The 72,089-nt window shown below is 43.3% G+C and overlaps 4 protein-coding genes across 5 annotated transcripts; 1 reads left to right on the top strand and 3 right to left on the bottom strand.

Annotated features, from left to right (window-relative positions):
- Window positions 1-20,762: 20,762 nt before the first annotated feature.
- Window positions 20,763-21,380, bottom strand: LOC105915156. The gene is made up of 2 exons (XM_012849046.1): window positions 21,012-21,380; window positions 20,763-20,891 (listed from the first exon to the last, which is right to left on the bottom strand). The coding sequence occupies exons 1-2, from the start codon at window positions 21,378-21,380 to the stop codon at window positions 20,763-20,765; spliced, it is 498 nt and encodes a 165-aa protein (XP_012704500.1).
- Window positions 21,381-33,122: 11,742 nt separating this feature from the next.
- LOC101753655 (10 kDa prolamin) lies at window positions 33,123-33,772 on the top strand. The gene has a single exon (XM_004983377.1). It carries the CDS (start codon window positions 33,166-33,168, stop codon window positions 33,646-33,648), a length of 483 nt encoding a protein of 160 aa, XP_004983434.1. The 5' UTR covers window positions 33,123-33,165; the 3' UTR covers window positions 33,649-33,772.
- Window positions 33,773-47,846: 14,074 nt separating this feature from the next.
- On the bottom strand, window positions 47,847-51,049 carry LOC101752833 (probable ascorbate-specific transmembrane electron transporter 1). Its single transcript, XM_004983375.3, has 6 exons — window positions 50,938-51,049; window positions 50,660-50,851; window positions 49,404-50,549; window positions 49,269-49,317; window positions 48,951-49,150; window positions 47,847-48,315 (listed from the first exon to the last, which is right to left on the bottom strand). Exons 3-6 carry the CDS (start codon window positions 49,671-49,673, stop codon window positions 48,058-48,060), a joined length of 777 nt encoding a protein of 258 aa, XP_004983432.2. The 5' UTR covers window positions 49,674-50,549; window positions 50,660-50,851; window positions 50,938-51,049; the 3' UTR covers window positions 47,847-48,057.
- Window positions 51,050-51,242: 193 nt separating this feature from the next.
- LOC101786447 (probable helicase DDB_G0274399) lies at window positions 51,243-61,351 on the bottom strand. Of its 2 annotated transcripts, XM_004983372.3 has the most exons (9): window positions 61,018-61,351; window positions 58,904-59,033; window positions 57,164-58,715; window positions 56,520-56,708; window positions 56,334-56,429; window positions 56,069-56,237; window positions 54,258-54,381; window positions 52,397-54,172; window positions 51,243-52,284 (listed from the first exon to the last, which is right to left on the bottom strand). In XM_004983372.3, exons 3-9 carry the CDS (start codon window positions 58,596-58,598, stop codon window positions 51,889-51,891), a joined length of 4,185 nt encoding a protein of 1,394 aa, XP_004983429.1. In that variant the 5' UTR covers window positions 58,599-58,715; window positions 58,904-59,033; window positions 61,018-61,351; the 3' UTR covers window positions 51,243-51,888. The 2 variants fall into 2 exon arrangements, with proteins under 2 accessions (XP_004983429.1, XP_004983430.1); XM_004983373.3 differs by lacking the exon at window positions 58,904-59,033.
- Window positions 61,352-72,089: the final 10,738 nt, after the last annotated feature.

Here is a 72,089-nt window from a genome sequence, read left to right as displayed (position 1 = left end):
CCCTTCATATCGAGGATCCAACGGCTTTACATGTGTGAAGAATCCGCGAAACAAATGACATGGCACAAAACCGGACGTCGATACAATGCTGAGAAGCTGGTACACCCATCCGATGGCGAAGCCTGGACAAAGTTTGATGCGATTTATCATGAGAAAGCTTGAGAGGCTCGTAATGTACGTGTTGCGCTCGCAACAGATGGGTTCAATCCTTATGGAATGGCTACCGCCTTGTACACCTGTTGGCCTATGTTAGTTATCCCCCTCAATCTCCCCTCTGGTGTTCTCTTTCAGCGACAGAACATATTTTTATCGTTGATAATTCCAGAACATCCAGGGAATAATATGAGTGTGTACATGGAGCCTCTGATTGATGATTTGGTCCATGCATGGGATGAAGGGGTATGGACATACGACCGTGCTACAAGGACAAACTTCAAGATGCATGTTTGGTACCACTACTCCCTGCATGACTTGCCAGCATATGGTATTTTCTGTGGCTGGTGTGTTCACGGGCAGTGGCCACCTGCACATCCTCCTCAGCCTCCTCATCCTCCTCATCCTCCTCAGTGACTTGTGAACTAGAGGTGTTAGCTGTGGTAAAACTTGTGAATTACTTGTTTCGACGAGAACTTGTGAATGTTATTTGTGTGCTTGTGATGCTTGTGGTGCAATTTATATGCCTGTGGTGTAATTTATATGCCTGTGCGTCTCTGGTTGTTTTTTGAGAGGGGTCTTTTATACGTAACATTTCTATTTTTTTAGTAGGTGGATGGATACTTTGCCGAGTGTTAACACTCGGCAAAGAGGCCATTTTCTGTTAGTTCGACGGCTTTGCCGAGTGCATTGCCAAAACACTCGGCAAAGGCGTCATAAATTTTTTACGGGATTGGCCTCTTTGCCGAGTGCCAAGAGGAAGGCACTCGGCAAACTATTTATGTTCGCCGAGTGCCACCGGAAAACACTCGGCAAACGGCTCAAAAAAATCTGGCGGGTGGGGCCTCTTTGCCGAGTGCTACGGGGAAGGCACTCGGCAAATCGTGTACCTTCACCGAGTGCCATATAGTAATACACTCGGCAAAGATTTTCTTTTTGCCGAGTGTCATTTAGAATACACTCGGCAAACCTTAAGTATTCGCCGAGTGTCGGCCGTCTGGCACTCCGCAAAGGAGCCGTTACCGTCACAGACCGTTATCGCCGTTGTGCCGAGTGTTATATTTTGCCTAGTGTTTTCTGGCACTCGGCAAAGGCTTTGCCGAGTGCCCGACTATCGACACTCGGCAAACACACTGTTTGCCGAGGGAAAGTTTGTCGAGTAGGGTTTGCCGAGTGTTACACTCGGCAAACCCTTTGCCGAGTGTATTTGGACCTTCGCCGAGTGCCTGGGGTACTCGGCAAAGTTACTGTTTCCGGTAGTGGTTGATTCCGGAAGCATCACCCACCAAATTGACATCCGACAATTATTATACAATTACATAGGACATATATTGTTGACATGAAATTGGAAACATCACATTGCACAAATCACACATACCATAAGAATCAAAGAAAGCTGCATGCATTGATTGAAACAATATCACACTTGTTTACATCTTGTGCTAGTATACATTGGTATGTAGCACCTGCAATGCGTTTACGTAAACTATGCGAAGAATCCACGGGCTGAAGCAAACTAAAAGTCGAATTTTCTAATTTGTTCTAATTTTTTGGACACAACTATATACACAAGAAGATACAACACGATTGGGCATACAGGGATCATATCATATCCTTCGTCGTATTATCGGTTGAGCTTCAACGTACGGGCCGGGTACGTAGTCGAGTACAAGATCGAAGACTAGCTAGCTTCTCACTTGGGGTTGCACGCCTGCCGGTGCCTGAGGTGAGCGGCCAGGCGAGGATCCAAGTGGCGCTTCGACACCACGTGCCTCGCGTGCCGGTCGTCCTTGTAATGCGCGCTGCCGTCGTCGTCCGTGTCGACGGCGAGGGAGCAGCAGCCCAAGAGCACGCAGGCCGCCAAGATGACGGCCGCCGTGCCGACCACCGACAGGGTGGAGGCGTCCTCCGCCGCTGGCTCCTCGTCGTCGCCCCAGGTCATGGTGGCCTTCAACAGCACGTCGGCCAGCGTGATCTTGCGGGTGACGGACTGGAGCGCCCACCGGCGGGCGTAGCGGTCCAGCGACCGGACCGCGACGCGGGTGGCCACGCCGGCGAGACGCGCCGCCACACGCAGCGCCGCCGCCATATGTGCTGTGGTGCCTTGGGCACAGCCCTGGATCGATGGAGACGGTAACGAGTTTTGGGACGATGGTCGCTGAACCGTACGTGCCCAACAGCGGATACGTATGTCTTATTGATTTCCTTGGATCGCTACCATTCGTCGGATTTTTTTTAAGGGCGCCTATTTGACGGAATTCCACTTGTCTCACCTTTGTATATACTCCTATATCGCGTGTAAAAGTTTGGAAAGCGGTGGCCTCAATAAGCTACTCGGCGCATATTTATTCAGCAGTGTATGGGATCAGTTACAAGTCCGAGTAGGTCACGAATCGTTAAAAGGGTGTGGTTGGGACTAATCTGCTCCAGTTTTTTTAGTTCCGCTCTCAAACTATCTTGCCAAAAACCTCCAGCTCCAACAATCTCAACTCCAGAAAAAGTGGATCTAGAGGGCAACTCCAAGGTTTTTCTGGAGCACCTCAAAAGGTGCTTCGAAAACATAGGTTTCAAACCTTCTTTTGGAGTTGGGTGGAAATTACCCACGATACCACTGGTTACACATACCTCTTGAAAAAAATAGAACAGTCCGCCCATCCATCCCTTCCTCACGTTGCATTGCCTACCGCTGCCATCGCATACTCTAGCCGCCGCCGCCACCGTCCTTGGCCTGGTCGGCTCTAACCGGCAAAATGGATCCCGCTCGATGCCCTCTTCAAGATGACGTCCAAACACTTCATGGCGTGGAGATTCCAGCTTGCAGTTATGCTAAAGTTGGGGTGGACCGATTGGTCAACAGATGGGATGACCTGGAACAAGAGATCTCTAGAGGTGACGGGGAAAAGAATGTAGGAGAAGCCATCCATAGTTGGATTCTATGGCCCAAGCGCTACATAAGGATTACGCAGTCGAATCTCCCGACCTTGGGACCATCTCCTCAAGTCTCAAGGGCAAGATCACCTACACCATCTGACAGGGTACCCTCTCCACCCACTGGACGCCACCTTCCGATGCCGACGGCGGCTGATTGGAGACGGTGGTCGCGGTCTTCTGCTGACAGTGTAGGGGCCTCCCCCACTGCTTCCCAACGGCCCTACGACGACCCTTGCATGTGCTGTAGAGCCATCGGGCCTGTCCTCTGTTGTAATGCCTCGGTGGCACCACAATCACCGCACCTCGGTGCCGTCGTGGTGCCCGGCGGTAGCGGTGCAATGCAGAGCATCAAGGACCTACCTCGCGACCCCTCGGCTCGGACATGAGGGACACGAGGAAAGGCATTGTCCATTGGAGGAGATGACAGTGGAGAGAACGAACAGGCAAGGTGAGCAAGGATTTCCTTGCTTTTGATAGTATTTGCTAATAATCTCTCAAAAAATAGATGCACTATACCAACTATATTCTCATTAAATAAAATATAAAATTCGATCCATCTTGGTTTCTCGGGGCATGCGAGTAGGAGAATGATCCATTGGAAAATAAATAAGGGAAGACCATAAATTGGTTTCAAGTAACCATGCCTACATGAGAACTAAGGATGACCGGCTGCATGGATGTGGAGGATGTGACATTAGACGGTGCTGGAACATGGATGGTTGCCACATCAATCCTCGGGTACAAATTAGAATTTGTTACAATTTTTGGGAAAAATATGTACAAACGTATGATCCGTTATAGGAAAAGTGAATAGGACAGACCAAAATGTTCAGTCCTTTGTTGGAAAAAAACGGTTTGAATTTTGGCAATGTGAGCAAGGATTTCCTTGATTTTGAGAGAGTCAAATATGATTACATTATTTGTTAATGTTCATCTCATATTGATTTTCAACCTCTAAAAAAACTGATGCACTATTTCAACTACAATCACATTAAATGAAACATAAAATAGAGTAGGAAAATGAGGGATTGATCTTCCATCTAAAGGAAACAGTCCATTGATCTTAAAAAAAAGATAACAACATAACAAAGATGGCTAGGATTCCAACAAAATCTAAAGTTACTAATTAATAGCATAGTAAAGATAAACTATCTAATTAATCTCCTTAGGGTCGCCCAGGCCCTCCTAGAAATGGATCCTAAAGAGGTAGAAGTGGCTCAAGTGGTGGAAGATGATGACCTCGTTCCACCACTGCTAGGTGTGACCGTGAAGGTGATCAACATCCTGGGAGGATGGAAGCACGACAAAGACAAGGAGGGTAGGTGTCGTCATTCGCCATCCTAAAGTTGTGGTGGCCAAGTGCAGTGTCGATGCAGACTGATGTGGTGTACTAAGGATCGTACTGGTGCTGCTCTCTAACACAAGCCACCACCACCCGGTCGACCTCACCCTCCTGGAGACCAAGATGTTGCAGCACGGGCAAGGAGACGGTGGTCTCCAGCGGCGGAGGTGCAGCAGCCATGTCTACAATCATGAAATGCACATAGAAATTAGTTTGATCAAATAGGGGGCAAGGTTGAATGCATATACAAATCTATACAGACGCTATGGAGAGAGCACTATACTTGAGCCGAGAGGAGATGCGGTAGGGTTTTCTTGCACCGAGAGGAGATGCCCAAGGGTTTTCTTGCGCTTGAGGCTGTCTGAAGAAGAAGAAGTGGAGGTGTGTCGTATTTATAACAACCACCGCTCCTTTGTCGGCAAGCCTCCCAAAAGAACTGGCTGCATGGACGATGTGACGTTACACGTCGCTGGAACATGGACGGTTGCCACATTAATAATTGGGTAAAAGAAAGAATTTGATTCTTGGCGATGTGGAGATGTATGATCCATTGTCGAAAAATTGAATAGGCTGGACTAAAATTTGCGATCCTTTATTAGCAAAAAGATGCTTGGTCCGAATTTTGGCAAGGTGAGCAATGATTTTTGAGCTTTTGAGAGAGAGCAAAAGAGGATCACAATATTTGTTAATAATCGTCCCATATTGATTCAACCTCTCAAAAAAATGGATCCACTATTCCAATTACATTCTCATTAAATGAAACATAAAATTTGATCCATCTTGGTTTCTCGGGGCATGCGAGTAGGAGAATGACCCATTGGGAATTAAATGAGGGAATAGCAAAAATTGGTTTCAAGTAACCATGCCTACACGAGAACCAAGGATGACCGGCTGCATGGACATGGAGGATTTGACATTACATGGTACTGGAACATGGACGGTTGCCTTATTAATCCTCGGGTACAAATTAAAATTCATTACAATTTTTGGAAAAAATATGTATAGACGTATGATCGTTATAGGAAAAGTGAATAGGACGGACCAAAATGTTCGATCCTTTGTTGGAAAAATGGTTTGAACTTTGACAAAGTGAGCAAGGATTTCTTAGTTTTGAGAGAGAATCAAATAGGATTACATTATTTATTAATCTTCCTCTCATATTGATTTTCAACCTTCAAAAAAATTGATGCACTATTCCAACTACAATCACATTAAGGGTGAGGGAGAGGAAACAGAGCAGGAAAATAGGAAACAGTCCATTAATCTTACAAACAAAAGATAACGACATAACAAAGATGGCTAGGGTTCCAACAAAATCTAAAGTTACTAATTAATAGCATAGCAAAGATAACAACATTAATCTTCCACCGGTACTGCTCGCTCACACTATCCAACCCTCATTCCGAGCCATAACGCGGTGGCGGCTTCACTTCTTCTTGTTCTCGCCCCTCAGGGGCACAAACTTTGCCATCACCAGGACATGGTCCTTGACCTCATTCAAGATCTTCCATCGATGCCTCGTGCTAGGGCAGAAGGGGCATGCGAAGGTGTTGTCAGCACGACGGAAGACGCGTAGACCGTTGCCCCAGGAGAAGGGCATGCGGTAGCCACCGCGATTGTCGTCAGACGAGTTCATCTTAGTCTGGGAATCAGAGTTAGCATGGAACATATTACTTGAAAGGGTCACCGTCAAGGTCAACTTCCGAGGTGGCGACGAGGGCGCGAGGGTGGAGGAAGCCACCCCCACCACCGGAGGAGGCTGGGAACGCATCAGGGAGCCCCCAGCAGCTCTGCGGCGACCATCTGCGAGCGACGGCGGGTTGAGGTTGGTGACGTCGGAGCGCGATCCTAACAACGAGCGCAATGGCTACCCGAGGTCGCCGGAGTCGGAGATGGATCCTGACGCGGAAGCGCCGCTGTAGCGGGATGACCCCACCGCGTGGACGTAGGCGCTATCGTGAAGTTGCGAGCGGTAGCGCAGCGACAACCCGCCATGGGAGCATGATGATGAGGAGGAGGTGCTGGAGGATCGCTTGATGCACAAGCGGGAGCTGGTGGGGAGAGGTGACGCGAAGGGGAGCCAGAGGAAGTGGGGGCCGAGGGGGAGACGGATCGCTTCATGGTGTTGGTGGGGCTGTTGGGGTGAGGCATGCGCATCAGGGACGAGATGGTAGTGGAATTGGCGCCGACACCGATGGTGGGGGAAATGGCGATTAAATAAGGAGTTCCTTGCCTTCCATGGGAAGTTGCGCCGGCTTCCTTGGGAAGCTAGGCAACCGACACCTCTTGAGGATGGCAACCGGTTCCTCGAAGAACATGTGGGAACAGTAACCGGTACGGCAACCGCCAGAGGCCATAGCATCGAGTAGTTGATCTGAATCATCGATGTGCAGATGAACGGCTACGAGGAGTAGGAAACGCCCACCTCGGTGCCACGTTTTCATTTCCATAAAGAACCATAAAAGTCAGTTGGTCTGGTTGTATGGATTGCCCACCACAAACATGTGGTCTCATGTTCGAATCCTAAGGAGTCACTTCTTTCTTTCCATTTTTTATCAATTTTTCACCAAAGTACTCCTGGAGTAAAAACACTAACAACTTCACAAACAACTTTTTTTTTGCAAGTGCCTCAAAACCATCACAAATTGACAAATTCAGATAAAATCCAGATGGTTAACCATAGATAGGAACATCACCAATACAGACAAAGGAAACTACGTTAAGGTTGTTCACAATATCTAAGAACTTCATCATATACTTAGTTAGCCTTACCACCAAGCATCGAGAAGTGGAAGTCATTCTTTCATTCATCAAGGGGTCGGTCACTTTTCCGGGCCGGGATCGAGAAGTGGAAGTCATAAAAAATTATCTTCACACCCCAGATCAAGAGGAAAGGTAGCTTGTCAAGCTGGTCTCAATATTGGAAATTCTAGCTTTCTTTTTTTTTCACCGGCTCATTTGTTCGGCTTCTAAAAGGCCTACTGACCTGCCGGTGAAAAGCCGGTTACAAAATAAAAAATAAGACCTTCCATATGAAGATCCAGAATAGGGTGAATGCCAAATTGATCCAAAGGACTCTCCGCTAAAGCTAAATGATTCAGACCGTCGTTGTCCTAAAAAAAGGGGGAAAACTCCAAATAAAAAGAATTTATCCAGAATACAGGGAAGGGGCCTCTAGTTTCTACCGGAACTCGTTACCAGCTTGTTCTTTTCTTTCCAGTTTTCCGGTGCAATTCTTCCTGAATGGATTCGATTCTCCCGTCGAGAGTTTCTTTGAAAGTCTTACCTAAACTCTTCTGACTGAATATGAGAAAGCCTATAAAACAACACGGCAAGGAAGCATAATCCAATGAAAGCCGTCTGAGATTCTTTTCTTTCTATAGGAAAATCCTGAGGAGAAGGGATCTTTGCCTAGAAGAGAAGGGATCCAGAAAAAGTTGGATGTCAACAGATTGACAGTGAAAGAGATTAGGAGTGAAAGAGATTGGCAGTGAAATAGAAACTTTTCTATGGTGAAATATTATAGAATAACTATATAAAATACAAAATCGGGGAGGAAGCTCGGAATTAGAAATTGATAAAAAAGAAAGGATATGGGCTTGTGTGAGTAGAAAACAAAAGATATCTATTTTAGTTGTATCATCAGCTATGGGTTCAAATCTAAGAGAAATTTTAGATAATGTTTCCTACCCTGAAATTTTCTTGCAAGTTTCGTGCAACCAGTCCATGACCCTCCCCGGCAAGTCAATAATCTTTTTCCTCTTGAAGTGAGGAAGAAGTGTCAAAGTCTGTGATCTAAGTACCTGTTCTCTCAGTACCTTGCAGTAGTGAATACCCTGTCTTGTTAGAAGGAGATTTTTGCTATTAGATAGCCCCAAACCTTGTCAGTCAGGATTCAGAATTCTCTATACCATAACTCCTCTTTTCCCTACTAAGATAGATTTCAGGAGCCGACTGAACTGTGTCACCAAAGTCGCGATCAGAAAGGTTTGTATCTGGACCATGCATCTGGAAAGCACCGGTTTGATTCCGACTCGTGACATGAAGAAGTCCCAAACAGGGATCAGATGTGTTTGCACAGTGAAACAACAAATAGAGACACAGAAGATTGATGATCTATCGATCGAAAAGGAATATGCCTCGGATAGCAAGGATAAACCTTGATTAGGAATATGCCTCACTCTGACTAGGGTTTTCCAAAGCCATTAGTAGGAATGCACTTTCAAGCTGAATCAAGTGGGGATGATGGAATGGATTGAGCAACTAGCGCAAAAGCCGTTGCGCTAACGCGCATTCTCCACCACTTTGATGGATTCAAAAAGAAAAAGAAGGTTGATTGGAACAGAGCCCAAAATAAGCTCTTTGGGACCCTTCCCGCTTCGCTTTTCTTATCTTTTCTATAAGACGAAGTCTATCTATCACGTTGACACTTCACGACATGAACAATCTATGATATTTGGTTCTTTTTGAACATCGATCCGGCGTAGAAGTAGAAAACGGAAGACGGCTGGTGAGCCTAACCCTAGGGGTCAGGTGGCGAGCCTAACCCTACGGGGTCAGGAGGCCAATATTATAGTAGTTGCTCCCTGCTATGATCCCTCCTGCAGAGAAGGGTGGAAGGACAGGGGATCGCTAGGTCTAGTAATAGCTCTAGCGCAATCCGATCTGTTTGGAGGGGTAGTAAGAGTAGGAATTGACAGATAAAGAATCTAGTGGTAGGCAGTAGACAACAGTCAAGAATGAGATTGACTTTCTATTTCATTCAATAGAATGCTAAAGTCGAACGCAATCCCTAGAATCTGTTTTGATCATATTATTTGCTTTCCATAAGAAGCGGGAGATAAGCCTTCATGACTGCAATTTCCACCCAGGAAAGAAGAGTGGGTACGAGGTCTTCTTTCACTTTTGTTAAGATGTTGAGTCCGACTGAGGTATGTAAATCAAACCAGTGAAATAGATTTCTAATATTATATAGATATAGAATATAAAAAGCAAAAGCCTTATAATGGGTTTCAAAAGAAGAAAAGAAAAAAAAGATTTTAGCTTTCTTTTTTTGTGTGTGCTTTTCGCCTGCCTTCCCGACCAAACTGCCCCCGAAGACTACTTTATCAATGAATGGATCAAAGAAGGAGGCTCTATATATGTCATCGTGTATAAGGGAAGAAGCCTGCCCCTGATCAAAGAATGAAGAAGCTAGCCCGGGTAGAGCATTTCTCCTTTTTTTCTACCCGAGGATTTGTTTGGATTTATCAAAGTGTATGTTGTACGTCCCCCCAACCCAACTTGCTCTAGCCCTGGGTCCTCCCGCATCTCTTCCTTAGTAAGCGGACCGCATGGAGGGCTGACTACAAGACTACGACTACAATACAAGCCATGAGCGATAGCGAAGCCTTCAGCCTTTTTTTTTCAAAAGCCCCACAACTAGCTATCAAGGCTGCTGAAGGAGGGAAAACGAAAGGGCGCAGGAAAGGCCCAAACCCAATCCTAGGGAACAGTAAAGCTTCATAGGGTCTTTCTATCCAGGTGCAGGTAGTCCGCATCTTCATAGACATGTCTATTTCACCGAGCCTCTCTTCGAGACAGTGCCCAGATCATTACGCCTTTCGTGCGGGTGTTTATCGCTGTCGCGATATAAATAACTATACTCATGCGCATTTCCTGTTGATAGGAAAGGCAGAGTAACAAGTTGATTTCGAGTACCGGTCTTTTAGCTTGATTAGTGGTGCATTTCGGCACGAAGTGCTGGCTTTCTTCCTTTTCATACAAAAAAGCTTTCGTTGAGACAAAGCAGGCAGGGCAACTAAACCAAGAACTAATCACGTACCGGCGGCAGCGGAATTCCTTATTTTGAAAGAAGCATGTATAAAAAGGCTACCGAGAAAAGTGGTACGCCATATAAAGTGCAAACAAACTTTCCCGGAATGCCAGTGCCGAGCCGATTGGTCAGACGACGAATACTGCACATATTATATTTGCCACCTATCGTGGAATGGACTGGGATGGAATAGAAAGAACCCGAAGCAACAAGCAAGGGATAAGCGCTTTGTTGAGATCGACTTCTCTTTCTTCATTAGGCAAGCTGAGATCAAGGTTCGCCGCTTTGCCAGGACGGATAGAGTTGGTGATGAGAGGAGACTCGAAGGGTTGCCATTAGTGTTTCTTGACTATTTTTTCGGAAGCAAGGGGAAAAATAATGCCTAAATTCTAAATGAAAGTAGAAGTTCAAAACCTAATAACTTTCATTATCTCTTTCATTCTATGGCCCTGAGAATGCAAAGTTATTGTCTATCGTTGTCCTCTATGGTAGAACCTGTCGGGGAGGCCTGAGAGGCGGTGGTTTACCCTGTGGCGGATGTCAGCGGTTCGAGTCTGCTTATCTCCAGCCCGTGAACTTAGCGGATACTATGATAGCACCGAATTTTGCCAATTCGTCAGTTCGATTTATGATTTCGCATTCATGGACGTTGATAAGATCCTTCCATTTAGTAGTAGCACCTTAAGATGGCATAGCAGACCTAGGATAATAAGCTCATGAGCTTGGTCTTACTTCACCCTAAATGAAAGAAGACTGCCATATCCAAGTGAGGTAGCGGCTGCTAGCATAGGCAATTGTGAGCTGGAGAAGCCAAGAACTTACCTAACCCTTGAGTACCTCCTTCCCAAATGAATGAGCAAATCAATCACGAGTGGGGAAGGCCTATCTCCAGCCCTCGTTGATGCTCCAGTGTATGCGTCATGAGGCAACTAGCATTTTGTTTTGTCATGGAAGAAAGAATGTTCTAGTTTTTCACTATACTTTTTACATTTATTCATTGGAAGGAATAGGGAAAAAGCGAATATGGGTGTCTCCGCTTTTCAACAACTCATAGAAAGTCAAACCCAAGAAAGACCATATCAACGACTCTCCTAATTTTAGGATAAGTAAAAGAATTCACATCCAAGATAGAAAGAGAACATGCCGAGAAGAGCGGATAGAAAGAGGAGAACTTTGCTCTATCTCCTTCTTCCTCTTCCCGGGGCCCCGGAGTTTCGCAAGCCCTATTAAAGAAGCACGAAGCGAATGAAGGGAAGCTCTTCGAGCTTTCTCCGCCAGCAGCTTATGTCGTGGTCGGCATTCCTACGTGCTATGACTGATCCCCACTGGAGATTATATGAGGGGTCTTGGAAGTATTTTTGTGGATGAATAAGAAAAGGTGCACGATCTCAACGAATTACTTCTGAATCACGCTTTTCCATCGCTACTCTCTTTCCAGGATTTCTTGTTGATTTGATTCTTGCTCTGCGCTAAAGCATAAGATAATACTGCAGTGAAAGCCTTAAGCTAGGAAAATCTCAAAATGTTAATGAATTATTGACCCTAGTCTAAAGGTACTAGTATCTTTCCCAAGCACCAACTCGCTTTCGACGCATATGAGAAAATTGCACTTCATGGCATGGCCAAAAAAAGCAAGAGCTTCACTCGGTTGGCCCTCATAGGCTTCCACCTACTTTCTATTCTATTAAGTCTACAACTGGTTCCATTTATTAATTAATCAAACCATTTCCTTTTCATGCCATCAATCGATGATGAAAATTTACATCAGAGGACTCTAATAAGGACTCCTCAAATTCTTCATAAAGAGGATCCGGAAAGTCTTACTAATTTCCTCTCTTATTTTGCACTCAATTCTAGTTTATTAAATTCTTGTTTAAAAGAATAAAAGAAGATGAATCGAACTAAGAACACATAAAAAAGAGCATAGAGGACCAATACCATTACCAAAAGTTCCTCTCGGCGCCTTGGGAGTACCTATTGATGGAAAAGGGGCTCTAAGCGATCACGAACGAAGACGTGTCGAAGTGAAAGCCCTAGGGATTATTGAATGTATTGACTTCCATTTAGTTCGAGATCAAGTTGCTACTGGTAAATTGTGCATTTCTCATGTTCATACTTTTGACCAACTTGCCCTAAAGAGAGAGTCAAAAAATGATCTTTCGTGTATAATCCTGCATAATCTTGAATGTTATTAGTTCCGGTACATAGACCAAATAATACAATGCAAGCAAAAGTTCCTAGATTCATGGAGATATAGAACAGCATATAAGTTATCATGCTTGCATATCCAAGCAGGGCGAGACAACTTTAGCTAGGAGCCGCTTTTCCTTCTGCCCAGCTCCCCGAAAGCAACGTTCAACTTGCATGTGTTAAGCATATAGCTAGTGTTCCTTCTGAGCTAGTATCAAACTCAGATTTTGACTATGATTTGGTATTGGTCGCGGGACGGGTAACTCGATGGTGGTAGGTGCTGGTCGTGGGGGAAAGCCCAGTCACGTGGTCGTGGTACTCCAACTGAAAAGAGGGGAGGTGGTAGGAACAGTCTAAGGACCGACGGGAGAGAAGATGGCCTAGCTCGCGGGGAGAAATGAGTCCTTTAGACTAGATACTTTTGTAATACTCCTGTAATTCCAAGTATATCAATACTTTACTCCTATTTATTATATTATTTCGGGAATTTTGTATTTATTGGTACTGGTTGATGAGATGAGAAACGAAGTGAGGTCAAGGAAATATGATTCTAGGTACGCCCGTTCAGTAGCTACCAATGGAAGAAGATGATGGAATACTCGAAATCTTCAAAAAAGTCATTGTAACTTGAAATCAAAGTTTCATTTTGCACTTCATAAACTATAGCCTATCAACTTCTAACACCAATCAGATGCAAACCTAAGTGTAGGACAAAATTGGAATCTACTACCTTCAACCAAAATCTTCAATTCCAGAAAATCCCCTTCCCTCTCATGAAAGGGGAAAGTAGTGGCACAAAATAGGGGACTGAGCTGACCGTAACTCCTACTCCTCCCTTCCCGCCACCCATTGCAGATCTACGCACCGACACCTCTACGGGCTCAAGTCTTCGCCACAGCCAATAGGAGCGTGCCGGCGAGTCCCATGCAGTGTATGTCGTTGCAGATATACTTGTTGCTCTGGACTGCAACTAGGAAGTGGATCACACTTATTAGAACTATAATATCAAAAAGCTACCTTGTTCAAAAACAATAATCTGCATTATGTCTTAGTGGTAGTGCTGACTCGTTAGAATCAAGAGGTCACAGGTTTGACCCCTGCTCTGGACACTCTTCCCTTTTTATTTTCCTCCCTTTCTTATCACAGACTGACTTTGTGGGATCCTGCTAGATTTTTCGATGAATTGGAACACTTTATTTCTCAACTCATGCTTGCAAGGGGGATCCACCTCGTTTAATGATGTTTTTGCACACCTTATTTTTCAACAAATGCTTACATGTGGAACCCTGTTTGGTTTATGTTGTTTTCATGGACCTTATATTATCACAAAATCACTATGTAACAGCGAGTGATGATTTCTTTTTTTGCTACAGTGGCAACTTTTATGATGTTCCGTAACTTTGTCACTAAAGTTACTTGGATGTGAAACTTTATGACATTTTTAGCCAGAAACGTCATAGATCTATGACAAGAACAAATGTGTCATAAAATTTTCATCATAGATCAACACATTTCTTGTAGTGTAATCAACTGTCTATCTTAGCTAAACTCGAAGTAAATCTTCACAATAACTATTGTATGAATCATATCTTATGGTATTTTATAAAAAAACAATGAATATTAATTAATAATCTAAGCATCATAATGTGTTAAGAAAAATCCAAAATGATACATGTTTGCTTTATGAATGTAGCACAAAGTATTAAGGACAAGACAAGTATGGGTGAGTCAAGGCCACCTAAGCAACTAACAATACAAAAGGCATACTTAAAAAAAAAGGCCACCCAAGCTGATGTGGCTTTGACGAGCCAAACTAATCATGACACCCTCATCCATATCAAGATAGAAACAAAAAGGCCATGTCTTCTGATGTAGCAAAATGAGTTTTATAACTTCGGCTGGTATCCAAATCGACAAATGACATGTCATGTCCAGATTATGAGGCATCCTCCAACATTCAGTTTGCAAAGGCCAAAATCCTACATGCATGGCTTAGCTCCTATAAATACCACCCCAACCAATCTCTAACCCATCACCAAATTTATCTCACTAACACCTCCATTTTTATTGTGTGCAAGATAGTACTCGAATACCATGGCATCACGCATTGCTCTGGTTGTGCTTCTTGCTCTTTCTGCGGTTGCTACTACTTCAGCCACATGCCCGCAAAACTTCCCGCTAATGACGGGAATAGGCATGATGGACCCATGCATGCAATCATGCATGATGCAACAACCATTCACCATGGTAAGCTCATTCTCACCAATGATGGGAATGGGTTCCATGGTCCCGTGCATGCAATCTTGCATGATGCAACGGGCATTCACCATAGGAGGCTCACCCTTGCTAGCAATGTTGATGCAACAATCACCATTGGCCATGCTGCAGCAACAGTGTTGCATGCAGTCTATGATGCAAGGAATGATGTCACCACAGTGCCACTGTGGTGCAATGTGCCAGATGATGCACCTGCAATAGATTAGGATGGCGATGCAGCTGCCATTTATGTGGAACATAGCAGCCATGATGATGCAGCCAACCTATTGGAGGCAGCCCTTTCCTAGCTGTGCCTGCTAGATAGATATATATGTCTTATGTTGTACCCAAGGAATAAAGTTCACATACCATCGTGTGTGACTCACCAGAAATAAATTATTGAGTATGATACATATATTGTTGTGAAAATTCAAATACCATCATATGTGTATTTATCATGTGGATTACATTAGGTGTGTATTGGTTGCACATGAACTTTTTTACAGTACGAAAAAATTAAAAACCAAACAAAAGATTCATCTAGCTCCTGCAATTTATCCTTGAAAGAAACATATGGGATTTGGAGCGTAAATGCAAGAAACTTGCAGGAATAATTTCACAAAACTCAAGTTCAGTTCACACACATGAGTCACTTCAGTTTGCTTATCAAGATTTTAAAGAAATATGTGGCTTATTCTAATCAGGATTTGGGAAAAAGAAGATCTATATAGCATATATAAGGTCAGAAAAGGTAAAAGGGCAATTAGGACACACTACTAGTATTAGGCATATGCCACTAAGGGCTATAGACTTATCAAACGTTTGCTACTATCTTGATATAAGGATGATACCTTGGACAGTGGCCACGCCAAACATGAGGATGGCTTGCACCGTAAAGTTGATGATGAACACTTCTTAGGCAGTCTTTCAGGGGAGAGAAGAACTTCAACTAGCCACTGCAAAATAACTATAACATTCAATTGAGGGGCTTGGTAGCACTTGAGATGGGCCTCTTTCAACCCTCACTTCACTATCTTGATCTATTCCCTTGCAGAGGCGAGATCGATGCCTTCACAATCTTTCTACTACTCATTAAAAACTTGGGAGCTCGCCGAGCAACTCCTAGCTAGCCATCTAGGAGGATTCACCTCCAAGAGTAATAAAAACTTCACAAATGCTTGATGGATTCCACAAGTGCTCAAGGAAGGGAACGACTCACTCTTACTTTCAACCGCCCAATCTCTCAAACCAATTCAAGGATTTCACACAAATCTTGCGAATCTCACAAAAAGTTGAGTGGCAAGAGCTCTAATGGATCTAGAAGTGTGTTCTTCAGTTAGGAGTGAGCAGCCAAAATATAAGGGGTGAGGGGGTATAAATACTCCACTGTTGACGGCTCTTAAGTACCAAATCTAGGCCGTCAACTCCTACATAAACACATAAAGAATGAGCATCAGCAATAGTGGTAGGAGTTATTGCTAATGAATTCCACAATAGTGGTAGGAGTTATTTGTATGCAGGTCCATTAAAGGAGAAAACATACCTCAAGAGTAAGGAAACAGACTCTCAACCAATCAGGAGCAAGCATGTGGATCCATGGGCTCACAATCAGAAGGAAACCGACTACATTCACCGCCAAGCACCCTGTACCCACATGAGGACCCACAGGGCAGCAACCCAGAGCAAAGGTGGTGTGAAAGGCGATTGCAGGGGGTCGGGGGGTTCGGCCAAACCACCCTTGCCTCCTTTCATCTCCAGCTGACATGTGGTGGTGGTTGACGGTGTCCCAAAGGTGGTTGCTGAAGATTCCTCAAATATTCCTTCTCGGAACCGACTCCAAGTGCATATAAATAGAAGGGGAGGGGTCTCATTTCAAGACACAACACCACACACCAACACTTTCCAACTCTACCTTCCTCACCTCCACTTGGAGGAGTACTTTCACTCCTATTTAGAGAAAGAGCTCCATGGTGAAGCCCTCCTTAGGCTAGTGGTTAGGATAGGGAGAGAGCAAGGGAGTAGCTCAGAGGAGTGCTAAGTTCCTCGGTACTCTACTCCGATCATGTACCTCTACGGATGCTAGCTTCCTTCTAAGTCAAGTGAGTGTTCGTGATTCCTTATCTAGTTTAGTACTTATTTATAAATGAGATCAGCTCTCTTACTCGTGGGTTCGTCCCTCCGTATTTATATGGAGTGTTGTATATCTACTACGGGTCGACAGACGTAGTTAGATTGTAGTAGTAATCAATAGTGTAGACGTGGTGTCTAGGCTAAGGGTTATCCTTCATTTGCCTTATATCCCACGGGTTGCTAGAGGTAGGCAGTGTGGTGACAGCCCTGTCCGCCCTTTGCAATCCTCCACATTCGGATATAGCATAGAGCTATTGGCCAGAGGTGCCTGACTAATTCAGGGTAAGCCAGTGCCCAAAGCGAGTTCCTCGACCTTTAACTTATCTAGTGCTATACATAGGAATCCTCTCTACCCTTCGCCTACCGTTGGTTGGTTGTCCTTGGATACTAGAGTCGTAGATATACACACACGTTCGCCTGAATTCGATACCCTTGAAATACTCTGAGGTGAATGCTAGAATGGTATCCGTGCGCTTGCAGATTCATTCGCATTCATTAGTTATACCAACAAGCTTTCTGGTGCCGTTGCTGAGGAACGGTTGCTGTTTATCTACGAACCTAGTGCTCATCGTATCTTTTTGCTTTTCTTTGTTTCTACGTCTACCCCCTCTATCCATGGAAGGTTATCCTCGTACACACCTTTCGACCCTTCAGGGTGAGTTTTTAGAGCCATCCTTTCTGGAACCCAATTCCTCATCTGGCTACGAGATTCGCCCTCACTCATAGAGCTAGTTTAGGAAAATTCCTTCTTGGGTTAAGCTATGAGAACCTATACCATCACATGCGAGATTTTGAGGACATGTGTTCTTGCCAGAGAATATCCGGCTTGGCCCAAGACGCTCTTAAGAAGAAGCTTTTCCCATTTTCCTTTCAGAGAGAGTGAGAAAATGGTACCTTCACTTAGAGCAGAGTGTGATCGATAATTGGGAAGAGCTAAGAGCTAGATTTTGCTTCTCCCTCTTTCCTCTTTCCTACATCGCTTCTTTGCGATTTAAGGTTCTCTACTTCAAGCAGAAAGAGGAGGAATCGCTAGATGCATCATGGGCTCGTTTCTCTATTCTTACGGAGATTTGTCCAGTCCTATCCATACTCGATCACGTGTTGCTACAACACGTCCGGTTAGGATTATTGGAGGATGCTAGCCTACAACTTAATGCCCTTTTTGAAGGATTGTTTTTTATTAAGGATCCGACAGAAGGGAAGGAAATCTTGGAGCATATCCGAGAAACTACTCTCCCGATCAATCTGCATGATGATGCCTCATCAGGAGGAGAGCACATTGAGCAGCTGAGGACTATCGTCAGTAGAGTTTGAGCTTTCATCTCGACTATATCTAACATTCTGCTGAAGATACCTCTCTAGAACCACAGGAATCTTGGGGAACGAGTGCTATGTGTGAATCCTATCCCCGGATTCCCTTACGGTGTTTCCTTCTGAATCTTCCTCGAGACCATGTCTCGAGGGAGGTTGAGGAAGGAGTGGTTGAAAGAGGAGGATCATTTTTAGTGACTCATCTATTTCAACCACAACTTCCCGGAAGAGGTACTGTAAGAAAGCCCATTATGTTCCCGTGTCAAGGTAACATCCAAGGTGTTTCATATACACTAAGGAATCTGCCATGACAATGACCACCATATCATAGTCCTTAGGACTCATCCTTTCAGGTCAAGGGATCGTAGGGTCCATCCCGATCAAATTGAGTGAATCAAACTCGTTTTCTTATCCTCGATTACCGATCGATGCTAATCAAGTCAAGTAATTCAAAACTCACATCTCATTCCTTGATTGGAAGCTTAGGCTTGATTGCTTTTCCACCACACTCATATTTGATGAAATGCGAAGCTCTCTACCTAAGGAGGGGATGAGTTGAAAGAAACTCATTTTCCTCATGACTCGAAATCAAATCATTCCTTTGGCCCACAGAGTGACACATCCTCTTTCACTATGGGGCCATGAACATTCTTGAGTTGTTCTATCTGGAGATCAATCCACTCATTCAATGAGCATGAAGATTCATCTCGATTCATCACAAGGATCACGCTCATCCCAGATATCTCCAAGATCTATCATCCCTTATGTTAAGGCACTACGAGTCGTACGATCATCTTTGGGTTACCCATCATAGATGCCCTTTAGGGTGGTTGTATATGGTTCTGCTTTATCATAATATCTATGCAGGGCTCGTAGTTGTATTTGTGCACTAACCTTGCAGCCAAGACATTATCATCCATTCCAAGTGGCAAAGCAAGATGGACGTACATGTGGTTGAGCAAGGGATCATCATGAGATGCCCAACAACATAAGCTTCCTTGATTTAAATGATTGAACTTTATAAGAAAAGTTTATCCTTCGGGTATTCTCAGGACACTAATCTTACAAGTTATGAGAGGACACATCAAGGACGAAGAGAAGCACGGGAGGAGATGCATCGAGAGGATGACATCACCATTGCAAGCACAATGCACATCATCAATGCACCATCGTCACACGGGGCAATCGTACCCCGCGATGGCCAAGGTATATCATCAAGGTAAGTCCACCACCACGATCCTTATTGAAATATATGTCAGGTTAGATAAAAGTGAAGTTAAGCAAAGGTCAGTGTCATTGACCCTAGCTCTATACTAGATTTTACCAAAGTCCCAGCACATATAGTGATTGGGCCCACTCTCTCTGCTTCCTATTGGTATATTTAACTATCACGAATAAATCCGCAAGCGCACACATATACCATTGTAGCATATCACCCAAGAGTACTCCCAAGGGTATCGTATTTCCCAAAGGAAGTCGGGTAGGTCAAAAGAATTTACTATGCATATGAGTATATATCATAAGATGGAAAGAGACAATACTCAAGACAGGGATAAGATAATGATGGATAGAGTAGTATGACACACACAGAAGAATCATCTCAAGATAACTAATCTAGGGAGAAGGACTAAGAGTTAGCTCTAGGTTCATATGTACTTCCCATATACTGCACAGATTATACAAGCATAACCTACATACACATTGTATAGGGACCAGGCCTATGCATCCATCCACACGCGGGGAGACAATACCCTACCAGTCTGCTAGCGTAGTTACTGCTAATTTACGAACTCCTACAGCGTACCCGAACGTGGGGGATTACAAAGGACGGACAAGGTTGTCACCACCTGCCACCTACCCCTAGCAATCCATGGGGCAAACTCATATCCAATGAAGCTAGGCAATCCAAGCACCATGCTTTCATTGTTAACAACACTCCAACCCTCCAAGCTATGGTGACAATGGCTGAAGCCGCCATGGAAATGGCCACTGAATCAATGCCGTAGGTTTCCATTGCTTCCCTCTTTGATACAAACTTCCTTGCAATCATGTGAAGTCATGTGAGGGAAGTTTGGAAATTTGTTCTAAGAAAGGACATAGAAGAATTTCCAAACAAAAGCAACTCAGTTTTGTTTTTCAAAACTTTTTGTGAAAAGGGGAAATGGCTCGAAAAACTCTAGCATGCGAGGTTGGACAAATCAAATATGCAAATGGAAATATGGAGGAAATCCAAATGTTAGGAAGCAAATATGGGATAACTACCAATTTACCTACCGGCAAGGACTCTCCAGTGTGTTCAGCTTGATGACATGGTGTCTGCTTCTGGAGAAGTAGATGTAGAAGCTCGTTCTAGTTTCTGCCGCACCTTCTTGATATTATGAGGTTTCCTTGTTGTGGTTGGTGGTTTCTTGGACTTTCAGGGTTGCGAGTTGAGTCGCTGCCCCGGCCTTATACTCATTCTTTGTTGCTCAATAACCATGAAGTTATTCATGAACGAGATGAGGCTGTCCATTTCTGGGGGTGTCACTTCAACCTCCTTGATATGAGTGTTGATTCCTTGCTTGCTCCTAATCATAGAGCATTGCTCCTTCTCAGATGGAACTCGAACTTCTCCTCCTTGCCATCAATGTGGAGTCAGATTACTCTGGACCCCACATCAATGCGTGCATCCGCAGTGCTAACAAACGGGCGCCCAAGGATGAGCGACGATTCCTTATCGATGTCCATATCAAGAACCACGAAGTCGGCGAGGATGAAGCTATCCTAGATTCTCACCAAAATGTCTTCGGCGATTCCTATCGGGTACCGGACTGATGAATCAGCCAGCTGTAGCTACATAGGAGTTGGAGACAAATCCGTATAATTGAGGTGATCAAAAACTACCTTGGGCATGATGCTAACGCAGGCTCCAAGGCCGTAGAGGGCATGGTCGAAGCGATGTGTACTGGTCATACAAGTGATCTTGGGACACCCCAGATCTTTCTTCTTCTCAGGAAGCCGGTTGAGTATAGCTGCGCTGCACTCCTCCATAAGCTTCACCACCTCCACAGTGGGCATTGGTCGCTTGTTGCTGAGGATGTCCTTGAGATATCGTGCATACATGGGTACCTGCATTGCCTCTAGCAGTGGAAAATTGATGTGGATCTTCTGGATCATTTCCACGAAGTGAGCGAATTGCTCATCCACGGATGGCTTCCTGTTGCGCTCGGGGAATGGCAAGAAGTTGGTGTCAAAGAACTCATGTGGTGCCATTTTCCCCTCGGGCGCCTTCCTTCTTTCAAGTGCCTTTCTTACCTCAGGCGGCTCCTTGTTGAAGGTCGTTAGCACATCAATTTATGAACCGTAAGTGCATGGATTATCGTAGCTTTTCTCTTAGAGTATTCCATCCAAGGTTTGTCAATCTGTGGATCGGTAGTGAACTAACTAGGGTTTTCCATCTAATCTAATGGATCTATCCTAACATGGAGCATAGCTTGCATATGAAGGCAAACTTGTTGTAAAGATCAATGGCATGAATAAGTGTAGATCACATCCACATATATATATGATATAACATCACCAAGGGTAGCAAGAGTCTATCATCTTCTAGTTGTAGTTCTAGCCAACGAGCAAGCACATCATGCATCTTATCCAAAGTAATCTTTAAACTACTACTACCTCCAGTCAACCTCCCAAAAACTCCCACTCTGTTGACGCTAAAAATTGGCCGATGACCCACTGCGTCGGACACACGACCTGGGAGAATCTGCTTAACTCCTGTTCGGGTTATCACCCTAGTGCGGTTTGCGTGGCGTGCTAGTCAATCTGACCTGTTGATTAACAAGGAAAGAAAAGTATTAAATTCCAGGGGTTTCGATCGGCTAGAATTCCGATCTATCTTGAAGTATGTATCAGTGAATTGGCCGAATTACTGTGTAGATGACCAGCTATAGGACAGCCGATGATCACGTAGCAATTGTAAAGAAACTACTAGAGCAACCTAAACAATACTACAAAGGAAACACTTGGAACAGATCTAATCGGCTATATGACAATAAGTATAAATAATGATGAAAAGCCGGCAGTTCGTGTCTCAAGCTGGATAACTGGTGATAAAACTAAAACAACAGGTAAAACCTATAATTCTAGTTAATATCGATAACTAGTGAATAAATCTAAACGAAACAACAGTGATGCGCCCGAAGTTAAAGCTTAGATATTACTCGATAAGTGGAACTTACAAATTGGCCGGAGGTCGTGTTGATGCAGCCCTGCCAACTCGTACGAACTCGTGAAAAGAAAAGGATTTGGCGAAGTCGCCGACTTGAAAGTAAAGTGCAAGGAAAAAGTAGATTTGTTTTGTTGATTGAAGTGTTATTTTTTACAAGCCTTACGAGGCAGCTATTTATACCCTGTTACAACTGATTTCCTAACCGACAAGGATCTATCTCTAAAAGATAATAGATATTTACAAACGAACACAACCCGCGTTGGAGTTGGTTATTATTTTCTCACGGGCCAATCTTCATCTTAGGCTAATCATCATCCTGGCCCACTTTCAGCCCACATCGGCCAAGCCGTTCTGACTCCCAATCGGCCAGTCTTCATTGACTCCCTCAGCCCATCGGCTAAAACACTGTAGCTCTAATCAGTCGATTCCCAATTGTAGCTTCTTGCTTGCCGCATCGGCCGCCTTCCTCTCCTTTGACGCCGATCTAAACACGTGTCAAAATCCAGTGTCAACACACTCTACTATGAAGCAGACCCCGTCACAATCCCCCTATCGGCGCATGCAGTTTAAGGGCACGAACACAGGTGAACATGTCTAGCTATCATGAAGGATCGACATACTATATCTAATCACCATGATTACATAAAGCATGCTATGTAGTCTAAACTAGCATTAGACTAAGGGACAAGCACATTCATGATAGGTAGAAAGCATAGAAGGAGACAACGAGTCCCTAATAGATCGGATGGCATGAAGAACATTTCTCACACAATATGTATTAGATCACCACCTCCGAGTACATACCATCGATGATCTACTACTGGCTCTCCTGAACTCCACCATGGCACAACCACGTAGGAAAGCCATGGCGGCTAGGGTCGGCCTAAGCCATCTCCTAGACAACACCGAAGACTTGTGGCGGCCCTCAACTTCCTTTGGTGTATGCCTTTGGTTTCATCGAGTTCTGGTGGATGGATCTCGGGGCTTAGTGAATTTTTGGGGTATTTATAGTCTGGAGAGCGTGTGGAAGAAATTTGAAGGCAATCGGGTGAAGGAACACCCTAGGACGATCGGCCTAGGGGGGTCCAGGCCGATCGGCCTGAGCCTTCCTTTCGTTGTCTCGTGCCCTCCTTCGTCGCCAAGTCTCCCCTGATGTTTGGGAACCTTATTTTTGTATGCATGTGGGCCTAGCTTGCCGATAGCCCCGGGATAAGGTTGGATATTCATATCTTTTACAAAGTCCTGCTTGCTTCCATCTTTGATCCCAAAGTGAACTTGCCATATCTTGTGAAACTTAGCGCCTAAGTCTTCTTGGAGGAATGCTCGCCAAGAATGAGCATAATCGGGGCCCTGAGGACCCTAGGCTGATCGGCCTGGAGCTCTATAGGCCGATCGGCCTAGGCCCTTTTTGGGCCCGTTAGCCTTGATTTTTCTCAGGTTGCTTGTCCAGGGCCTTGTCCCATTATGCTCCAATATAGTCCACTTTCCTACAAAAACAGAATGTCCTCCAAAATACAATGCATATGCAAAAATGGGGTTATTTCAAGTGCTAACTGGCGTGTTAGTATAAGAATATGTATAAAAACACCATTTAAATAGCACTAAAAGTGTGTAGATAATGAGCATCAGCAATTCCCCCATTCTTAAACCTTACTCGTCCTTGAGTAAGTCCAAGTTACTTGCTTAATCGAAAAATCAGCATTGCCCTTCGATGTCATCCCTGCACTCATTCATACATAACAAGACACATTGCTCTCTCAAGTATTTAGCATTAAGGTTCAAGTTCTGACCGGCTAATTTTCATCATGGAAGATAGATTAGCAATAAAGAACATGCCACAATAAAATAAATACAATGCTCTTGAACTTATCTAAACTTTAGTCCTTTACCTTGTTCCATCGTGAAGAGTTTTTTGAAAAAGATGCAAATCCAGCATAAGTGAAATTCTCTTGCAAAAGTTCATGGAAACATTCATCTCATCAAGTCACTCAAGCCTATACTAGATTAGTTTCAACCTATTCTACTCATATATAAAAGTGAAAATCTTATGTGGATCTTGGTAGGTAGAAACAATCCTAGCAAAACACTATATCTGAAATATTGTCAAATAAAGGGAGAGATCTATTAGGATTACTAAGACTTGTCAAAAAGGCCATGGAAAATAAATGTTGGAGAGGGAGAGGGATGAAACACACACACATTTAGATAAGTGGACATGTGCAAGTGGCAAATGAATGACCCCGAGGCACAAATGAAGTCCTCATTATCGGATTGCACTTGATTGGAAAATGAGTATAGATCAATCTTAATCTTGAGAGCACTAGGAACTTTAATGAGACTCAAAGAACTGAAGAGCATTTTATTCTTTTTCTCCTTTATTATTTTTTTCTTTTCTGTTTGTCGGATTTAGTGACTGGCAGTCCACCAGGGTGGTACCCAGGCGGTAGATTTGTAGGTGGGGAAGATCGTAAGACCAAGAACTCGAATGGTAACACAAAGACGCAAGATTTTATATAGGTTTGGGCCTCCAGAGAGTAATACCCTACGTCCTGTGTTCTGGTAGATTGTATTGCTGGTATGCAATACCAAGAGTTGAGATGCGTTGGGTTGAGTTGCCTTACCCTCGGGGGGTGTCCCTGGTCACCTTATATAGGCTGACAACCTAGGGTTACAAGTCTGATAGGATCTAATCCTAGTCGGTTATTACATGGAAAGCAATCTAATTGGTTTACAACAAGTATCCCGTGATATCCGGGCTGAATTGATTCACCCAGCCTCCTAGCTTGTGTTCCACGCATCTTTATGCCTTGGCCCACATGGTATGGTCGGGCGGGCCCACTTGTCAGGGCTGACTAGTATCCTAGTCAGTGAGGACCTGTGGGTACCCTTATCCCTCAAGCCCCCAAGCGATGTGGTGTCGAATAGGAACCTGACAGATGTGCAACGAAGCTTGTAATGAACTCGGCTGAAGGTGCAGTGTTGTCATAGTGATGGAGAGGCTGCGCAGTGCTCAAAAAGAAGAAAAATTGAAGCTTCCACAGGCATATGACCAAATGCGCATGGCTATGTGACTGCCGAGCTTTGGGATGTCTGGCATCCTGTAGATCGAAGAGAAGCACATGAAGGACGTCGTAAGACGCACTCCATATGGAGTAGCCCCAGAGCATTGAAGCGATTAAAGTAATCTCTCCAATGGTCGAATTGTCTTGTCGTGTAGTGGCTGTATGATTTAACCCGAAGGTGAACCGCCCATTACTGGAATGCGGGGAACAGCAAAGCCAAGGAGACATGCTGAGTCACCTCCCGCCCCAAGCTAGAGAGGTTGACCGGGTGACGGGAGGCACACCGAGTCGTCTATAGCGCCCAGCACCCGAGCCTGGGAGGCACGCTAAACCGCCAAAGCACGCCAAGTCACCGCCCGCCTAGCCGAGGTTGGCCGAGCAGCGGGTAGCATGCCAAGTCATCTGTGGCACCCAGCCTCCGAGCCTGGGAGTTAGCTGAGCCACGGAAGCATGCTGAGTCACCTCCCGCCAAGCCAGAAAGGTCGGCCGGGCAACAGGAGGCACGACTAGTATTTACAGATCCATAAAAGGACAATACAAAGATTATGTAGCATAATGTAGAGCATTTAATAATTGAATAACTTGGAGTTTTATTCAGCATAGAAGTAAATTCTTGCACATCCTACTCTTGTGGGCAATGTAATTTCCTTGGGTAGTTAGCTAGTTACATTTAAGCACCTAGCCTTGCATAGCCAGTAGTCTGCTGAGAGCGGATCTCGAGCTTGTAGACGAGGCATCATAAGATGAGTCAAGGTTTCATGGATTAAAGCGTGTGCTGCCCGAGTACTTTAACAACCGTTAAGAGAGATGGACAAGCCGCCCAGCAGTCGAAACTGTGCGGAAAAGTGGAATGCACTGAGCACTTGTAGGGCACAACCCCAACTTCCCATTTAGTGGAAGGATCAAGCTGTATGAGCGGTCAAGGTATAACCAGGGTGGTCTGCAAAACTCGCAGAGATCAGTATGGAGATATACAGAAGCTGTAAAATATTTAACTGAAAATAGGACTTAGCTTGATTCGTGCCAAGGTGGAATAATTGTCATCATCCTTCCAGTCTGGCTCCATCTTGGTTGTTGTGATCAGTGGATGTTGATGAAGAGAAATGAGTCGGGACTCACCCCGAGGCCAATCCTGTTGAGCTGACGCTGATGCTAGAAAGTCTAAGAAGTTGTCCTGGTCAGCTGAAGGTGCCCTGCTCCCAAGCGTGAGGACTGGTGGAGCCACGGAGGCATGCCGACCTAAGATAGGCATCCAACCCCTAAATTTGAGGATGGGTGGAGCCACAGAGCCACGCCAACCTGAGATAGGTGCCCAACCCCCGAGCGCGAGGACTGGTGGACCAACAGAGGTACACCGACCTGACATAGGTGCTCAGTCCCGAAGTGTGAGGACTGGTAGAGCCACGGAGGCACGCCGACCTGAAATAGGCACCCAGCCCCCAAGCGCGAGGACTGGCGGATCCACGGAGGCACGCTGACCTGAAATAGGCGCCTAGCCCCTAAGTGTGAGGACTGGGAAAGCCACGAAGGCATGCCAACCTGAAATAGGCGCTCAGCCCACAAGCACGAGGACTGGGGGAGCCACCGAGGCACGCCGATCTGAGATAGGCATCCAGCCCCCGAGTGCGAGGATTGGCGGAGCCACAGAGGCACGCCGACCTAACATAGGCGCCCAGCCTCCAAGTGCGAGGATTGGTGGAGCCATAGAGGCACACCGACCTGAAATAGGTGCCCAACCCCTGAGCGCGAGGACTGGCGGAGCCACAGAGGCACGCTGATCTAAAATAAGCACCCAGCCCCCGAACATGAGGACTAGTGGAGCCACAGAGGCATGCTGACCTGAAATAGTCGCCAAGCCCCCGAGAACGAGGACTGGTGGAGCCACAGAGGCACGCCGACCTAAGATAGGCATCCAGCCCTCGAGCACAAGGACTGGCGGAGCCATGGAGGCACACCGACCTGAAATAGGTGTCCAAGCCCCAAGCATAGGACTGGCGGAGCCATGGAGGCACACCGTGAGACTTAACAGAAAACCGGCGGATTCCATCAATCATGTGCGCCGTGACGGGGGACCCGTGGATTTTTTTTGCTAGGTTTATGCTGTCAACTTCTTTAAAAGCCAAAGGGTCGCGGTTCCATTTTCATCTCCACTCCACTTGCACTCAAATGCCGCCGCCGCTGACCCCATCGCCGCCGCTTCTGACAGCCCTAGGTCATGCCACCGCATCTACAAATCGCATCCATCACTCCTCCGCCCGAAAGTTGTAGTCATCACCACAACGCCGCCATTCCCCGCCGTATGCAAACCAAGAGGCCCACCTCCATTCAATCTCCACCGCAAGGGTTAGAAATCGAAGAAATGGCAGTGGAACAGGCGCTGGATCCGTCTGATGACCGAGGAGCGAATCCAGGCCCTCATCAATCTTGGCCTACTCAGACCCAAGTGTAACAACTCTACTTAAACTAAACTTGGTTAAGCTGAAATAGGAGGCTTAGACACTAACCTAGCACGTGAAAAGTCCTTTTTGCCCTTAAAAGCTTAAGTTTGGAGTTAATTCAAAACTTGAAATTTTGTATAGAAACTTAAAGTTTTGCCAAACTAAAAGTTGTAGAGTTTTACATTTCTAACAACTTTCCTTATTAGCACTTTTGCTAGTTTGGGTTCAAAAACTAGAATCAAAATCAGTAGCTTTTGAAACTCACTTCAAAAACTCTAGGTGTTGAAAACAGTGCAATTCCTCAACTTTGTAGCCCTTTTTCTCAAAGTTTCTAATGTGAACTCAAGTCAAACCCTATCTAAAAGTTTTAGTGCTACAAGTCTTTGACAACTTTGATTACTAGAGTTTTACCAAAATCTGCACAAAAGCCTTTCAAAAGTTAGGTCAAAGTTGACCAAAACAGTCAACCCAGCCAAAACATCAAAAATATGCTAAGTCTGAGAGCAGTTCAAAGTATGTATCTTGGCAAGCAAGTTACTCACAAAACTTACATTAAACTTAAGAAAAAACCATCTATAAGAGTTTTAGTTCCCAGTCTGTAAAACATCTTTGTCAATAATGCTTTGGCCTAATTCAATCGGAAAACCGTTCAAAATTTAGGTCAAAGACAGCAAAAAACCCTGAAATCAGCAAACTTGAAAATCCGCCTAAGTCTGGATGACCAGCGTTCTAGAAAACTTGGGAACCCCATAACTTCAAATCTATTTCGTTTTGGAAGTGACACCTTTTGTAAGTTTTAAACATGGACTTAAGGGCTACAAATCTTAGAAAGGAAAATTTTAAAGTTTAGTTCAAAAATCCCGCTTAAACATAGCCTAAACCTCGACCCTTTGGCCTGCCTCGCGAACTCCAGTGCCAGAGCGCGCCAACACGTTCGCCCGTGTGCCGCGTGGCTCTCGCTCATTGGCGAGCTCGCCGACGGCCAACCGGCGACCACGACAAGACGACTCACCCGCCCGGTTGCCCAGTAAGCGCCCAACCCGATCCTCCCCTCTGTCGCGCATCCCCTTCGTCCCATCCCGAGCGAGCTCCACCCACTCCCGGCGTGCCACCCCACCACCAAGTACCGGCCGAGCCGCCTCCACCAACCCTGGCTACTACCGCGATAGCACAAGGCTCCCGCTTGCCAATAGCTTCGCCCGGCACACCGTTTCCGCACGGTTGCTATCTCATCGGGCCAATGCCCACGAGATTGCACCCTGGAGTTTTGCTCCTTTCACCAATGGCGCCACCTTCCAATCCCCTATGCGGAAGTTGCTCCCCTCTCCCCTCTAGCCATGCCAGCGCTGCCCGTTGGCTCCACCCTTGCCCTCCGCACCTCCCCGGCCCTATAAAAGGGGTCAATGCGCCGCCTGCGCAGCTCCCCGCACTCGCCAAGCTCCACCACCCCTCTGCTCTAAGCGCCACCACGCCACCCCTCCGTGGAGCCCCCTGCTCCGCGCCACCCCGTGCCTCACCAACACTTCTGCCTGCTTCACCAAAACCACACACACCTCTCTGCGCCGTCCGTTGTCCGCAAGGAGCCCCTAGAGCGCCTGAATGCCGCCGGACTTCACTGCCGCCCGAGCCTTCCTTCCCCACACCGTTCCGCCGTCGACACGCTATCTCCGCGCCCCCAATAGCCACCAAAGCCCCCACGCTGAGCTAGCGCACCTCCCCAGCTACTTCTCCCCGCGACTAGGCCGGCTATCACTGGAATCGATGCTGCCCGCCACCGTGACTCCATAGGGGCACGAGTGTGATTGGGAAAGCTTCGCAGGGGCATAGTTGTTAGACTCAAGGACTTATCTGCGAGACTTTGAAAACCTTAAGGGGCCCGGTGTAAAACTGTCTCGGTTTATGTGTTTTATTTTGCCAGAAAAATGAAGGAACTTTGGAAATGCACTAAAAAATGTAGAAAGCTCAGAAAAATATCAAATAAATTTTGTTGGACTCACTGAAGTACCTAGTTTCATGGAAAAATAACCTTGCCCATGTTACTGTTATAAATAATGCTCTATAGTTTTATCTTTTGATTAGGCCTTTTAAACCTTGGTGAATCACAGAAAAATGTAAAAATGACAAATCCACTTCTAAAGTGTTTGTTTCTTGAATAGAAGCTTGGAAAAATAGTTAGGAACCTGGTGTAGAACTTTGAATCACTATTTTAACTTTATCTTTGAATTCTAGGGTTAAATCTTTCTTTTTGCATAAGTTTTAATCTAGAGCAGAGAAAAATGTGAAACCACTTAGAGTAGCTTAGTTCTGAAGTATAGTTCTTAGGAAAAATATGAAACACTGAGTGTAACTTGGTGAGATGTGCCTTTCTATTTGTAGAAAGATAAGAAAGATAAATAGAAGATAAATATGGGAAATAGTTGTCCTTCACTAAAAATCATGAAAAATTCACCCAAGTCTCTGTAACACACTTTCAACCCACTGTTAATGTTTCACCCTCAGAATCACTATAGGCTTTGAGATAAATATGGTTAAGTACATGCTACCTTAGGGTAATAAAATAATTTTAGTTATTTTTGTACTAATCCAATGGATCCCAAATTTTTACAGTAACTCAGTGATGACATGATTGAGATACTACTAAATTATCAGTGTCATATGTTTTTGTTTGTATATGGAAACAAATTTTGGAAGATGAACCGATTTAAATGAATAAAGAAAATGTTAAGTCCTAGTAAGCTTAAATGGTAAGTTATGGAAGAGGTACAGAAAAACATTCAGAAACCAATAAATTTCCAAATAAACCCTGAACAATTCTAAAGGTGACCCCACCTTCCTTGTGAGATCTAAGTTGTAAGAACCTTAAATGTATACACAATCACCGTCAAAGTCAACCTCGAGTTTTATACACAACAGACCTTACTTCATGAAGATAATGAAAGTCTACAACCTTGTTTAGGTGAATGTGGTCGAAATGCAACTTACACTTCAACAATAACTCATGTCTTGCATCCTTCATGTGGAAGCATGGAAATTTTGAACTATCTGCATATGCATGTCATGTAGAAGTTAATATCGCTGACGGAACCTACGAGCTCCACCTTACGCCGGAAGAGGAACCCGTCGCAGAGCTACATCACACGAAAGCTGAGCTCGAGCCAGATCAAGACCTCGAAGACCAACTAACTTTCTCTGAACTTGAAGGCAAGGCCCGGTGCATGCTTCCCTGTTTTAAATTTTGCAGTATGTTGGTGCTTATGATTATGCATTTACGTTTATAGGAGTTGATTGAAACCCTAGATGCATGAAACTTAGTACCTTGATCTAATATATCTATTATGCCGCAAGGCTTCGGAGTTGTCTAGGAGATGGCTTAGGCCAAACCCTAGCTACCATGGCCTCCCTGCATGGTTGTGCCATGGTGGAGTTCAAGATCTAGTTGTGATCATCGATGGTATGACCTCAGAGGTGATGATCTAATATATCTATTATGTGAGCAATGTTATTCATGTCATCCGATTTGTTAGCGACTCAATGCCTCCTTTTATGCTTTCTTTCTATCATGAATATGATTGTTCCCTAATCTAATGCATATGGTTAGACTTCATAGCATGCTTTATGTAATTATGGTGATTAGATCTAGTATGTCAACCATTCATGATATCTAGACACGTTCACTTATGTTCGTGCCCGTAAACTACCTACACCGATAGGGGGGTCGTGACAAGGTTTGTTTCCGTGTAGGGTGGGGGTTTTCAGGAGGTTGACCGGAGGTAGTAGTTTAAAGATTGCTTTGGATGAGATGCATGATGTGTTTGCTCGTTGGCTAGAACTACAACTAGAAGATATAGCCAATTACAACTAGAAGATGATAGGCTCTTGCTATCCTTGGTGGTCTTATACCATATATATCTGTGGATGTGATATACCCTTATTCATGATATCAATCTTTATAACAAGTTTGCCTTCATATACAATCAATGTATCATGTTAGGATTGCACCGTTAGATTAGATGGAAGATCCTAGTTAGTTCGCTGCTGATCCACGGATTGATAAACATTAGACGAATACTCTAAGGGAAAAGCTATGATGATCCGTGCGTTTGCGGTTCACAAATTGACGTGCTAACTGCCATCAACAAACTTCAACAGGTAACAGTGAGAAACAAATGCGGTAGAAGTGAAGCAGGAAGAAGATCGAGGCTTTCTAGCAAGAGTTTTCTTTGGGAGTGAGTGGAGAGCATTGCATCGTTCTAGGTTTGTTTGTGGAAAAGTGCATGGAAATGTATCAAACCTGCAGGATTTGAATTGACACTTGTTCAGTAGTCAAAGGTGGTCCCATCTTGTAATATGTCTCTCGTGATTCAACATTTGAAAACAAGATATGTAACTGGATATTTCTCCAACCATTCAAAACAAGCCTCACCAAATAGAACTCTGGTAGATAACTTGTCTCACAAGGCTTAAGGTACCAACAATGGTTCAAAATTAAATGTGACAGATATATAAGTCGTCCGATACGAGCATTTTTGTAGCAGTGATGGATCCTATGTAAGTCTACGATGAACCTATATAGTAGCTTGATATGCTAGCTTTGGTATTTACCTCTTTAAACATGTTCATGTAATGAACAGTCTATTTTATTAGCTAGACTCGAAATAAATCTCGACAATAACTTGTAGGAATAATATCTTATGGTGTTTTGTAAAAAAAACACGGACACCTAATTAATAATCCAAGCATCCTAATTTGTTAAGGAAAGTCCAAAATGTTACATGTATTCTTTATGAATGTAGCACAAAGTATTCTTTATGAATGTAGCACAAAGGATAAGACATGTATGGGTGAGTCAAGGCCACCTCGGCAACAAACAATACAGAAGGTAGACTTTTAAAAATGGCCACCCAAGCTTATGTGGCTTTGACGAGCCAAACTTATCATGCCAGCCTCATCCATATCAAGATAGGAACAAAAAAAACCATGTCTTCTGATGTACTACCTCCATTTTTATTTATATGTCATTTTGGTTACCACCACCGACGTCAAACAAACAAAAACGGAGGTAATAACAAAATCAATTAAAACAAAAAGGCCATGTCTTCTGATGTAGCAAAATGAATTTTATAACTTCGGCTGGTATCCAAATCGACAAATGACATGTCATGTCCAGATTATGAGGCATCCTCCAAAATTCAGTTTTGCAAAGGCCAAAATCCTACATGCATGGCTTGGCTCCTATAAATACCACCCCAATCAATCTCTAACCCATCACCAAATTTATCTCACTAACACCTCCATTTTTATTGTGTGCAAGATAGTACTCGAATACCATGGCATCACGCATTGCTCTGGTTGTGCTTCTTGCTCTTTCTGCGGTTGCTACTACTACAGCCACATGCCCACAAAACTTCCCGCTAATGACGGGAATAGGCATGATGGACCCATGCATGCAATCATGCATGATGCAACAACCATTCACCATGGTAAGCTCATTCTCACCAATGATGGGAATGGGTTCCATGGTCCCGTGCATGCAATCTTGCATGATGCAACGGGCATTCACCATAGGAGGATCACCCGTGCTAGCAATGTTGATGCAACAATCACCATTGGCCATGCTGCAGCAACAGTGTTGCATGCAGTCTATGATGCAAGGAATGATGTCACCACAGTGCCACTGTGGTGCCATGTGCCAGATGATGCACCTGCAACAGATTAGGATGGCGATGCAGCTGCCATTTATGTGGAACACAGCAGCCATGATGATGCAGCCAACCTATTGGAGGCAGCCCTTTCCTAGCTGTGCCTGCTAGATAGTATATGTTGTACCCAAGGAATAAAGTTCACATACCATCGTGTGTGACTCACCAGAAATAAATTATTGAGTATGATACATATATTGTGGTGAAAATTCATATACCATCATATGTGTTTTTATCATGTTGATTAAATTAGGTGTGTATTGGTTGCACATTGACTTTTTTACAGTACCAAAAAATTAAAAACCAAACAAAAGATTCATCTAGCTTGCAATTTATTCTTGAAAGAAACATATGGGATGTAGAGTGTAAATGCAAGAAACTTGCAGGAATAATTTCACAAAACTCAAGTTCAGTTCACACACATGAGTCACTTCAGTTTGCTTATCAAGATTTTAAAGAAATATGTGGCTTATTCTAATCAAGATTTGGGAAAAATAAGATATATATATATATATATATAGCATATATAAGGTCACAAAAGGTAAAAGGGCAATTAGGACACACTACTAATACATATGCCACCAAGGGCTATAGACTTATCAAACGTTTGCTACTATCTTGATAAAAGGATGATACCTTGGACAGTGGCCACGCCAAACATGAGGATGGCATGCACCGTAAAGTTGATGATGAACACTTCTTAGGCAGTCTTTCAGGGGAGAGAAGAACTTCAACTAGCCACTGCAAAATAACTATAACATTCAATTGAGGGGCTTGGTAGCACTTGAGATGGGTCTCTTTCAACCCTCACTTCACTATCTTGATATATTCCTTTGTCGAGGCGAGATCGATGCCTTCACAATCTTTCTACTGCTCATTAAAAACTTGGGAGCTCGCCAAGCAACTCCTAGCTAGCCATCTAGGAGGATTAACCACTGCTCTCAACCCGTGATCGCACTTGCTTTCAGAATGCCAACAGGTAGTGTCGTAGGAAGATGTATCCGAGCATTAGCTACCAACAGAAAAAGATGATGGAATACTCAGAATCTTCAAAAAAGTCATTGTAACATGAAATCAAAGTTTAGTTTTGCATTTATAAAACTATAGCCTATCAACTTCTAACACCAATCGGATGCAAACCTAAGTGTAGGACGAAATCGGAATCTACTGCCTTCAACCCAAATCCCCAATTCCAGAGGCTCAAGTCTTTGCCACAGCCAATAGGAGTGTGCCAGCGAGTCCCTTGCACTGTACGCCATTGCAGATATACCTATTGCTCTAGACTGCAACGGGAAAGTGGACCACACTTATTAGAACTGTAATCTCAAAAAGCTACCTTGTTCAAAAATCATAATCTGCATTATGTCTCAATGGTAGTACTGACTCGTCAGAATCAAGAGGTCACAGGTTCGACCCCTGCTCTAAACACTCTTACCTTTTTTTATTTTCCTCCCTTTCTTATCACAGACTAACTTGTGGGACCCTGCTAGATTTTACGATGAATTGGAACACTTTATTTCTCAACTCATGCTTGCATGGGGGATTCCCCTTTGTTTATGACTTTTTGCACACCTTATTTTTCAACAAATGCTTACATGTGGAATCCTGGTTGGTTTATGACGTTTTCATGGACCTTATATTGTCACAAAACCACCATGTAACAACGAGTGACGATTTCTTTTTGGCTACAGTGGCAACTTTATGACGTTCCGTAACTTTGTCACTAAAATTGCTCGGATGTGAAACTTTATGACGTTTTTAGCTAGAAACATCATAGAACTATGACGAGAACAAATGTGTCATAAAATTTTCGTCATAGATCAACACATTTCTTGTAGTGTAATCAACTGTCTATCGTAGCTAAACTCAAAATAAATCTTGACAATAACTATTGTATGAATCATATCTTGTGGTATTTTATAAAAAAACTATGAATATTAATTAATAATCTAAGCATCATAATGTGTTAAGAAAAATCCAAAATGATACATGTTTGCTTTATGAATGTAGCACAAAGTATTAAGGACAAGACAAGTATGGGTGAGTCAAGGCCACCTAAGCAACTAACAATACAAAAAGCATACTTAAAAAAAAAGGCCACCCAAGCTGATGTGGCTTTGACGAGCCAAACTAATCATGACACCCTCATCCATATCAAGATAGAAACAAAAAGGCCATGTCTTCTGATGTAGCAAAATGAGTTTTATAACTTCGGCTGGTATCCAAATCGACAAATGACATGTCATGTCCAGATTATGAGGCATCCTCCAACATTCAGTTTTGCAAAGGCCAAAATCCTACATGCATGGCTTGGCTACTATAAATACCACCCCAATCAATCTCTAACCCATCACCAAATTCATCTCACTAACACCTCCATTTTTATTGTGATAGTACCCGAATACCATGGCATCACGCATTGCTCTGGTTGTGCTCCTTGCTCTTTCTGCAGTTGCTACTACTACAGCCACATGCCCGCAAAACTTCCCACTAATGATGGGAATAGGCATGATGGACCCATGCATGCAATCATGCATGATGCAACAACCATTCACCATGGTAAGCTCATTCTCACCGATTATGGGAATGGGTTCCATGGTCCCATGCATGCAATCTTGCATGATGCAACGAGCATTCACCATAGGAGGCTCACCCTTGCTAGCAATGTTGATGCAGCAATCACCATTGGCCATGCTGCAGCAACAGTGTTGCATGCAGTCTATGATGCAAGGAATGATGTCACCACAGTGCCGCTGTGGTGCAATGTGCCAGATGATGCACCTGCAACAGATTAGGATAGCGATGCAGCTGCCATTTATGTGGAACACAGCAGCCATGATGATGCAGCCAACCTATTGGAGGCAGCCCTTTCCTAGTTGTGCCTGCTAGATAGATATATATGTCTTATGTTGTACCCAAGGAATAAAGTTCACATACCATCGTGTGTGAATCACCAGAAATAAATTATTGAGTATGATACATATATTGTGGTGAAAATTCAAATACCATCATATGTGTTTTTATCATGTTGATTAAATTAGGTGTGTATTGGTTGCACATTAACTTTTTTACAGTACCGAAAAATTAAAAACCAAACAAAAGATTCATCTAGCACCTGCAATTTATCCTTGAAAGAAACATATGGGATTTAGAGTGTAAATGCAAGAACTTGCAGGAATAATTTCACAAAACTCAAGTTTAGTTCACACACGAGTCGCTTCAGTTTGCTTATCAAGAGTTTAGAAGAAATATGTGGCTTATTCTCATCAGGATTTGGAAAAAAGTAAGATCTATATAGCATATATGACGTCACAAAAGGTAAAAGGGCAATTAGAACACACTACTAGTATCGACATATGCGACCAAGAGATACTAACTTACCAAGCATTTGCTATTACCTTGATGTAAGGATGATAGTTATGACAATGATCACGCCAGACATGAGGATGGCATGCCCCACTAAGTTGGTGGCGAATGTTTCTTAGGCAGTCGTTCAAGGGAATGACAAAATTCGACTAGCGACTGCAAAATAACAAATAACTTCTCATAAAAAAATTACAGCACGGAAGTTATGGTTCCTCGTGAGTTTGTTTCATGTGTCCAAGTTTTTTGACCACTAATGTGCACTTAATTCAAAATTGTAAGTTCATATAGTTTTGAACTTTCATGAATCTTGGGAGTGCAAGTAACCAAATGAACTTCATGTGTTGTGTGGGTCAAGCCTAAAGTTAGCCTTCTGTCTCATCAACCCAAACCTCATCGCCTGAAATAGCCTATAGAAGCTGTCATGCATTCATGTTAGGGGGGGGGGGCATACTAGTGCAAAATTGTGTTTTGTTTGCCAAAACCTGTGACGTGTTCATCCAAAAATTGCGGACACTAGACACCGTCCCCCAAAAGTGTGCCAATGTGAGCATATTTGATTATTTTCTATATAGATTTGTGCCTTGTGATGACTCCTTTTAGAGAACGTGGTGTGTAATGAGCTTATCTTGGAGAGAGAGAGAGGAACCTCTATGATAAGGCTTGAGCACAACATTAGGCCTAGCCCATGGACAGGCCGGGTCTACAATGAGTACCAACAAAGAGTATGCTACTTCTTGAAGCCAATGTGGGCTACAATTGGTGGACCGCTTAACTGTTCAGCCCACTAAGCTCTTATGACATGTCTTTATTCCAAAATTTCCTATACTTGCAAAGACGGTTTGGCTGGCGGTGGAGTGGCCATGGTAAGAGACTAGCCACAATATCAGCCCATCGCCGTACAGTGAGTGCTCCGTGTCATGGCAAAGTCAAGGCGTCCAGTGGCTGGTAGGCGTCCACTGGCCTAGCAGCAGGCAGGCGGTGGCTGGTTGCAGCTGGGTAAAACCAATGTACATCTGGATCAACAAGGAAGCAGCAACCAGCTGGCTATAACCCAAATTTTCCAACCAAGCAAAGGAAAGCAAGGTATATAAATGCCATTTCCCGTTTGCCATCAATATTTAAAATGCTTTTAGAATTTGTGACTAATGTTTTAATATTTAATACAATTACCTAGATTTTAAATATGATTGTGCATTTGAAATTAGAGGTAATATTTTCTAGCAAATGGCAAAGTGGCAAATGTAGATCCATTCAACACCGTACCGGTTCCAACATTATGATTGGCTCGACGTAGTGTTCTAAAGGATCCAGGATGTGTTTTGCAATTTTGGTTCTATATCAAAATTGGCTTAAAAGGAATCCTCGACTTTTGGTTCATTTGGACAGAACGATGACAACCAAGACAACAACCATGCCAAACATGATTTTTCAATTATGACCTATCTCTAGCCCAGCTTGCTTGTCACAGGTCATCTCTGCATATGATGGCCTCGTGTCTTCCGATGCCACTTTTGCGACCTCGACCTTGGACTCTCCCAACAGCCATTCAATGTGGCAAAGCTCACTCTCACTAACAAGGGGAATGAGTTCGATGGTCTCGTGCATGAAATTTTATACTAGCAATCTACACCTATACCAATCACATACTCTCAAGAAATTCCCACGTTAATAGGAGAAAAAGAAAAGAATCTGACCATCCATTAATCACGAAACAGCACTATGACCGTTCAGATCCTTATGATTGGTTCACACCTAACGGTACAACAGGAAATCCCCGTGGACATCTTCGATCCACGTCCTAGATTCCAACTCTTTCATTATTTGGCATCTTTTTCTGCTTCCCTTTCCTGAATCCCCTTCACCAAGAAGACTCCCCAAAAACAGATGTCAAACATGTCCTAATAAACGTGATGTTGCCCTTCTTCCCTGACGCCATCTGCTCTCTGATGGGGAACGAACCTGTACAAACATTATTGATCAGCCCCAGCCATAGATAGAAGGCCGTGATGATGGCGAGGCTGATCGAGGAAGGTGTGAAGAAGCCTAGGGCTGCCAACAATCGTGAAGTACGTACACGGACAGTATCTGCGGCACCAGCAACGTACGTGGCGATTGTGATGCATGGTGTTATCCACTAGTAGAGAACTCACCTTCCATACGCTCCATTTTATCTTGGTTTAAAGTTGATCCGGGACAAAAGGTTCACTAACCGGGACTAAAACTCGATCACTGGTGGGGGTCTCACCAACCGGAACAAGGGGATCTTTGAGTCAAAACAATGGAAGCACACAGGAATATATATGCTGATGGAATCCGCGTCAGCTTTTTGTGGCATGCTACTGCAATCTTTCACGGAGCCAAGTAGGTGGAGCTTGGGAAACGGTACCTATCTCCTTTAGTTATATTCTACAGTTCTAGAAAATATCTACTCTATCTATTTATCAAAAGTAGTTGACAAAAATAATTTTTTATCATGTTGATTTTTTCACCAAATAAAGTTTTATTATAATTGTGCGCATAACAAGGATACTCAGTTCTCTGCATCAACTTAATTTTGCATGGGCTGCTGGCGGCTTCATTCTAATTGTTCATGGCTTTAATTAATTGATTCTGAATTTCAATGCACATTATTAAAAGTTTGAGATAGGCCAGGCAACTGCACATATTAAGCGAGATAAAAACTGTGATTTTCTAACAAATTCTAAATCTTTAATATTGAAGATACAGTCACTGATCCAGTACATTAGTGCCGGTTGCAATTGGACCCGGTACTAATGTGAGCATTAGTACCGGGTCTAACGGCTAGTACCCTAGGGCCGGCCCGCTCGTGACCCTCTTAGTACCGGTTGGGGGCACCAACTGGTACTAAAGGTCTAATTAGGAGCAAAATCAAGAGAAATTAAGAAACAAATCAAAGAAAGTCAAAGTTGATCAAGTGTTAAACACCTTTGAAAGGCTGCACTTGTGAACCAAATAAAAACAATTTTTATATAAGAACTCAATTATTAACCAATATAAAAGTGATAGATCTTTACAAATTAAGCAACTTTTATAATTGACACTTTTCTTGATTTTGAGTGGAAGGTGTTCAAAAACTGAATTGAAGTTTGGCCAAAATTTAAACCAAATTCAAAAACCATTTTGACCAGCGTTCTACCAAAGTTCCCCCAAATCTATCTCCAAATCCATCGAGTTTTCCACCTGTTGGCTTTTACAGAAGTTGTAGCCTATAGTTTGAACTCAAACTTTTATATTTGGAGTTTCAAGCGCTCAGTTCAAAAATTGAAAGAAAATTCACCTTGAACCTGGCACCTTCATGCGCCACAAACACACGCGACGCGCCTGGGTGCGGTCACCACGACCGCAGCGCACTCGCCGGCGCCACGCGGCGCAAGACGCCTGCCACCGCTCGCGCCACGCCAATCGCCGGCGGCGAAGTGACCCCACATGCTCGCGCCAGCTGCTTGCCCACTCAGCGCGCGCACTATCTCCTCCCCTGCACGGCCAGATCCTCGCCATCCAACCGTCATTCGTGCCACATGCCGCGCCACTGCCGGCCACTGCCCTGCCACCCAATGCGCAGAGAGCCTGCGCTGGACATCTCACGCCCTTCCCTCCCCTTTGCCCATGCCCATGCCACCGGCTGCCCGCCCTCACACCACTGTGCCGCCGTTGCCGCCACCATCAAGCACCTACCTCTGGCCCTCACCATCGCCACCCAAGCACACCAGTACCCTCCTCAACCCTCACTCCACCTTCCCAACCCCACTCCCGGCCACCACCGTTGCCACTCTCGCCGGAGCCCCGCCGCGAGACGTCGCTAGCCCACCTCCGACCCCGAGCCCTACACCGGACTAGTCGTCGGTGAGTCCCTCATCACCCTCGAGCCCTCAGCCCACGACCCTGCGGCCGAACCTCGCCGGAATCGCGCCTCCCTACGCCGTCGGCTGGCCAAGGGCCGATTTGCAATCAAGATTTTCATTTTAGGGGCCTTAGTGCAAAACACAGGGGTATCACTGTGAAACTTTGAAAAGTTTAAGGGCCGCTCGGTAAAAGCAAAAACTCAAGTTTGAATAAAATGCATATAAATAGCTACAAACTTGGAAAATGCATAGAAAATTGTAGAAAAATGATAAAAATGTGAATCTTGTTTTATTGGGTTTCCGATGGTATCTAGTCTATTACAAAAATGTTTATGTGCATGTTACTATTCTGTATCTGGTGCTATGATTTATTTTATCTAAAAGTCATTAAATGCTTTATAAATCATATGGTGGTCCAAAAATTGTGAAACCAATTTTGTTAGATTCCATTTATCATTTATGTTTTAGATCTGCAACATGTGTTAGTAGAATCTATGGTTTTCACGCTGTTTTAAATTTAAATGCTTATTTGTTGTCTTAATATTGTTAATTGCATAATAATTAGTGGACAATTGATAAAAATATTAAATAAATTTTGTTAGATTCTTGATGCTCATATCTGACTAGTAAAAATAGTTATTTTTATGAACTATGTATTTTTGATTGCTCAACAAAATGCATGTTGTTTAATCTCCTTATTGTGGAATAAATAGTTCTCATGCTTATAAAATCCTGATAAATCCACAGTAGTCTCTGATAGTGTTGAAAACCATTCTGTAAAATTTTTAGAGCTAAATTGATGGTAAAACTCTAGTTATAAATCATTTTTCATAGCTGTAGAATAATCATATTTGATTTTTAGTAAATTATGTAGTTGTCAAATCCATCTTAAATTTTTACAGTAGATTTCTTGTGTAGGGGAAATCTCCTGTAAATCATTCATGTTCATATACTAACAGATGCTTCCTGAACATTTAGTCATGATTAAAAGCTAATTTATTTAGTAAAGAAAATTTGCTACTAGGTTTTGTAGGCTCACAAATGATTACTAATGCTCTTCATCAGTAGCATGATCATCGCTAAAGGTTTACTAAACAGTATCAAAACACCACCACCTACAGTCCTTTGAATAACAAATTTCTAAGAATCTTATATGTGTACACAATCACCATCAAAATAAAATCTATGTTTTCTTTCCAACCAAGCTTGTTTTGTGAAGAAAAGAAATGATTATAAACTTATTTAGGTGAATGTGCCCAAAAGAAAAAGAAATGTTTATAAACTTGTCTAGGTGAATGTGGCCAAATACACCCTATTTTTGTGTGATGGTTAACGAAATGAAACCTACATCATGAAAGATTATCAAAGAAATCTTATGCATATGCATCTCGTGTGGAACCTAACCTCGTCGATGGAACGTACGAGCTAATCCCGGAATGCGAAGAAGGACACCCTCCTGCGGAGCTGAACCTGATTGAGGCAAACCAAGGCTCGAACCAAAGTTCGGAAGAGCCCAAGGCTGATTTAGGACAAGAAGGTAAGCCCCGGAGCATAACTCTGGTTTCTAAATTTATACAATATCCTTGTTACTTATGATTGTGCATTAAGGTCATAGGAGTTGTATTGAAACCCTAGTTGCATGCTCCCTAGTACCCATGTTTTGAATACTAGCATGTTAAGTCGCTTAATTGCTTTGCTAAATAGGGACACGGTAAAAGTCGAGTGATTTTCTGTCACTCGCGAGCTATAGGATTTGCATGTTTACTTATGTTGGAATCATAAGGTTGATGGGCGGAGCTTTGTGCAATGTTCCTGAATTTGTTGATGCCCCATCTGTATAGAGGAAATGGCTAAGGTCGAACTGTGTCGGTGTTCATGGTCAAGTCTTTAAACATACTAAACACATACTGAGAAGATGGTAATCAGGAAGCCTAGTACCTGATTGAACCGGGGTGTGGACTTTTTCCCTGCTGTCTCTAGAAATGGTTTCCCTTCATGCATCATGTGGGTACAAGTGTGGTCACGGCACGGCGTCATTCCAGGGACCGGTGGGGCCTTGTATCCAAGGGAAGTGGGCCTTGGACACGCGTTGGGGATCAATGGGAACTGTTGATAATGTGGGGACCCGTCGCGGTATGCACATGTCATGTATCTAGGTCCACCTTGCAAAGTTAAGAAATTTGATTCGAATCGTCTGTTTCTCGCAGTTATTGAGACTGCTTGACCACTATGTTGCACTGAGTAAGAAGATGAATAATGATGATGCTTAATTCAAGGCTTGATTAAATTTGTTTGTTCTACCATGCTTGCTTAGAATAGGTGTTTATCTAGAATGGTTAATCAACTAGAATTTGATGCTAAAACTTGAAAGCAAGGACCCATTTTAGAAACTTTTGGCAAAAACAATCCCTCAACCAAAAAGCCTTGCATGTCTAGGAGTCGGTGGATTAGATACCACCTGACGAGTAAGTCTTGCGAAGTATTAGTATACTAAGCCTTGCTTGTGGCTCTGTTTTCAGGTAATGAGATTAATGACATAGTTGCTAACGTGACTTGGCCATACCAGCTCCCTCTGGGATGGACAGTTGAGTGGGACACATCCTCGGCGGGCGAGGACTGTGGTGAGTGATGTCATGGACAACTTCGCCATGATATCATGTATCATCGTTAGATCATCGTTTCTTTCTGCTGCAGTTAAACTATGAATTACTTTATGATTTGAACTCGGTTTTGTAATAAATAAATTTGGACCTCTGTAATATTTTCATCTGGATTGTTGTAATCTCTGGGCTCATCTTCGTACGAGTATTGTATGCTTGTTTCGATCGCAAATACGTGGTTGTATCGGGTGAAACCCGACAGACCACCATTTTGATCTGATTAAAGTGTCTATTTGCATTTGAGGCGATGTTTAGCACACTTTAGCCGGGTTAATTAGGGTGGTTCTGCCACAAAAGGGTGCACATTAATACTAGTTAGTGCTCCCACCCGGTACTAATGTGCCCCCAACAGGTACTAAATTTCCTCCTATAAATCCTCCTCCTTCTTCCACCTGTCCGAGCCACTCACCACAGCTCGACTTTCATCCTATCCATGGCGCCATAGGGAAGGTGCTGCCAGATTGAAGACCATTTCATGGGGATTTTACTCATTCAAGTGTTCTAAAGGTTAGAAACTTCATCCTTCCTTGATATATGGTTAGTATACTAAGTTTTATACTTTAGAGCTAGAGTAATCAGTGATTTTTAAAATAAGGTACAATGGAGAAAGTTTTCATTTATATGCATGTGTTATTTAGAACTCATATTTATGATTTTTAAAATAAGCTACAATTCTTTGATGATATATTTTGTATTAGTCAAAGAAATTGATATGAGGTTAGAGGAATAATTTTATAGTTTAGTATTTTTCAAATATGAGCTAAATAAATTATGACAAATGTGAGCGAGATAAATTGTGCTACATAGAGATAATAAGATAAATAGAGATACGTAATTAGTCATTTTTAAAATAAGCTACAATGGAGAAATTTTTCATTTATATGTTATATTTGAGCTAAGTAAACTGTGGAGAAAATATATAATTCGTTCATAGTTTAGTCATTTGCAAATATGAGCTAAATAAATTGTGTTACATAGAGATGGCTTCTGCTGCTGTAGGTAGTGGCGATGGTGGGGGCGATTGTTGTTCCTCTCGTGGCAAGGGAAAAATTATAGTTGGCCCTCATGATAAGCCAAAAAATGAGCACGTGGGAGAAAACAACGCTTTGTAATTTGCAAAGATGTCATGAAGATGCTATTGCGGCGGGTCAGGAACCTCCTTTTGGTGGTCGTTATGCTCCACCGTCAGTCCCGGGTGTTTCAGGTCCACTTAGTACTACCGTTGCAGGAGGCACAAATAAATCACAGGATGAGGCTGGATTAGTGAAACCTTCACCTTTGCTGCCCAAGGATGCTTAAAGTCCTCCTAGGTAGTATTCAGTGGATGGTTTGTCATAGTGTATCATGTTGTTTGGGTCTGAAATTTAAATTTTTGTATTTCTATCTAAACTTTCAGCAGCATTTGAGTTTAATGGTATTTGTATCATGTTTGTTATGTTTCATTTATAATTGTATGGATGATCAGAGTATCTTTTGGTTCGGTAATACTTTGTAGATGAATCGGTAATGGATGTACAACGCAGACAAACGCTCAATGTAGTACATTAATGGCTTGCGTGGTTTTCTCGATCTGGTAGAATCCAACAAACCGCCGTCCGGTTTCATTTGTTGTCCATGCAGAAATTGCAAAATGAGAAGAATTACTCATCCAGAAAGACTATTCAAGCCCACATATACAGTTCTGGATTCATGCATAACTATTTTGTTTGGATCAAGTACTGGGAAAGAGGAGTTATGATGGAAGATGATGAAGAAGAAGATGACAACATTTCTTACTGGATTCAAGGAGGTACCTTTGCATATGCTCCAATGGGCGAGGCTGAAGAAGAGATGGGCGAGGTAGAAAGTCCTATCGATGATCTAGGTCAGGTGTTGCGAGATGCAAAGGAAGACTGTGAGAATGTGAAGGAGTCAAAAAAAGTTTGAGCGTTGTTAGATGATCATAAGAAATTGTTGTACCCAGATTACAAATAGGGGCACAAAAAGTTAGGTACCACACTGGAAATGATGCAATGGAAGGTAAAAAATAGAGTTTCTGACAAGAGTTTTGATGAGTTAATGAAAATCATAAAGAACATGCTTCCCAAGGGGAACGAATTGCCTTCCTCAACGTACAAAGCAAAAAAGGTTGTTTGCCCTCTGGGTTTGGAGGTACAAAAGATACATGCATGTCCTAATGACTCTATCCTCCATCGCGGTGAGGAATACGAGAAATTGGAGGTCCTATGTGTGAAGCGTTGCGTTATAAAATCAGGTGAGATGACCCCGATGATGTTGAGGAGCAGGCCAGTAAGAAGAAAGTTCCTACGAAGGTAATGTGGTATTTCCCTATAGTACCACGGTTGAAGCGTTTGTTCAGAAACAAGGCACATGCAAAGTTGATGTGTTGGTACAAAGAAGAACGTAAATAAGATGAAATGATCAGATACCCCGCTGAAGGGTCCTAGTGGAGAACAGTTGATAGAGAATTTCCCAAGTTTGAAAAGGATGCAAGGAACATACGATTTGGTCTAAGTACAGATGGATTCAATCCATTCGGTGAGTTCAGTAGTGGTCATAGCACTTGGCCTGTGACTTTATGTATGTTTAACCTTCCGCTCTGGGTGTGCATGAAGTGGAAGTTTATTATGATGTCGGAAATTATCCAAGGTCCAAAACAACCTGGCAACGACATTTATGTTTACCTAAGACCGTTGGTTGATGAACTTCTACTGTTATTGAAGGAAGAAGGTGTATGTGTGCGGGATGAGGACAAAAAGGAGACTTTTAATCTACGAGTATTGTTGTTCGTAACCATCAATGATTGGCCGGCACTTGATAATCTGTCCGGACAATGAAACAAGGGATATCAAGCCTGCACGCACTATTTAGATGATACTTGCAGCATGTATTTGAAACACTATAGGAAGGTCGTGTATACGGACCATCATCGATTTCTTCCTACTAAGCACCCGTTAAGAAAGAAATGGTAGCATTTTTTAAGGGAAGGAAGAAAAACGTATTAAGCCCGTTCACCATAATGGTAAACGTGTATTTTCTATGATAAAGGATGTGAGGGTAGTCTTTGGCAAGGGCTCTGGTAGCCAACCTGTTCCAAACAACGAGGACGGACATGCACCCATGTGGAAGAAGAAGTTTGTATTTTGGGAGCTACCTTATTGGGAAGTCCTTGAGGTCCGTAGTGCAATCGATGTGATACACCTGATGAAAAATCTTTGTGTGAATGTGGGTACATATGAAAAAGCAAAGGATACAATTGAAGCACGTCGGGACCTGAAACGCATGAACAACGATGGCCTACATCTGGAAAAGAGAGATGATAGATATTACTTGCATCCTACCCGTTACACTCTCAGCAAGGAAGAGAAGGAAAGTATGTTTAAGTGCTTGAATAGTATCAAGGTTCCATTGGGCTACTCCTCGAATATACAGGCAATAATAAATTTTAAAGAGAAGAAATTCATAAATCTAAAGGCCCATGACTGCCACGTCCTGATGACACAATTGCTGCTTGTTGCACTGAGGGGTATTCATTCACCAGAGAATGTGAGAATAGAAATCGTGAAGCTATGTGCATTCCTCAACATGATTTCTCAGAAGGCAATCCATCCAAATGATCTACTAAAGCTGCAGAATAACGTAGTGCAATGCCTTATCAGCTTTGAGATGGTCTTCCCACCTTCCTTCTTTAATATCATGACCCACCTTCTAGTCCACCTTGTTAAAAAGATTTTTTTGTTCTCGGTCCTATATTTCTACACAATATGTTCCCTTTCGAGATGTTTATGGCAGTTCTGAAGAAGTATGTTCGTAATCGTGCCCATCCAGAAGGAAGCATCACAAAAGGATATGGAACAGAGAAAGTCATTGAGTTTTGTGTTGACTTTATTGACGACCTAAGTTCGATTGGAGTCCCTGTATCACACCATGAGGGGAGACTCATGGGAAAGGGCACACTAGAGAGGAAAGTTCGGATGGACATCGATGAGGATAAATTTCGTAAAGCACACTTCACGGTCCTGCAACAATCATCCCTGGTCTCCCAACCGGTACTAAAGGACCGCTTTAGTACCGGTTATTTCAACCGGTACTAAAGGCCCCCTACCGAACTAGCAATACCGGTTGCGAAACCGATACTAAAGGGGAGTTCCTAACCGGTACTGATGAGCTTTCCCTAGAAGTGAGTGTGACAAACAGCAATGATATTTTTTCCCCAATTTAGTAGAAATAAGAAATAAAAAAAATGAAGAGCTTCCATACGATTCCTGAACAATAGTAATTAACGACATATACTTTTATAAGAAAGGCTATGCATTAGTAAACTGTGCTTCGAAAAAAAAATCAATTATATGCATATCCTATTTAACTATGTTCTTTAATTTTTATAAAAAATGCACATTTTCAACAGTATAAAATTAGCCCGGGCGAATGCACGGGATTACAACCAGTAACAGCAAATTTGTAAATCAATCTGCATAGATATGAAAAAGATCCCCTTTGCAAAGGGAACTAAAAGGTAAAAGGACAATTAGTTGACATTACTAGTATCATACTTATAAAAGCAACAATCTTTGTAAATCAAACAATATCAATCATGTCAATGCCCACACACTCTGCATGTCATTCATTTACTAGTATCTTGATGGAAGGATGACAACCAAGACAACAACCACACCAAACATGAGGAGGGCGAGCCCGGTGAAGTTGATGATGAACGCTTCGCTCGGGTAGTCGTTCAAGGGGAAGATGAACTTTGCCAATCCAGTCTCGGCTGTGAGAATGGCCATGTGGAAGATGACAATGCCAAAGAAGATGTGCCATGGTGCATAATCCGCCCTCATTGTCATCGCAGCCCCGGGGAACACAAAGTACACAAAAGCCACCAGCCACTACAAAATCAACAATGAGATCTCCACGTCACCAAAGAATTACTACATTTCATTTTGTTCGCCACAAAATGTAGCGTACTCCCCCGCCGATAGTGTGCAAATATGCAGAATAAGGTTTCTTATTGTAAAACCTACGTATGCAAGTTTTTGAGTCCTAGACTTATCATTGGTGCATGTGTTTTTGTTTATTCTAGAAACAAACGTTTCTATTGCTCCATTAATAGCGATGCGTTTATGATGATTTTGTCAGATGATTTTGTCAAACTTAAATATGTCATCCTAATATCTGGAATGTGCTCATATGGATAGGGTGTGAGTCTGTGCATTTATAGGGTTAAACGTGAGTGCATATATATATATACATGCTTCGAAAAAAAAAGTGCCAAGCTAATGCAATAACCAAAATAAATAGCAACTCCTGAGATACAGGTGCATGTAGTTGTAGCTCTTTGGGCTATGATGAGCTATTGGGCATTCTCTTAGGCCTGGGCCGGCAGGCCAATGAACGGGCCTAGAATGTGTTTAATTTACTTCCCGAAGGTTGTAGTTGTTGCTGCTGCTAGCCTACTGGGCTACAAATCGGTATCAACGAAGAAGATCCGAGCAGCCTTGTGGTGACTGACTCACTCACTCACCTGAAGAGCATAGAGCGCTATGGTGGCAATCCCGAGCCAAGAATGCAGGGAGCGAAGATCAGGGATGCCGGCGTCGTGGTGGTACTTGAAGGCCGCGTAGAGGCCGACGGCGGCGAAGGCCATTGCCACGAGATGCAGCAGCATGTGCACCGCCTTCTTGGCCGCCCTCGGCCCCAGCACGATCCTGTACGCCATAACCGCTGCGCGCGTGACACCACACACGAGTCACACAGAGTCTCTCAACTTTCCTTTCAACTTCTTCATTTCAATCACTTGTCTTGCAGGTACTAAGACGTGCATGCAGATTTGTTCGTTTACCTTCTCCGGTGCAGATGACGAAGCCAATCACCATGAACAGAGGGTGTGCCTGAGAAAATTAATTAAAGAGTTCACATATCACTCCTCCTGTATCACTTCGTTATTAGCACAGCAGCAGATGGATTATGTTACTACCGTGTAGACGTATAGAGGGTTGGACGCCCGCTCCCACGAGACGCCGCCCCGGAAGTGCAGCACCCAGACGAGCGCGAGCGCGAGCACGGCCGCCGCCAGCAGTTGCGCGGTCACCACCATCGGCAGCGCGGTCATCCGGAAGCTGGCGCTGCTCTTCACCGGCATTATGGCGCGTCGCCGCCGCCTCGTCCTCTGCCGCGCTGCCGGCTCCGCGACCGCCACCACCACCACAGCCGGCTGCCGCTGCGCGTCGCCGCCACGAGATGGCATATACCGATGGCACGGTGGCTAAGATCACAATATATGGGTGGTGTTCTGATGGTGGATCCAAGGCGGGGTTTATGTAAAAACACGGTCAGGTGGAAGACACGGAGAAAAACTGGGTTTGGAGCGTTGCTCTGTGTCTGCTTGTGCTTGGGTTTAACTAAGGGACTAGCTGTTTCTTGTCGTCGAGTTGTCCGGACGGCAGAGGAAGAATAGTTCAGACTCTCCATAGGATTAAGAGACATTGAGAAGTAGATACATTCATGAACAATCGTCTTGCTGAGTCAAAGAAGTTGCCGTCCAATCGATCTTCAGATACCAGCCAAGTGCAGAGACGGACAAGTACCAAGACAAGAACACTTCAACTACGAGCTGGACCACTAATTGGCACCGCTCCTGGTTCGTCCCCATTTGGAACCAGAAATGGTTATCAGCTCTTCGGAACAAAAGCGGCACAGCACATTCTGCCAAATTTCAGTGTCCATCCAGTTCAGGAATTTCTTCAGAACTCCAGCAAAGCTGGTCCAACTCCAAGCCCCACTGCCAGCACCATCAGGAGCAGAAACCCCAGAGAGGTTGGATAACCTTGTTTGCATCCGGTACAAAGGCCACAACATGTAAAGATGACTCATAACTCTTCTAGTTCTAACAAATCAGATAGCGTGTCCGGAAAAAAAACAAAAGAAACAAAAAAAACAGATAGGTAATGGTACCTGGTACAAAACATAACACATATCATGTTCAATTTCAAGTCCCAAAAGAATACATAGATCCACAGCAGAATGCTGCGTATAACTTGGCCATACCATCTAGGCAATCACGCAGGTCACAACTCATACGAGCTGGCAAGACTCCAGCCATCACCAGCACACATCACGGGCCCTGTGCATACAGATAAAGCACAGCACAAGAACAAATCAAAGATTAGCCCAAGACAAAATAAACTGATACCAAAGAAACAAAATAAAGAAGCAGCGAGCAAATGCTACTACCTGGGATCTCAAATCACAACCAGAGTGCCACCAGCATACCAGCAACTCAAAACCAAGTCTGTCAACTTATAAAAACATCCAGAAAACCACCTGATAAATCTGATACCATCGGTAGGAGGGAGACATCCAGAAAACCAACATCAAAGTAAAGATGGTCAAAGGCGCACTTCGGATATCAGGATGCCTGTAAGCCTGAAACATCATCACATCCATTCAGTTCTCTTATATATGCATCCCATTCCCAAAAAATATGTTGAATTAGTAACTCGGTCACTAACTTCCAATATTTCTGTCAACTTCGGCATGCTAATAACACAAGTACACGACCAGTAGGAACCATACGACTTGCAGAAACATTTGACTCCTCAACTAAATACATGACCGGCTGAAACATCCACAGGGCAATATCATAAAACTGCAGAGGGCCAAAATTAAACCACAGATCATACAAGCACAAGAAACATGACCTGACATGAGTAATTAGGAAAATCACTACTACAAGCACGAGAACATTTTTCAACAATATGCACGGAACTTTAAACCAACCACATGTGGAACAGGAACTACAGGTGACAACATGAGCTGAATCAAATAATGAACTTTTTTTCTCTAGATCCTGACCCTGTATACAGAAGGAGCTTATGTCATATGGTACAGAAGCCCTGCCTATGTTAGCATACTGATCCTACCAGACACATCAAGCATGCAACGATCGCAGTAGCAATCAGGCAACAATGCTTGAAACCTACCCTGCTCTAGAGCCAGTGAGCTTTCTCCTGGCATGTTTCAAAATGGAAAATGCCCATGCATGGCATGTATATATCTACGGAAAGATGGACCCAGCTAAAGCAAGGATTGCAATGTCAAGACATAATCACTCCAGCTGACAGCCTAGTTCTAAGAAAGAAGTTCCTGCTTAACTCCATAACACTAAGGGCCGCCATGTCAGCCATTCTTTATCTCAACCTGACATCATGAGCCTCCAACCATCCAGCATGACAGCATCTTGATGCATGAACTGGAAGCCACATTTTGTGGTGGGATCTGCTCGTCCTCTGCTGATAGCAATGTTTTCTTGCGACAACCCACCACAGGGTGCAAGGAATCTAATGCACAAGCAAGTGATCTTCTGAACAGGCATCGGCATCTTGCTGCATCAGGACTTCGTCCCAGATCTGTTTATCATTGTTCTATGTTGTACCAAAGCTGTAGGTAGTAATGCATTCTCCTTACACTTCTCTCCTACCATTAGATGAATTTGGTCTCCTGGGAACTCCAAACTGCACATTATCCCTGGGGCGATCACCAGGTCGTCCAAAATCATCCAAATTCCTGTAACTACCATTTCTTGGAACGGAACTGAGACGCTCATCTTCATCAGGCCTGATGTTCATGCCAGCCCTGGGTTCTGGAAACATGTCCAAATGTCTTGGTCTTGGGCCACCAGTCCTCATGTTACGTATGTTGTTGGAAGAATTCCTGCCTAGAGTGTTAGAAGGAACCTTCATGGGTAGGAAGTCCTTGGGAATGCTATCCAGATCCATGAAACATTTCCTGGACTTCGCATCCGCTATAAGTGCTGCCCAATCCTCAGACTGCATGAGAGCATTGGCATTACCAACAACCTGGAAGGAAATAGACTACTATTAGTAACATGTTATACATAAAAAGAATTATTGTACAACAACAGTAGAACATTCTCTTAATGCATATTGAAGAGGAAAGGCAGAGACATACCCACAGAGCTCTCCTGGCTCGAGTTAGAGCTACATTCATACGTCGTATATCAGCAACAAAACCCACACCATGGTTTGATGCACGGACACATGACATAATAATTATGTCACGCTCCTGGCCTTGAAAAGCATCTACTGTATTTATGTAGATATCCTTCCCCTCCTCGGTATTCATAACCTCCTTGAATTCCCGCTGAAGGCATTTCAACTGCAACTTATATGGTGTGATTATACCAACAGATACCTTCTTGCCACCATTTGCTTTCAGGAACTTCTGAAGATGCTCATACAAACGCAATGCAAACTGTGCTTCATGAATATTCTGAAATGAAGATGACCCACCCCTATGAGACTCACGGCCATGTGACATGTCGTAAAAGATATAAGGTGCCATAAGTGCATCTCTGTAATAGGCTTCATCCGGTAATTTCACAACACTCTCACTATCTGTAAGTCGACCTTGATAGAAGTATCTTGATGGAAACTCACGGATCTGGGGATGCATCCTGTATTGCACTGACAGCAAAATGGTAGGACAACCAGCCTGCTGAAACCTCTCAAAAAGACTTCTGCTGTAAAGCAATGTTCCAGCTGCTTTGCTAATAACAGTAGCAGGAAGCTGCTGTGGATCACCAACCAGGACACATCTAGCTGCACCAAGCGCCAATGGAGGGAGGACCCCTACTTCACTAGCCTGAGCAGCCTCATCAATAACAACCATGTCAAAGCCATGAGTTAGGCGAGAAAATAACTTGCGCCCGCTGCTTGACACTGTTGTAAAAACAATCTCGGCTTCATTGGCAAAACTGGCTTCCAGACTAGCCCTAGCATCTTCCATATTGAAGTTACTCCCAACACGAAACCTGCTTTCTAATATCAGCAGACGTGACATCTCCACCAGTACTTTATCCCTGCTTTCAACTGACGCAGCAAGTTTCTGAAGTAGAATATCACGGTTACGATCCCTTTGAGCCAGAACATCAGGATCTACCCCTACTGAACCCTGGGATCTACCAGCTGCTGCAACCATATTGAGTTCTCTTTGAAGATAAGCAATCTCCTGTGACAGCTGCTGTTCACGGCCCTTTAGCTGATGTAGCCACCCAATTACTTCATCGCGGCCCTTCATTAAAAGCTGATCCGTCCTCCTTTCGACAGAAACAGCTTGGGCAGCACGAGACTGTGAATCAACTCCAACACGAGCAACATCAGGGCGGTATACCTTCATCTCACCATCTATAAAACCGCGGTCAAGAACACGAGCAAGCAGCTCATCTGTTGCAGCGTTTGATGGGGCACACACAAGCATCCGAGGCTTAGGACAAAGCTTGGGAAGAGTGCGAAATAGGTTCTGATCCATGCTCTGCAAAAGTTCATCAATTGACCCTGCAGCAACAGTCTCCGAGCTGGTACTAGTGCTACCACTAACTTGCTTGTAACTTTCAGGAGCAAGTTTCTTGAGCAAAGCAGCATAGTAATGCTGATACTGAACAAGATGGATAACATTTAACATCCCCCACACAGTATGAGTTTTCCCTGTCCCAGGAGGACCTTGTACCAATGTGAAAGGCCAGGGTTCTTGTTTCTTCACGACACCATTGCTTGTGCCTGCAGCTGTATGCGTTGCAGCCCAGTGAATTGCCGACAGTTGAGGCCCATTGAAGCTGCGGTGGAGATGATCAGCAAAATTTGGGGTGAAGCAGTCTGGCATGGCAGGTGGCTGCTCTTCATACTTTGGAAAATGCTCTGGACTTGGTTGAAGTATTGCATTTTGCATCTGATGGAAAACAGTTTGTCAAAATCGACCGATTTACTTAGTCAGCATGAAAGCAAGATAAGGATTAGGTGTAATATTGCATCACCTGCACATTAAGACGGCGGAACGCATGCAAAGCAACATATTCCCTTTGTGTTGTTGCAAGAGAACCTAGTCCTGTTAGATACCAAGTACTCCGAGGTTGGAGTTTCCTCAGAACATTAGCCTCACTGCAATGGATACAATACAAAAGAAGATCAAGACCAGTCAACAAATATGCAAGTTATGGAGAACAAGTTACCAATATTGCTCCAAAACGAAACAACTATAGTAAAGCAATACGAAGTTGCATTCTCACAGTTACCAAGTGCATACAAGGGGGGCTTATTAGCTCAATTTATCCAACAGGCTGCTAGAATTAATTGAGGCAGCACTACCCGCAGGGCCATACAGGATTTATTGGTTCATAAACAGGGTTTAGCTCAATCATCCAATAGACTGCTAGGGTTAAGTGATGCACAACCTACAGGGCCGAACCGGCCTCACTGGGGACCTGTGCTCAAGTCAAATTTAGACCCTATAGTATCCTATTTGTAGTCAACAAGGATGTCAGTTAAAAGAGAAGAATTTTAACTTTGATGCAGTACAACATTTCACATCTACTGCAGTTCGTGACCTTTTAAATCACATATTTTATACTCCTATTCTAGTTGCCCATGAAAAGTGTCTTGTGAAACTTCACTATCCTGGACACAAGTGGACAAGTGAGACTCCAAAATTATGTCATGTCCTTTCTCTTTTTTAACTAATGATGGGCTCTGTCGTCAATGCTTGTGTACATGGAATCAGTAAGCAGAGAAGCAAAACAATGTCATGACATTCACCACAAGTGTTTTAACTCTATATATGAGAAGCATTACTTGTGTGGCAAAGAGAAAACGACAGATGATGAGGAGCCCCCAAAGGCATTAAGGGGCCGTTTGGTTTTGAGCTGATGCTCGCCTGACCAAATAATTGGTCATTGACCGGACACCGTGAGTTCATTTGGATGGGAGCCATTGTTTTGCATGCCAACAAAATACTGCCAACACTAGTTCATTCCGGCGCCCGCACGAGGGCAAAACGGCAGCGGCGGAATTCCTCACCAAAAAATTGGTGTGCCATCACTTTGGCGTGGCAGACAGGGGCAAAAACCAAACGACCCCTAAGAGCAGCAGCAATCCAGCAGTGTTCAAGAGTTTGCTTATTATGATGTTAACAATCTTATAATAAAAATAAACAAGAAAATGTGGATGCCCTGTGCGGATGCCCACTTCAAACCTGCTTTTGTATGGCCCTGACTACCCAAATCTAAACAGGATGTGCACTTCTTGGTCTAAAAGAAACTAGAATCAGGGAAAGTGCAGTAGCATGCAGAATTGAGGGCCAAGAACATGACAAAAATATACAGGAAAAACTTGCATGTTAAGAGGAGAGATTTTTACATATTTGTATTCACCAGCACGAAATGGCAGTTTCTAATAAGTAACCATATGCGTCTTCTAGTGCATTCTACAAGTCAAAACATGCATGTCCTAAGCACAGGTAACCTAAATAAGCTTAGCACGCAACCACAACTCCAATTATAACCTAGGCTACAGATAAACAAATCTTAGATGCTATGTTTTATGGTCGATTCAATGTACAAGTACCCAAAACACTTGATTGGATTTTGAATATAGCTCACAAAACAACCTCAGTGACACAAACAAGCAAAATAACAGAAAACCAATGAACCAGTCGTGAGATCATTCCAAAGATAAACAATAATTTTAACAAATGGAGTTTCAGATGCTTTAGGAATGTAGAGGCCATGATAAATGTGGTTGTATACATGACAGCTACAAGAACAATCACATTTCAGAAAAAGAGGATTACTTGTTAAAATCAAATGAATCTCCAACATAAAAGTGGATAATAGCTCCAATTGGATCACGTGTATCAATAGGCATATGGCGCCTAACAGTACCAACAAGCCGTCCACATTCCGATTCAGCATCTTCATTTGAACCGACAGCCCTCCTACTAGATCGGCCTGATTGAGCAGCTAGAAATAACAAAGGAATAGGTAAATACGCATAGTATTCTGGAGGTTTTCTGAGGAAAAAAATATCTGCATAAAGGAAGAATTCAGTGGGGCTACCTGAACCAGGCCGCGGGAATGACAGAATAGCGACATCACCTTCTTTGAAATTCCATTTATATTCATGCATTGGTAGAACAATGACATCATACCATCCTGGATGCATGCACCAACCAAAGAATATTCAGGTGATTGCTCTGATTGGAGATTTAAATATGCTCTACAAAAGTGCAAAAAAACACATACCTCTTTCACGTCTATCCACAGTTTTTATTCGGACTGCTACATGTGCATCCCTTCCCGCAGCCTCAAGACTCTCCTCATACGAACTGTAAAGCTGAGCTCTGCATTCCTCAAAAAGCAAAGGCTCAAAAACTCTAATGTACTCCTCAGCAGATTCAAAGCTTCCAGGGACACACTCAAGTTCTGCCTCCTCTGTTCAGATAAGAAATACAAGTTAAATGCCAAACTAAGACAGCACAGGTACACTCAAATGTGCAATCGCTAGTGAGGAATGCCTCGACCAAGATATCATTGGATACTCCAATAGCTGCATCAGAACATGAAGAAATTCATGGGATTCTACTTCGATCAAATGTGAACAATTTTCAGTACAGAATACTAGTGGAGAAGAGTATCCAATTCCAACTATCTATGGAGTACCTAGATCTGCCACATTTTTATATTCTAAAATGCATGAACAAGGGTATAATCCCTGTGTGTCAAGTCACTGTCCTACTTGTGTTAATGGGAGACACTAAAACAGGGGGGGCAGTAATTGTGATAAGGATGGACCTAAAATAAAATTCCCAAGTATAGCTCTAGTTTTTCCATATAAAGCAACGAAAAATCATACACAACCAAAAGAAACATGATAATAAAGAAGCAACCTGGATTGTGCCAGAACTTGTCGTTTGTGACCTCCCTTATAAGTCGCTCAACAGATGAGTCCTGATATTGCGTATTGTTTACAAAAGACGGCTTTTTGGAAATAATAGACCTTTTGCTGGCTGGCTTCTGATCAGCAGTATTTTGTCCTGTTACAGCTGTTCGTTGGGAAGAGAAAGGTCGGCCCTTTGGTTGCTTCAAGTCCATGGACTGCTTCAATGAAGCTTGTCTTTGGACTGGCTGTTGATATCCATCCGAGGAAGGTTCTTCTGCATTCATTTTCTTTGACCGGCCCTGAGGACCCATCTCAGCATCACCATTAGATTCAGCATGTTGGTCACTAGGATCTGCAGAACTGCTTCGTTCTGAACCCATCATTTCAGATTGCCTCTGATCCCTGAATGCTTGCTGGTTTTGTTTTTCTGCAGCTTTTTCACCAGCACCACGAGAAGCTTCCTTCACAGTACGTGTGACAATTGGTGCTGGGAAGGATGACTGCCTCCTGGGTGTCGATGTCTTCATTGTACCTGCTTGTTTCGCATCCTCTACATTGATGAAGACAGTCTGCCTAGCTCGTTTTTTACCTAGCATTGCCTCCTTGTGTTCATTTAACTTAGGTCTCTTTGCAGGGTTGCTCGCAAACTTCAATGCATAATTGGCTTCAACTCCTTTAACATCCTTTGACCTGTTGCAAGCATCTAAATCATCCCCAGGTTGATTTCCTTTACATTCCAAATTCTGCATGCTCTCTGATCCTGTGGAACCACGAAGAACCTGATCTTTAGGTGCATCAGCCATTTCAGCATCACTACACTCAGCAGCAGTATCATCTTTAGTCACATCTCCGGATTTAATGAGATGGGGCTCACTATCTTGGGATTCTTTCTTCACATGAGTACTTGCAGTTCCAACTGACTCATCTTTGTTGCTAACACTGCTCCCTGCATTTTCAGAAACACCATCTGCATCAGACCATTCTCCTTCTTCTCTTTCAACTGCTTGTGACACCTGATTGCAAGGCTCTACCTTTGGAGTAGCATTATCACTGATGTTATTGGCTACCGTGGACGATGATGCTACACTAGAATTCATGTTATCTTCTGCCTTCAACGACTCCTTTGTGTTATTTGAATCTTTGTTCCTCACAAAAGGTTGAAAACCAGAACCGATCGATGCGTGCTTAAAGGCATTATTATTTAGTATCCCCTGTGACTGAGATCCTTCCCCTGGCTGAAACAGAGTTGGGGCATGCGTTGTGGGAACAGGAAGGGATTTCTGAGGTTGTGACACGACGACAGCAGCTTCTTGTAACACGACAACAGCAGCTTCTTGTGGTATGACAGCAACAGCTTCTTGTGGTACGGCAGCAGCAGCTTCTTCATCAGCTTCTGCTGGGAGTTCGTTAAGGTCAAATAACATCCTTCCACGAGAACCCATGTCATGTGTAAATGCATATAGCTTGAACCTTTCAGCTAGTGGAACCAGTAATAATTTTCTGGAACAACAGCACCCACTGGAGGGAAGTTACTATTGCCCTTCTGTTGGGACAAATATCTGCAACACAAAGAAGCTCAAGATGTCAGTACTACAGAAAGAATGGGATTATCAAAGGTTGCTTGGATGCTTCGGTCCGCTAGTGAGGTGGCCAGCCAACAAGAGATGAACTAGGAAGTGAACAGATACAGCAGAGTCATCATTGATTGATACTGCAGGGAAGAACAATTCCAATCAGGTGGTGCAACCTGAATATCATTCTCCGTTGGATTCTTTTCATGTTCTGACCCAGATCATTTCCTCCTCTTGTTGTCCACTTCCTACCCATCTCAAGAATTTGGATTCTAGTGACACAGGATCTCAGCATCCATGCAGACCCTTTTACAGATAAAGTAAATAAGTACATAGACATGCCAGGGATAAAAAGAGATTGCGCATACTGAATATATGTGAATGTTAACATGGCTACACACCAGTGTAAGCTAATCTAGACATAGTCACTTCTCCAAAGGAAAACCACAACACTGTACAAACTACAAATGTGATAAGTATGCATGTTAAGTTTAAGGAAAGGAACACACTTGACATTCCATATAAAAAAGAGATGCCAGGCTATCCAATATTAACAGCACACAAACAGGTTGTGATCGAGCTATTGGTTAAGTTCATAAATAAAATGATTTTCCCAAAAAGCAGAAGCCATGGAAAGAATTACAAAAGAACAGAAAACAACTCCACCTAATCCTACAAGAATAACACAATGCAGAGAACATCAACTAATTGCTTAAATCCACACCTAATGTGCACAGTCCAAATGATACTGTGTTACATGTGATTCAAATCTATGCTACCAATAAACGACATATAACATCTCTTTAAGCTTGACCGAACGAACACACATAGCTACTCCAATCCAAAGACAACAAACAGAATAAACTGAACTCCAGCATCTCTAAACGATGAGCAATCCCTTTATGCAAAAAACTTGGCCAAATAGAAACAACCATTCAAAGCTACAGCAGACATAAAGCTAACTAAATAATCAAATAGAGTTCTCTGTACACCTCTATCTAGAAATAACAGATAATACTCTCCAGCTGACTCACCTGGGACGCATCGATAACCCAGTGCCACTCAAACTTAAACCAAAGTAAAATAGAACATGTTGCGCACTGCATCTATAAATGAAAATAATGCCTCAGCCTACAACGCAGGACGTTCGCTATACGCATTTGACAAATGCACCCAGGATCAGTCCAATTTTTCTGCACAATTTCAGCTACATCATGACTGGAATGTAATTAACAGAAACATGACACCCAAGTACAAGAACAACAATGAACATTTGGAACTTCTACTTGCCAAATGACACAACTTAGCATGATGACTATAGTGTTTCAAGAGGGATATTCAAATACAATGGACAACCCCTGTTCACAAACTCAAACAAAGGAAACAATGATTTAGGACTAAACTTGGAATATAATTAAGACAGGACATAATGTGCCCCTGCACGTAGAAATGACAAGATGACTCCACAACCTACAACAATCCGCACGCACTCTGAATTAATTGAAAGCTAATTGTAACAGCAACAATGTTTAGCTGCTAACCCCATGACTATAGCGTTTCAAGAGGGATATTCAAATACAATGGGCAACCCCTGTTCGCAAACTCAAACAAAGGAACCAATGATTTATGGCTAAACTTGGAATCTAATTAATACAGAACACAATGTGCCCCTGCACGTAGAAATGACAAGATGACTCCACAACAACAATCCGCGCACACTCTGAATTAATTGAAAGCTAATTGTAACAGCAACAATGTTTAGCTGCTAACCCTATGCCAAGCGCTAGAAGAAACAAGCAACAAATTAATCACAGCAAGGAAGGTTAACTGAACTGCAGGGCAACAGCACATTTCACTCCAAAAAGGGGGCCTTAACTTCTACTCCCTGCTAACCCTCTGCTTCCTCGATCTACCAGGACGCCGTATGTATAGGCCCGCCTTAAGTCAATAAATCTCGCCCAAATTCTTCCCTTAAACAGGATCGCATCCGAACAGTTGCTAGATTCGGCAACCAGGGCCGAGCCCTGATCCCCATTCCGCTTCCAGATTCGGCAGAATCGCCCCCGAGGGGGAAAAAAAAAGTTTGCTCCTTCCATTAAAGCGCGAATTCGGCGTCCCCAACCAGTCCCGTCCAGACAAATGAAATTGGAAATCAGTCCCGTGCTCTAACTAACCGACACCGCGTGCCACCCACCCCGCGGCTAGGGTTCCGTTCCGTTCCAATCCGTCTCGTTCCGTGATACAGCAGTCCTAGGGTATGGTCCCGATGGGAGGAGTAGGATCTCCGTACCAGGCGATCGTCGGGCATCAGCTGCGGCGGCGGCCAGATCCAGCCGGGCGAGGGCGGCGGCGGTTGACTAGGGTTGGTTCCCCCCGTTTGCCCCTCTCCCCTGCTTCGTTGCCTTCCCCCTGTGATGCGCCGCTGGGCTGCTTGTGTTGGGTTCTTTTTTTTTCCTTCCTCTTCCAATATTTTTTTCCCTTTTCGGTTTGGTTTTGGAAGAGAGAGGTGGGCTTCCTTCCGGCTTTCGATTACTCGCCTCGCCTCTCACGAGCGGCCGGTCCTCTGCGTGACGAACGACTTGGTGAGAGAGAGAGAGAGAGAGAGAGGCGGGGGAAGGAGGAGGGGTGGGTGTGAGGGGAGGAGGCCAAGGGTGGGGGCTCTATTTATAGCGCGCCAGCCCGCGGCTCCAGTCCCCGCGCTACGCGCACCAGGCCAATCCCACCCACGGCGGTTTATGCCCCTGCGGAGTGGGCCCAGGAACCGGTGGGAACCAGCTGTCTGTCACGCGCGGCCGAGGGATGGGGCGAGTCCCGCCGTGCGCGCGTGGGCGTCGGGTGGTGCGAGCCGGGGGGGCGCGTTGGTGACTGGGTGTCCGCATCTCGGTGCGGTCGCACCAGGTTGAGGTTGGAATGCATTTCCAGTTTGTTTTGTTTTGTTTCTTCCCCTCTTTTTTTTCTCTTTTCACACTGACACGTCAACAGTACTCAAAATAAAGTATTGTTTTATTATTTAAAAATCATTTATTTTAAAAATAAAAACAGAGAGGGATAATGAGGTGCAGTAGGGAAAAGAGCTGCAGGTGACTAGGTGAGAGAGAGAGTAGGACTCCGCTTGGGATCCTGGGGATAATTATCATCTCTCCTTGAAATTTAACTGAATTAGTTAATTATTGAACTGATTAATTAATAAATTAATTATTTTTTGATGGCGTCGGCTGCTAAGATGAGAAAAAAGGGGATTGGGTGGTGTGACGTGGGGTGCTGTCATTTCAGAGCGGCGGATTAATTGGATGGAAGAGATGGAATGGAAGAATCTGCAGCCCCTGCTTCTCTCTTTCTCTCTCTGTTTCTTGCTTGCAGGTCGGTCGTAGAATGAGGTATGTCCAATTAATGAGCGGCTCGTGGAATGGATGGGATGTATCCGCGTCCGGGTCTAGTGCCACGGCTATTTAAAGTACGCTATTCAATACATTATTGGTGATGTGCTACGGCACTGTTTACTTCTCTTAAACGTAACTTTGGAATCATTCAATTTTATCGCAATATGCATTCACATAATGTTATCGTAATAAAAACTTTCTAAATAATGACGATTATCTCTAGCACCGGCGTTGGTAGCCAATTGCCGAGGATTTAATTACACATGTTAATAAGATACGGTTGTTTCGAGAGAGTTTTTTTTTTATTTAGTTCTTTATTAAGAGCGGATCAGTTTGAGGATGTTTTAGTTCTTTAATTAGGGACGGATTTGGTTAGCTAGATAACTAATTGTAACTTGAAACCTTTTAATCCTATCTTGATATGTATTCGTATAATATTGTAGACAAATAATTTTTCAAACAATGATAGTATTTTTTCGGATGCCCAAACTAAAATGCTGCAAGAAAAAATTACCAGTCAATTGCCAAAATTTGATTGCACGTGTCAGTAAGGTGCGGTATGATAGTTGTTTGGAGGGAGTATCAATAATTGCATACCAGTTTGAGGATATTTTAGTTCTTTAATTAGGGACGGGTTTGGTTAACTAGATAACCAGATGTAATATGAAACTTTTTAATACTATCGTGATATGTATTCATATAATACTGTAGACATAAATACTTTCTAGATAATGATAGTATTTTTCAACGATGCCCAAACTAAAATGCTGGAAAAAAAGCATTGGTGTTAGCAAGGTGCGGTAATTTTAAGGAGGTTTTTATTTCTTTAATTACAGCCCGATGAGGTTTAGTTTTTTAACTAGGGACAGTTTGGTGTAACTTGAAATTCCATGACCTAATGGTCCTGTGGTACAACATTGCTCACTTCTCCCAAACGTAACTCTGGAACTATCGTGATATGTATTCACATAATATTATGGTAATAAAAACTTTCTAAGTAGTGATGATTTTCTCTTGCGCTGCCATTAGTATCTGATTGCCGAGGATTTAATTACACATGTTAGCAAGGTATGGTTGTTTGGAGAGAGTCTTTTTATTTAGTTCTTCGTTAATTACATATGAGTTTGAGGATGTTTTAGTTCTTTAATTAGGGACGGGTTTGGTTGACTAGATAACTAGATGTAATATGAAACTTTTTAATACTATCCTGATATGTATTCGTATAATATTGTAGACATAAATAATTTTCTCCGATGACCAAACTAAAATACTGGAAGAAAGCATTGGCAGTTGATTGCCAAATTTTGATTGCACGTGTTAGCAAGGTGCAGTATTTTTAAGAAGGTTTTTAGTTCTTTAATTATAGCCGGACGGGTTTTTAGTTCTTTTAATTAAGGATAGTTTCGTTACCAGATTACCAAATGTATCATTAGATCTAACAACAAAACTACTTTAAACTTGTATATTTATCTATTTGCACAAATATTTGTAGAAAAGATGAAAATTCAAATGAATGAATAAATCAATAGTATACATATTTAAGAATGAAGGTAGTATGTCGGATATTTTCTATAAATTTTATCAAAGATAAAAAGTTGAGTTAGAAAAAACTAAATATCTTACATTTTAAAATAGAGAGTGTGTTTGTAAGGTTTAACTATCAAAAGGAATAAGGAAACTTATGAATACAGGAACATTTGCATACATACGCATTCGATGCTGACTGCCAAGTCCGAAACCACAACCAGGTAGATCGAGTGACAACTTAGAACATAGAAAAAGCTATATGTAGGAGTCCTAATACTTATTAGGATAGTACACGCAGAAATGTTGCACACAAATGCACAATCGCAATTCCAAATGATAGAACTGAATAATCCACGGAGGGACTGGTTTTTGTCCAATGCCCTCATCGATGAATCTCGCTTGAAGGTGAAGGGGTGTTTATGTAATTTTGCTAACTTCTAGTCGATCTACTATTTTCCACCTTCTGCCCATCAAACCACGCGGGCGCACAAGTACAAACTTGACACAGATAAGAAACAGAGATGGACACACCTCACAGTCATAGCTCACACGGTCATGCCACCCTCATGGCAAGTCACCGACATGGGGAGCAAGTAGTGAACATCGTCTTGCGGGGCCATGACGTCAGAGGTGCTGTCGTCAACCTGAGCACGGAACTAGAAAAACTCACGTGATGCAAATGATGGTCTTCGCGCACTCCACCGTGACTGATAAGCATCCACCGACAGGTGGGCCATCTCTCAAGCTCTTTAGCGGGAGTTTCAACCTACAAATGACATGCCTATTTCCCCTCGCATTGTTTAAGCACCTAATTTATATAATTATAGTGTTGAAAGGCAGACCTATGCTTCTTTTCCTATCTTTCTTGCTTTATTTGTTCTATTTTCCTTTGCAATCTAAAATCCATACCATCTGACTTTCTGAAGTCCCGCCGGTAATACGTTTAAACGTCTCGAACATAGCTATATTGGACTTGCACTAATAGAGTTGCCTTTCGAAATTCTTTAGCGCTATAGTACATATACTTATGGGCCATTTGGCATAGCTTTTTAACCAGCTTCATGAGCGGCTTGTGCGCAAGCTATACCAAACAGTGGCATTGAAAACACCCTCAACTCAAAAGCCGGTGGAAGTAGTTGAGTAGCTTGCACTAGGAGACGAGAGAAAAAAAATAATAGCTTGCCCCAGCTTCCCTCTCCACACAACCATGTACTAGGGCACTACATATCAAGATGGTCAAAATTATGGCAATTTTGGCCACTCCCCCTACCTGGACAGTGACGGAACATGCCGGAGGAGCAGCGGGCGGAGCTACATTTGGGCAAAAGAGCGCTAGCATGGGCCAGCAGCGGTCAGCACGGGCTGGAGAAGCGATAGGTTGGAGTTGGGCAGGTCGATGGCGGGCGAAGGTAGGTGGACCAGATGGCGCGAGGCGGAGGTGTGGAGGAGCATCGGCATAGGGTGGAGGAGCATGGCGAGTGCGATGCGGATGATGACAGGATGCCGGCGCTATGGTGGGTGATGGCACGAGGGAGACGGGGGCGGTAGGCAAGGCGCGAGAGGACGAATAAGAAAGACGAGGGGAAGGAAAGAGGAAAGAGGAAGAAAGAAAAAAAAGGATAGGGAAGAAAATGAGGGGGAAAAGAAGAAATAAAAAGAAATAGGAATAAAAAGTGATATAATAGAATAAAAAATAATAGTATTATGGGTATTTGACATCTTCTATCCATTAAAAAAGTCTGGAGAAGTCATTGTATCAAACATTTTTCCAACAAAAAAGTTAGGGTAGAAAAAACTAATTAACTGGAGAAGCCAAAGCTAAAATCATTTTCTTATGAGTTAGAGCTGTGCCAAATAGATACCTTACCTGTAAATTAATGACATAGTAAAAAAGAACCTTGAGACCGGAAAAACAAAAGAAAAGGCAACAAAAAAATAACAAAATAGGGGGAAAAAAAAGACACGACCTTCGCATGATATCAAGGTCTGAAGCTCTCTCATGTTCCATGTGTGGTTGTTCACGTATCGAAAAAAAATGAAGAACACGTGAACACGACGATGTGCCCACGGATTTGATACGAATGAGAGTGCAAAAAAAACATACTAGCAGCAAAACATAGGAACACGCTCTGGGAATATGGTTGTTTGGACAGGACGACTAGAATTTCTATGGATACCCCTCCCAAATGAATTCGTATATGTTGGTCCAGTATTCGTGTTCCCAGAAAATTCGTATGATCAGAGGGGCTCTTAAAGTGTGAACTCAGCGAGGGCCAAAGAAAAGCCCGTGCTGCTTTCGTAGAGAGGGGTACGTGCGCGAATTTGCAGGGTTCCAGTTTGATCGAATCTCCCCTGCCGCTTACCTGATGCAGGCAGCCAGGTACGAACTGGGGAAAAGAATAAAACAAAGAAAGCATCAGCGGCGTGATGGCATGGACATTTCCATTCTTCCCTGGCGCGCGGGCCCGCGTGGAAACATGCCAAGTGGGGCCAAGGTGTCCGTGTAGCCGACACGCGCGCGTGGGCCCCCCACCCCGCCGTAAGCCAAAGAGGCAAAGACAAACGTTCACCGACAAGTGGGCCCGTCCTGTCGGCGCTCTTAGCCAGGAAAGGAGTTGGCCACCGGATCTCATCCAGCCTGTGACGCTGGCTGTGTGGGCCCGCGCATGCCCCACCTGTCAGTGCCGGACGCTTTGCTTGCTGCTCGATGGCTGTAGGCAGTAGTATTCTGGGCTTTGAACATGTGTGTGTTCCCAACTGCTCAGCTTTCAGAATGTCACATGCCCAACTTTCCTATAGCTTCCACATACGCACGGGAAAGAAGATCCACGGGATGCTCGCAAAACAAAGGCTAGGCATAGGAAAATCGTGCGATTAGTTGATTCAGCACATACTTGATTCAAGCTTTTAAATTACTCCCATAGTCAGATATACCTTGCTCTTTCTCATCTTGTGGAAACACGTACACCGCCTGTATCTTATCGTCCTTCGTATTTGGGTGTTACCTCGATGGTTAGAGAACACCACTCTAATACACGCACATATATGCACATGTACTGATTTAACCAGTCATATGCGTATGCTTTTTGCGTTGATATGTGTTGATCCCTCATATGAACGAGCAAATTTTCTTTCACAGTTGCCAGAAAGAACATTAACCCAACACAATCATCTGTTCATCGTCATTGCTAATAAAAATCAACTAACATTGAAGACTTGAGAAGTCTGAATTTTGGAGGTTGCATGGTTTAGTCCCGAGAGTGTGTGAGGACATGACATCTATGCATACGAAAGAGTGGAGCATGGCATGGATGTGTAGGAGACCATCAAGGATGTCCAAGGTGAGCAGGAGGCCCACACCTCATTTGGTTCAAGTCTCCAAGTTAGAGGTTCAAAGCAAATCAAGTTTGAGTCCACCTCGAAGTTGAGGAGCAGCTCGTACAAAAAATGACACCTAAGTCGCACACAGGCTCCGTTTTGAGCGTTCTATATGTGCTTGGAAAGCTAAGGAGATGATCTTTCCAATGGCACAGGTCTTAGGTCCAAATTCTATCGGAGTCAGGAGCCAATGGGAATCGTCGAAACAAGTGCACATCTAGAATCTGTTAGAGTGTTGCACCATTGTCTTTTGGGTCGTTGGTCCATGTATCGTATTGGAGCCCATGGGGCACGTTCAAGGGGTCATGCATGACCTAACCCTCATATACTTAGTAGCCGCCGCCACATTAGGGTTTGGGTTTTGTTTAGTTCTAGTTTTTCATTGAGGAACTGAGATCGATCATTATAACTGTGACGACAAGTCCTTTTGCTGTGAATCAGGACCCCTATTCTTATTCTTCTCGACTATGACGATTAGTCCTTTCGTGTTGAAAGCTTGAACCTCTTATTCAGATCTACTTCATATAGATCTACAATTTTAGATTGCGTTATTTCACTTTCTTGCTTGTGTTCTTCGATTCACTCGCAGGGAAAACCTTTGTGGCAAGGTCAATCGAGTTGTGCTTGTTTGATAACCAACGGAACAATGGTGTAGCGATTGCAAGGGTTTGAATTGTGTTTGATTAGAAACTCGGATCGCCAACATCGAGTTCTCCACCAATCGAATTTACCATACCTATCAGAAGATAGGGTCAATGCTACACTCGAATGCCAATCAAAACCAGCGTGAATCAATATTATGTAATAAATCCAAGTGATTTGACTGTGCTTTGTATCATTAGTTCATTACAGACAAAAAGATGCTAAATACTAAACAAGGATCTGGTAAGGCTAATAAAATCTTCGCGGGCTGGCTGATCCTAGGCATGAACCAAGCAGGTCCTGTCACCCTGAGACGATTCCACGGTGAGCTAGAAAGGCACATTGAAATAGCGATATAAATATAGAATGATGGTAGCAATTTGAATGATTCTTTTTGAATGATCAGGGGAGCATTACACTGACAAGTCAGAGACCTTTCTAGGGATCTCGGTTAATTTGAAAAAAGAATCGAAATAAAACCAGGACCAGAAGGACAACCTAAAAAATTACTAAATAAGAATGGAGATTTTGATTGCAGCGCGGCGGTTTTATCTCGTGAACTTCTTTAGCTGTATTATGCTGACGAGACTGCTGGGCGTTTTGACATTGACTGTCTGTTCTATAGTAGGGTGAAGTAAAAAACCTCCTTGGCTGCCGTAGTTTTCCTTGAGAAAAAGGTCACAGGCTCACAGCACAAATTGAACGTACAAGTGAGCTCCCTCTAATCTCCCTCCACCCTTAAATAATGATGAGGAAGCAGACGAAACAGCCTATTAGCTGGAACATCAACCGATTCCCTATTTTTAGTGGGGCGACAAGTGTTGGCCCTGTTGCGTGAGCATTTGGATTTCCATGGACTGGAGTACAATCATGGATGGACGGTGAACAGCTAGCTGGATGCCTTGGACCCTTCCTTTTGGTGATTGGAGCAAATTCCTTGATCAGCTTTATTTTTCTTGTTATTATACGGGACGTTAGGTTTCTAACGATGGACAGGCTGTGGCCGAGGCCCATTATAGCATGCTATCGGGCTTTCTTCCTTGTCTTCTCCAAATGGGCTTACTTCCCTTGGACTTCAAAGCACCTCAATTAAAGATTTTCTTTTTCCTGAGGAAAAGGAAAGAAAAAACAACTAAACAAAGTTTTTCTTCACAGTTCCAATTTATACTCACAAGTTTCCTGAAAAATAAAGCTGTTTCGTGAGCATTTGGATATCCATGGACTAGAGTGTACAATCATGGATGGACGGTGAACAACTGGATGCCTTGGACCCTTTCGGCGATTGGAGCAATGTTTTTTGACCAGCTTTATTTTTCTTCTTGTTACGACGGGACGATGAAGGCGGTGGTCAAGGCCATTGTAGCATGCTATCGGGCTTTCATTGCCTTCTCCAACTGGGCTTACTTCCCTAGGCCTTCAAAGCGCCTCCAATTTAAGATTTTTTCCCCTCAGACAAAGGAAAGGAAAAACAATTAAACAAAGTTTTTTCTTTCACAGTTCCATTATGTACCCACAAGTTTCCTGAAAAAAATTGTAACCTTTGTTCCTGGTTAATCAATCGATAAAAACACTCTCTTCCTCGCCCAAAAACAATTAGAGGGGCCATCTCATTATTTCGTTCCAATAGCGATTCATGGGAATTTATCATCTCATCTCCGGTATCCAGTAGGAACAGGTAATGGATGATTTGCGTAGTTTTCAACTTTTCATGGGCACTCTTAAACGGAGTGAGTCCATTTTGATGGATCTCATGGGCGAAGCCAGGAATTAGACTTAGGACCGAGCCAAGCCAAATCAAACTCAAAGATAATGAATCTGTTTGAAGCAATGTCTCCGGTGGCAGTTGCAATAAAATTAGAGAATTATAAGATCTAATTACTATAAAAAGATATTATTTGAAGGCTAAATGATACTTCCTCTGTCCCATAATATAGCTATGTCCCATAATATAGCTATGTTTAGATTTTTTCAAACTCAAACATTTTCAGCGAACAGAGAAATAATCATATAGACAAATAAAAAAAATAATATTAGTAGATTTATCATGAAACCAACTACAATAATATAATAATACGTAACCTTTTCTACTTGAAATAAATTAGTTTTAGAGGTATTTTTTGTCAAAGTTAAAAAGATTGGGCTTTTGAAAAAGCTTCACGAAGCCATATTTTGGGACAGATGTAGTGATTATCCTAAATGATTAGTGATTAGTCTAAATAATTGATGATTTAGTAAGTACTAAGCATGATTATGGTCCCGTTCCACGGACTAAAGTTTAGTCCATGTCACATCGAATGTTTAGATACTAATTAGGAGTATTAAACATAGACTAATTACAAAACCAATTGCACAAATGAGGTTAATTCGCGAGATGAATCAATTGACCACGTGATGCTACAGTAAATATGTGCTAATCATGAATTAATTAGGTTTAATAGATTCGTCTCACGAATTAACCTCTATCTGTGTAATTAGTTTTATAATTAGCTCATATTTAGTCTTTAATTAGTATCCGAAGATTTGCTTTGATAAAAACTAAACTTTAGCAAACAATTCTGCATGGATCATCAGGGGGGCCATGCTCCGCCCCTGATTGATCTCCATGGGCGTCCCCACCTGACTGACACAGGCAAGGAGCCAAAGGGGTTCATCAAGATCGAAAGAGATAAGCCGCCGCCTCACACAGGCACATGACACATTGACACCACATCGCGACGCGCGTGAGCGAAGAGCCGTATACGTGACCGACGTGTGGGCCCTCGTGGAGGACAACAATGGGAGCGGTTCCAGCCTCGGCCCGTCCAGCAGCTCCACTGACAGTTGGGCCGGGTGTGTCGACGCCTTTTTTTCTTCTTCTTTGTGGCCAATCCTTTTCCTTTTCCTGCGTGGGTGATAACCGGGAGATTGAAGGTCTACCTCAGCCTCACGGAGTGATGTGACATAAAACTTACGCTACAAGCTGTGGTTTGTGGAGAAATCCACTCTTTGTGGTTTGTGTTTGCACAAGGATCATATCCATGGGGTACTCAGCCACAGACAAGGCTAACATGACCCTCCTTTTTTTCTTCTTCTTTGCGGGTATATTCGTCTAAAATTTGATCCCGTGTTTTGCATGAGCAGAAGCGGACTCTAAATAACTTCCACACCCTCATCTGGAAGATCTGGGCAGAAGTGTAAATTCTTTGCGTGGCTAGTGATGCAGGATAGGCTATAGACCTCCGACGACAGACTTGCACGGAGAGGATGGCCACACAACAGTCTCTGCCCTCAGTGTCGGCTAAAGGGTGAATCGGTTTTGCATTTGTTCGCAGAGTGCCTATGTAGTAGACGGGTGTGGTCTCCTGCCAAGATGTGCTCTCTTGCCAAGCAGCTGCCCGCAATGTGAAAAGGTGGCGCAATGGTGGAGAGCTTTAGGAGAGGCACATGTGCACCAAAGAAAGGCTTACCCACTCTTATCATCCTTGTTGCAGGGGAGATATGGAATGAACGTAATGCTCGTGTTTTCAACCACAAAGAGCAGATAGTGAGAACATTACTTGCGGGAGCAATCAGTTTGAGTGTTTTTTTTTCTTTCTCTGTAAATACTTTTGTAACTTTTTTTTTTGCCTATTTAGGCTCCTCTCAATTAATATAACTAGCAAGATAGCCCGTGCTAATAACGCGGCTAATATGGCTTTAGCTATTGTATAGTGATAGTTAATAACATTCAACTTTTTATTCTCTCTAGGCATATTTTCTCTCTCTCACATTGTTGGGCAACTACACCAATCTTCTTTACTGCACCTTGCGCAAGTCAATTTTCTCGCTAAAGGTTATAATCTAAGTGTATGTATAGTCCATAGATATCATAAACTTAACCTACCTTCCTTAATATTCTAATGGTCTATTTGGCCCTGTTTAGCTCGACTTCTATAGCCCGTGGACATTATGGTCTACACTTCCCTACCTTGATACGAGAAGGCTTTTATCGGCTATGTTTACCTTTGCCTCTATTGATTCTAGTAGTGCCTTATTTTGCGCTTCCGCCTCACCTTGGTCTTTGTTGTATTGTTGTTTTTGGTATGTTTTCTTTCTACTGTGCGTTCACTTGCTCCATCTTGATATGTAGTGTATTTGCATTACACTCATTGTGGCAAGCTTCACCTGCACCTCCCATTGTGATGCTCATGTCTTTTGCAGCGTCTTGAACTTTACCAATAGGATTGATCTTACAGTACCCTCTCAGTTATAGCTGCTTTTTTCTTATATTCTAATGCCAACTTTTAGCTTAAATTATTACATTTTGTACAGGCTCTTTATTTAGATATTTCAGGGTACTGCATTTCAGAGATGTTATTGCATCCCTGGTATGACCTTTCCAAATCTATTATTAGCGGTAGGAGATTAGCTACACCTTGCCACAATACAATGATATCATTATATTTACAATGTTTTA

The sequence above is a fragment of the Setaria italica genome, chromosome IX (genome assembly GCF_000263155.2).
Source record: "Setaria italica strain Yugu1 chromosome IX, Setaria_italica_v2.0, whole genome shotgun sequence".
Lineage (NCBI taxonomy): Eukaryota > Viridiplantae > Streptophyta > Magnoliopsida > Poales > Poaceae > Setaria > Setaria italica.
The sequence above is the reverse complement of the archived record's forward strand: the minus strand, read 5'-3'. Positions and strand labels throughout refer to the sequence as shown.

Excerpts from the sequence above, each read along its gene's own strand:
- LOC105915156 (XM_012849046.1), bottom strand. The coding sequence starts at position 21,380 with ATGGCACCACATGAGTTCTTTGACACCAACTTCTTGCCATTCCCCGAG. Across the intron at positions 20,892-21,011 it reads GCGTTAGCATCATGCCCAAG|GATAGCTTCATCCTCGCCGA; the intron begins GTAGTTTTTGAT and ends GTGAGAATCTAG.
- LOC101753655 (XM_004983377.1), top strand. The coding sequence starts at position 33,166 with ATGGCATCACGCATTGCTCTGGTTGTGCTTCTTGCTCTTTCTGCGGTT.
- LOC101752833 (XM_004983375.3), bottom strand. The coding sequence starts at position 49,673 with ATGCCATCTCGTGGCGGCGACGCGCAGCGGCAGCCGGCTGTGGTGGTG. Across the intron at positions 49,151-49,268 it reads CGTCATCTGCACCGGAGAAG|CGGTTATGGCGTACAGGATC; the intron begins GTAAACGAACAA and ends TCACGCGCGCAG. Across the intron at positions 48,316-48,950 it reads TAGCGCTCTATGCTCTTCAG|TGGCTGGTGGCTTTTGTGTA; the intron begins GTGAGTGAGTGA and ends TTGATTTTGTAG.
- LOC101786447 (XM_004983372.3), bottom strand. The coding sequence starts at position 58,598 with ATGGGTTCTCGTGGAAGGATGTTATTTGACCTTAACGAACTCCCAGCA. Across the intron at positions 56,238-56,333 it reads ATTCCCGCGGCCTGGTTCAG|CTGCTCAATCAGGCCGATCT; the intron begins GTAGCCCCACTG and ends TGTTATTTCTAG. Across the intron at positions 52,285-52,396 it reads GAGCCAGGAGAGCTCTGTGG|GTTGTTGGTAATGCCAATGC; the intron begins GTATGTCTCTGC and ends ATTTCCTTCCAG.